This window comes from Cupressus sempervirens, chromosome 6 (assembly GCF_028749045.1).
Source record: "Cupressus sempervirens isolate cs-2001-9-10 chromosome 6, ASM2874904v1, whole genome shotgun sequence".
Lineage (NCBI taxonomy): Eukaryota > Viridiplantae > Streptophyta > Pinopsida > Cupressales > Cupressaceae > Cupressus > Cupressus sempervirens.
Window position 1 is genome coordinate 436,660,784 of NC_143123.1, and position 72,089 is coordinate 436,732,872.

The window sequence follows — 72,089 nt, forward strand, 5'->3', positions numbered from 1 at the left end:
GGATAAGACAAACTTAAGGCAGAAATGTGAAGAATATGACATAATGATGGATTTAGAACAAAGAATTATAGAAGATTTATTAGATCAGGAAAATGGACAAAATGAAAAACAAAGGATACAAAACAAAGAGCAGCTGAATTTAGAAAAATAGATAATAAAAGAGATGGAAAGAGAAAAGGAAGAGGAAGAAGAAGAAAGGAAAACAAAATGTATCAACAATGCAAATGAAAATCTAGAATATTTAGGCATATCCATCAACCAAGAAGGTATTAAAACTCCTAAATGTGATAAGAAAAAGATGAAGAGAGGAAGGAAATACCTAAAAGAGATGAGAGAAGTAGATGGTTAGGAAAAGGAACAAAAAAATATTAGTCAGATTCTTAAAGTAGGGAAGGGGAAGAGCCTTCCTGGGATAGTATGAGAATGAAAACTTAGAATGGTAGGGGTCTCAATGCATTAGGAGCATTAGGAATAATTTGGAATCCAAGAAAGATTAATTTAGACTTAATGAAATCTAATCAATACTGGATGATCTATAAAGTTAAGAGCATCATAAATGATCTACAAATAATACTAATAAATGAATATGGCCCAACTCAAAGTGTAGATAAAAAATAGTTATAGGAAGAAGTTAGCCTATTTATGTTTTACTTTGTGTTTGATTTGGGGTTGACTTAGTATGTTGACCAAAGGCCTAAGAGTTACTGTTTTCTGATGTTATATGAGATGTTGTGGTTTATGCTTTGATCTTTGAGATATGGATCAATGTTTATTATTTGGTCACAATCTTTTATTTTCGACCATTGTGATGCATTTACGTATTTCTATGATAAGTTTTGATCAGATTTTTGTTAGTGCTTTCTAGTTGTTTGTTTAGGCCTAAGGTGAATGATGTGTTTTTTCCGGTGTAACCTTTGAGTTTCGATCAATTATCCTTTGGTGTTTTCTAGTTGGTTGTATATGGCTGAGGTGATTATTGTCAGTTTCTTGTTATAACTTTTGAGTTTTTCATTAGCTATCTTTTGGTGCTTTCTAGTTGCTTGTATAAGGACTGAGATGAATATTTTGATTTTATCAGTTGTACTTTTCATTAGCTTAGGGTAGGTTATCTATGTGTATGTTGAGAAGTGGCTCACAATGGAAGCCTGAGCCATAAAGAGGTTTCTTGGGTAACCCATTGTAAGTTATTTTAATAAGTGAGAACATTTCATTAAATGGGTTTTAAATGAATTACTAAGAGTTAGTGTTTTCCTCGCTCATGCTTTCAATGTTAGTATAGGCTAGGATGGGAGTAGAGAGGATGCTTGGTTGCGACCTTGCCATACTAGTATGCATTGTATGTACGAAAGGATATTGATGCCACATAAAGATACTAGGGGGCTAGAGTGTAGAGGCTGCCAAGGTAACCTTAGAGTTGACTCATGTCATGACACTTGCCCACTTACATAGTAGATTTCTTATGTGTCTTTGTTGCCTTTGGGATTAGATGATACTTGTCTCTTGATACCCTTTGAGATAGTTTTCTATCAAATTTTCCTTGACCTAGATAATGGTTATGACTTTTGTGGTTTTATATCCATATGGGACTTGAGATTATCTCCTCAGCATGGTGGGAGTGGGCCATTTAGGTTCCATAAGGCCAGGTGGTAGTTTTTCTTATACCATTGAGATAGTTGGATGTACTTGTGCAGTTGTTCCTTTCATTTTGATCTTATGTTTTTGTTGGATGGTTATATTATGTTGTACTGTACTTGAATAATCAAATATCTTATGAGATGATGTATTATATTCATGATGTATATTATTTGAGCTTTTCATATGCTGCGACTTGTACATTGGATGATTATACATTATGGTTATGCCAAGTGACATCTTATTTAATTGAATTCATACTTGTGATTATATTATGATGTGGATTTTGGTTATGTATCATATTTTGTATTAATGAAAACTCATGTATGTGATTCAACATTATGTAACCCTTAAGAGATGTAATCTATTTTTGGTTTTTTTGTATGTATGTGAGTTATTTCTTCCACTATATTATCTCTTGTTGTTTTAATCTTTCAAAAAAAATGTTTGTAAAGATTATAAGTGACACATTAGGTTTTTTTTTGGGTTCCCTTGTGGGGTGTTACATCTAAGATACTTAGCCCTTCAACTAATGCACATGAATGTTAGTTTGAATCACCATGGAGGCTTCATAAATCTCACAATGGTTTGACCAAGTCCCATCTTATGCCATTTCATTGAGATTTAATTTCCTCTTGGCTCTCCTCATTTTTTGGTTCATCCAACATGACACTTAATTGAAATTGCTTGCCTCCTTATTTGGTGAGCATTTTAGGCTGAGGAAGAGATGGCCTTGCTGAAACTTTAACATATAATTTAAATAGATAATAAGATGTATAGTTAAAACTTGGCTATAAACCATAAATATTTTATTTCAAAAGAGAATAATGTTGAATGTTAAACTATTCTATAATAGTACCTCAAGCTCTGTATAAATTGTCAAATTCATTCATGTGTAATCCTAGAAAATACAAAGAAGATCAATTGTATCCTAGAGATATTTACGAAAGATGCCTGGTTGAACATCAAGCTACCTATTTCACTATAAAAAATCGAAACCCTCAAGAACACATTCAAGGCAACAAAATATGAGACCAAAATGATTAAAATAGGGGAAAACTAAAAGGATGTTGTTAAAGGAAAAGAACATATCAACATTGGATTTATGTTGGAGCATCAAAGTAATCCTCTACCAAATGTAGTGACTCTTGTGATAACCGTAAATTTGTTCCCAAAAGTTTAACACTAACGAGCTATGAGTTAATGCACAAAACAAATGAGAAGCTTATTCAATTGAGGCTACATCATTACATATACATTTCCTTAATGAAGTTTTTAAATCACACATAAATAGAAAAGGGAACCTATTAGTTATGCCCATTTGGCAAGTTTGTACTCTCTTTCTCCTACTCTCCAGTAAGCTTTCTTGATCATCTCCAACTCACGTGCCTCCTTTTACCTCATACCCCCTCCGTCGATGAAATCATTCTCTTTTATCTGCAGAATAATTTTTGTCTTTTGAGATGCAGTTGCAATGGAGAAAGAGAAAAATGAGCATCCCTAGAAAAGGGCAAGCACCCCCTTTTTAATAAAAAGACAATCCTACCATTGTAATGGACCCAAGTGATTCGATTTGATGCATATGTTCAAACAACTCCGCATTTTTCTTTACTAATTAATAAATTTTCTAACAAAATCTATGTGGCATTACATTTTCCATTTTGTTCGGTTTGTGAACAAATGGGTTGTGACATCCTCCCTGACTTAAAGAATGCATTGTCCTTATGCTAGGTCAATATGTACAAGTACAATCAATGAGAAAACAAATAAATAATTTGAATTTAGTCAAACTTTGTTCAATGTTTTAAATAATACATGTACTCCTATTTAGATTCTATCATAATCAACAAGATTATTTAATATGAATGCATTCTAATACAATCAACACACACAAACACTCATAAGACGCTATTTTTCAACCTAAAATTTTAACACTTATTTGAAGCAATCAATTCTAGAGAAAAATTAATACACATTTTATATAAGCAGAGGTATAATAATCATCAATCTAATTAGATTTCCACAATCCATTAGACGTTTTTATCTTTTGCTTCTGGATTTGATTGTGTTCATTTTTTTATCATCAACATTTCGGATCACACTCTGTGATCCATCATCAGAATGAGAGAATGCAAGAATGAAAAAATGTGAGCAGATCAAACCAGTGCAGGGGTTAATAAAGGAAAAAGGTTGGCAGAAAGTGAGGTGGACAGAGGAGAAGAAAATAAAAAATAAAAAATAAAAAGCTTATAGGGGTAGGACCCATGGGAGAGAAAATGAAGAATAAACAAAAAAATGAGGAGTAAAAATTGACATTACCCCTAGGAAATAAAAAAAAGAGACAAAATTAGAAGAGCCTAAACGAGAGCAAGTGCAAAAGCCTCCCATGCAATGAATTAGAGATACTAAATAGTAAAGAACAAAGCAATCGAGAAGCAAAAGCATGTAAAAATGAATAATAAATGCGTTGAAAATGAAAAGAGATATTATATATAAATTAATAATAATAGTATGTGTGTGTGTGTGTGTATATATATATATATATATATATATATATATATATATATATATATATACTATTATAGCAAATTAATACTATATATTGATACAAATATAGCATAATAATAAACAAAAAATATTATTAGTCCCTACCTTTTAAAAGGCAGAGAAGATACTATTGTTTTCATATCGATTATGACAATTTATTTGTGCTTTCAAACTTTAAAAACAATAATATATTATATGTTTCATACTAGTTCATGTCTCAAATTTTGAATTTTCCTATTGGTTAGCTGGTTTTTTCTAGCGGTTTAATTAATTTTCTAAATTAAATAATAATATTAATAAACAGCTGAAAGAATGTATACGTGTATTGCTTGTTTTAACAGCTGCATCCTTTTATTAATGTTTGATAGGACGCTTGCCGACATTTTCTACGTTGGCCTGCGCACGGACCATAGGAAAGCAGGCTAGGTTGGCACGTTCACCTAGTAATTATTTGCTCTTGCCAACTCTTACATGAGTGCAATTAATTTGACCTTCTCTTGCCCGGCTGTCGCATTTGCCATTCATCTTGAAATATACAAGATTTTCCATTTCACAGATGCAGAAGTATTTTGAACAAGTAAATTTTTGTATGCCCTCTTCATGTAAGCTTTCCTCTTTTCTTCATCTAGAATCTCTGATTGTTCTATTTTTTTTTACAGGCCAGTAGCCATATGAAAATATCTAAAGTTACATCATTCATTTGTTAATAGTCGCTCTTGGCTATGTATTAATGCAGATGTAGCTCATTGGTGATATCCATGTGACCTTGATGATAGTTTTTGGTTTAAAATATGCTTCCTTTCACCAGAAGCCATAACTTTCCTCTTGCATTTCATATAGCTTCTGTCTTTTACGAATGCTATGGAAGACTAGAAACTGAACGCTGGAATCTTCTTGAGAAGATTAGAACAAAGGTTTAGATGATAGATAAAGCCTATTAGAAGACTGACACAAAGCCTGCAAAGCTTCTTCTCTGCAACTTCAAATTGGCAATCTGTAAAAAGTAGCTCTTACAATACAATCTTTTTCTCTTGAACTTTTTATTTTCTTTCAATTTATCAAACTCTAAAAATTTCATTTTTGGGGCTAAAGATTTCAATATCTTCTTTATAAATTTTCTACAATCCATTAATTGATTATGGATAAAGGTTTCAATTTGATTAAGCAGTAAAACCTTTGAAATTTTGGTTCTGTAGTTTCAGTCAATTTGATCAAACCCTAACCATTTTATTTAAATATTTTTTTGATCAACGTGTTTATTCTATTTCGGCAGACAAGGGAGGTAGAGAAATTGGGCAGCTATTCATATACAGTTCAAATAAAGGCGAGCTACTCTCTGTTCGCAGGAATAGATGACAGAATTAGTATTTTTGGGTGCTTCGTAGTCAAGTGTTATGAAGACTAAGCAACGCATGTACCTACAATTCTAATGGTATTTGGTTGCTATGTAAAAGAAAGCTGAAATGAACAGTGGCTACGTGAAGTCTACTACCTAGTTAGTGTGTAGCTCAAGACCAAATTTGAAAATTACCTAAAGGGAGACCACTTCGTCTTTCTTCTCCATGATTTCTTGGGTCAAGGCATTTTCAATGCTGATGGGGAGCTATGAAAGATGTTAAGTCCCTCAGAAGCTTCATGGTGGAGATGATGCAGTGAGAGATTCAAAATTGCCTCTTGCCAGTCTTCACCAATGCAACGAAAATGGGTGAGTGTTTAGTCGATTTTCAAGACATTATGCAGAGATTTGCATCTAATAATATATGTAGCCTAGCATTTGGGGTGGATCCTGCCTATCTTCTCCCATCAATGCCCATTTTTATCCATAATTGCTATATTCCATGATAAATTTCTTGAATAAATTCTATCATCTGCTAAACTATTAATGATGTAATCCTAGGATGCTTCACCCTAATTTCAAAACTTCACTGGGTCTATAAAATTTCACGAAAAAAAACAAACTACAGTTAGATGTCATACAAATTAGACAAAAAATGTTATGAAAAAAGCACCAACTGTACAAAGTAGGACCAAAAATATCTGTATTAGTCCAGCTTTTTCATAGGTATATACTAGCTTTACTGGTCTTGTAGATATCTTAAAAAAAGCCATTCGCATGAAAATCAATAATCTGCATCCTAGCTTTTTTTTCTATCAAGTAAAAATATTGCATTTAAGCCTTGCTTCAATAGATTACAACATTCTTCCTCCATAGAAATCTCCCTGAGAAAACCCTCATAGCGACAAACAGTTGAATGCTTTCAACATGGACACACAAGAATTTAATACCTTTTTATAATGAGTTAGCAAAGAATTTCTGGAAAAAAAAATTATGGGATTCAGGCTTCTCTTCGAAGGTCTTGAGTTTGTGCCAGAGATGGTCAATACTAGACTTAATTCTAGTTTTGAGTTTGTCAATTGAAGGTTAATATTATAGTTTTTTAAAATCTTGCTAGTTTTACTAAATACTTTTGAGATATAAATTAATGTTTGTTTGTTTTTACTGTGCAGGTTATGTTGTGCAGGACAATGCAACGCAGGTGATTGTTCTGTCCTATTTTTTCATTTCTCTATGAAAAAATTGCTGACTAGAGCTGTGTCAAAGTAGGCTTCCTGGTGCGGAAAAGAGTTAATGGGGTTCAGGTCAGGGGTTCCTTTCTTCTAAATATAGATAGAGAACTATATAAATAATAACATTGCGTGAACAACCAATAGACAGTGGTCAAACAAGAAGCCTATAAGATAGTTTTCATAGAAGCATTATAGCAATAATGCATAACTTAAAAATTGGAAAAAGTCTCTATATAAATAATAACATTGCGTGAACAACCAATAGACAGTGGTGAAACAAGAAGCTTAAAGGATAGTTTTCATAGAAGCATTATAGCAATAACGCATAACTTAAAGATTGGAAAAAGTTGAAATTAAACGAGCGCTCAGGGTTCAGAGAGCATCTGACACTTCTCAGTGAACTAGGTTCGAACCCTTTGGAGGAGATTTCCAATGGCCAATGAATATAGACTCAACTACCAGATGTTCCACAGGCATTAGAAGACCACTAGCATTATCATAGTCAGTAAATTTTACCACATTGAGAGTTCTGCATGAATAATTCTATCTGCCCCCAGTATGGACAATGTAGAAGCACTAACAATCTTAAACTCGATATGGTGGGATGCCATGAAATTATTCCTAATAAGATTCAAATCCTTACCGTCATGCAAAGAGTGGACATACTCCATCAAGTTGATACCTCAGCATTGAGAAGCTAGAAAACCCTGTCCTACATATTGCCTTCATTCTACTGTCTGACAAAGATAAAGCTGATTTTATCTGTTGACAGTCCTAGACATTTCTACCTCCTGCCCACCAAGAAGCAGCTCTTCCAGGCTAGACCCAATTTTTACATTCTCACAGCCCTCTTCAGCTTTTACGGAAAATCCTTCAAACTAAACCCATGCAATTGAACACTACCATGGTCACATAGTTCATCTGGTCCCAGATTTGCTTTGATGACCTTGGGGGTGCCAGGTGACAAACAATTGAAGCTATTCTAACTGATGGTTAGAGATTTGCCCATGGTAGAAAAGATCTTTGGCACTTCCTTTGGAACTTATCCAGAGAAAACACACCTACTAAACCTAAAACAAAAGACACCATAAACAGAACATAGACAGCCATCTAGAGAAATAGCACAACATAAGCAAGAACACACACAACCATCTATAGTCATAGCACATTGTTGCTTTCGGATATTAACAAGCATTGCCCTTATGTTGGTACCATTCACTCCATGAATTTGAATAAATAACTGCTTGATTCTTCATACAAATATTGGCATTGTCTTTGAATCTTAAAATAGATAGGTCACCTAAAACTAAATGGTATTTAGCCTTTGTCTTTTGGAGTGTGCAGAGATAATAGAGCTTTTGCCTTGTAGGTGGTTACTCTTAACTTGTTATCGGTTAGAGCATACCCTCAGCCTGCAAAGCAGAATCCTGAAGCTGTGTGACAAGGGATTTTACTTTTTAGAGACATTAAACTTTTCCTCTGCCTATTGACAGTATGGCTGGGACTGCACTGATGGTAACAAAACTCAAAAAGTTTCTTGATGCCTCATTATATCATCTGCTGGGTCAATAAGGGTAGATATTGATAGCCGTTCTCTATGTTGTAGATTGTGGTTACAGGACATGTAAATACACAATCAAGTAGTGTAACCACCATCGCAACCAAGAAATATTAATGCTCATAACTATTTTAAAATGTGCTTACTTAAGGATGTGGTGAGCATCTCTTACAAATTTCTCTGTAATCTAAATTCCAAGTATACTTAGGATTAGATATGATATATGTGAATAATGCCAATCTGAAGTCCAAAACAAGCCTTAAAGGTTCAATCTCTGCAACAGATCCATCTCACCAATTTTATGTACCAAACAGAGCATAAAATCTTTATAGTGTTCTTACATATCCTACTGAGTCGGGAAGCAAATGTTGCAGAAAATTGTTCACCAATAAATTTCACAGCCAATACAATGTTTTTGGGTGCCTGAAACCCAACTTTAAAAAGAAACAGAAAACTATTAATCTAGCTCTAATGCTATGCTAAGCCTAAAAAACAGACCACCATTCTGACGTGAAAACACTATTTTCAGTTCATTGACCGTAACTTACAGCAAAGCCAATAACAAAATTCCAATATGCTGTGACCATTAATTTCATTAATTTCAGATAGCAGAGGATGCATTTACTCATATCCCAGTTTTGTGATTGATCATGAAAGAGACACAACTTGCAAATTAGAATTATTAGACTCAAAACGTGTCACAGTCACATGAGGTGTAACTGCAAGCAACACCTGTCCCCTATATCATGTTAAACTTCCTACACTTGCGAAACACTGAAATATTGACCTTTCAAAATCAAATCTTCTGAAACAAAGATTGGAACTTTTAAATAAATAAAAAATTAACAATAAAAATTAACTACAAATTAAAAATTGAAAATTAAGTAATAAATTGATATATTATTTTTAAAGTTATTTTTCAAAATAAATTAAAAAATTTTAAAGTCAAAATTTCAATAATATTTATGTCTAATAAAATAATCAATTGAAAATTTAAAAATAAAATATATGAATTAATTCTAATATGAAAAAGTTTAAATTTCCAATGCTTATAAAATATAAATATATTTAACAATTATATAATAAACTCAAAGCTATTGAGCACCATATACTCAAACTAAAATAGAGTCTAACCTTATAGTTTCTTTTTTGTGGTTATTTCCTTTAGTATGTTTTTATGATGTAAAATATAATTATTAATTTAATATTAAAATATATATTTGAGTTTTAAATATATTTAAACTAAATGATAAATTATGTAAATATAGCTACACATATATGTAATATTCATAATTTGTTAATTTATATTATGTTTAAAATATGAGGCACTTTTCTTAGTTTATGCACTTGATTGTCTTTTTCAAATTAACATTATGTGTTTGATATTATATACTATTTTGAATTATTTTGAACTCTTGGAATCAAGAACATTACTAACTAGCCATTTAAATCTGATTCCCAAATTTTTAATTCAAAGCATAACTAAAGATCTCAGAGAATATTAATAGTTGATAGCTCCAATTTCCACTTTCAAATTTTATTAGTTTTGTTTCATGCTTCAAATTGAAGATATTAGCTATTTTTTTAGTTCTCCCATTCTCTACAAGGTAGGGACTCTAGCTCTCACAAGAGCTCTTGTTACTACTGCATCTATAGCAATAAAAATAATACTATTGCGGTAATAATAATGATACTATATATTAATACTATAGCTATAATAATATATATATTAATACAATATATTAATACTATTATGGCATAGTATTAATATATATATTAATACCATATATTAATCTTATTATACCTGTAATAATAAATAAATAAATAAATAATAAAAAAACTATTATAGCTATAAAAATAAAAACTATTATCATCTTTTTGTCTCATGCTCATTTGCTTATCAATGTTGGAGTTTTGTCTTGAATAAGCTGCAAATCTTTTTCAAGCTTGGCCAATCCTTTATCCCAAATCATTATTTGCAAACCTTTGGAAATGTATCCCAGCATTGGTTGTTTGGGCTATTTGGTGGGAACGTAACAAATGCATTTTTAGAAAAGAAAGCCATTCCTTAGAAAGAGAGCCATTCCTTAGAAATTGTTTTGGAGGGAATTGAAAGATCTATCTCAGAGGTGACAAATTCAAGTTTTCAAAAAACAAAATTTAATCCTATTGTTACTTCTTGGGATTCTCAAATTATTCAAAGATGGAAACATTTATTCATTCCAAATTGTTGGAAAATTGGTAATTCTTCTACTTCTTCATTATCCCATAAGCAAATAGGATGGAGGCCACCAAATGAGGATATTGGAAATTGAATTTTGATGACGCATCAAGAGGTAATCCTGGCCCTTCTGGTTTTGGATCATGTATTAGAAATTCAGATGGAGATGTTGTGGCAATTACAGTATCCCCTTTGCCTATTAATACAAATAACATGGCAGAGGCACAAGCTCTGTTAGCTAGTCTTATTTTAGCAAAACAAGGTAATTTTCGGTTGCTACATATTGAAGGGGACTCCTCTATCATTATTAATGCATGTATTCATAGGACTATCTTCTCTTGGAAGTTAAAATATATTCTTATTCAAATTTGGAGGCTCCTAGATGAGTGCTTGGATGTTTGTATTTCACACACCTATAGGGAAGGAAACCATGTTGAGGATTTTCTTTCGAATTTGGGTTGTGATGGGTTGTTGATTTCATCACTTCACCCTTTATCCATAATTGAGAAACATGCTGCCCTCAAAAAATTAATTCAGGAGGATAAGTTTGCTGGATCGTGCTCATGTATACCAGTTTGAAGGAAGGTGACATTCAGTTCTAGATATTCTGATGGGTGGTACTTAATTCACCCTTTGTAATTATTTGTTCAAAATATCTAAAACTATGTATACATTAGGGATGATGCTGGATTTTCTTCACTGATTCTTTCCCAGTTGACCTCGTTGAATCAAATTAATAAAATATTACAGTGGCTTGCCACTTCTGCCTTATATATATATATATATATATATATATATATATATATATATATATATATATATATATATATATATATATATAAGCAAAGGGGCACGAAGCAATGAAAATGAAAATGAAAATACCAATCAAAATGAACCACAAAAAGAATAATAACAAAAAACTAACACGGAAGAAAAAATAAAGAAAAAACCAAGAATGATAATATGGCATAGAGTTGATATATATAATATTATAATGAAGTATATATATATATGCAAAGAAGAAAAGAAACAAAGAGCACGACGCAACGATAAAGAAAAAGGACACCAAACATAATGAACAACAAAAAAATAAATTAACAAGGAAGAAAAAGAGAAAAAAGGACAAAGAAAGGAGGAACCAAGAAAAGAAAGGACAAGAAGGGGGAGGTTGAGGTGGAGAACAAAAGGGTGGAGAGCCATGACACAAAGGATAGGATACACAAGAGGGAGAGGAGTGAGCAAGACTAGGGAAGAAGAGAGGAGAAAGGATAGGGAGGGGGGATGCTCAAGGATGGCGACGATTATCTAGCGAACTTAATAATGGTTGCCAAGACTAGCTCAAGGACCATCCATCCTCTCGATTGAGATTAAGGGGATGGTGGTTAATTTTGATGGCTTCCATTAACTTTCTCTTGAAGTAGTTATCTTCCATGACAAGGATTTGGGTACTCTCGAGACAAATATGGTGTTTGGTTGCAAATGAGTGCTCTGGTAGACCAGATTTTTGGACCCTTTCATGTTTGATGTCTGCACCATGCTCCCTAATTCTAGTCTAGAATGAGTGACCCATTTCTCCTATGTAGGCTACACCACAAGAGCAAACAATCTTGTAGAATCCTGAGTCTAGAAGAACATCCTTGGAGTCCTTAAGAGGGGGAACAAAGTTACAGACCTGGATAGGGGCTTGAAGGCGACCCTAAGGCCCTTTTTGGACAAGATTTTGGCAATCTTTTGGGATATACCATCAACAAAAGGAAGGGAAATGTTCAAGGGAGGTGGAGAAAAAAGAGGTTTGGGGTTGGCATTCGCGAGAAAGAAAGATTTGGCTTGGTTAAGCACCTTAGATATTTGCTTATGAGAGTAACCATTAAGCTTGAAGGCTTGGCGGAGATGGGTCAACTCCTAGTTTAAGTTGTCATCATCACAAATTCTAAGGGCTCTAAGAGCAAGGGTCTTGAGGATGCCAATCTTTTGGCTGGGGTGATGGTGAGATGTAGAGTGGAGGTATAAATCAGTGTGCATGGCCTTGCAATACACACAACGGCCGAGGGTTCCATTTGCCTTCTTGATGAGAACATTGAGGAAGGGAAAACGGTTGTTTGACTCAAATTGCATCGTGAAGGAGATGTTAGTGGATAAGTTGTTGATGTGCTGGTGGAACTCCACAAGCTTGTCCTGACCATGTGGCCAACACACATTTGTGTCATCCACATATCACTTCCACCATTTCAAGAACCTTTTTCTATGCGAGTGTGAATTTCATTACCATCTTTAGTTTTACAAGGTTAGACTACCTCTTTCGATAATATTCCCCCTTTCTTATAATGTGTCGTTCCCTTTGTTCATTCATAGGAACAACACCAAATGTCAGTCCATCATATATCATAAATCAAATTGAATTTTTAATGAAATATAAAATCAAATACTTCCTTATCTCAAAAAGTCTCAAAATTAGTAACATATTGCCTTAAAATCACATGATATTACACACATACCTGTGCACTTACCATACCTTGGCATCACCTGTGGATTTTTCCTTGCTAGTAGGTACTTCTTATCCACAACCTACCATACTTTTACACATGCACTCCCAATATCATTAGCTCATATATAATATCAATATCTCAAGGAGATCAATTCAAATATTAGAAGTCAAAAATTTTGTTCAACTTTATGACTTCTTAACTTATCTTTCAATCACATCTTGATCATGAGTAACATAAATAATCAACCATTAATACCATGTGTACCATACATACCATCTAATATGTGGTACGTGCTAAGTGGTTACCCATCCACATCAATAGGTCAGTGTCCACGAAACATAATCAAGTAATGTTATCATAATACATCTAATTCGTCATTGTTTAAATCATCATGTAATACAAAGACATCCACACATAAAATCATCAATGTACTCATCAAAATTTGATCATCATAATGCATACATATGCCTGCAAAAGGTGACATATAATGCAATTATATCATAATGCATCATATAGCTCCAAATTAACAACATACATTTAACCAATATAATAGAAAGATCAAGGATAGAAAGTCACACAATCAAATGTGTCAAGTAACATTAACCCAAGTTCTACATCAATAGATTATTCAACCAAATCCCAACACACATGTCGACCAAAGGGTCTAAGTTTATGTCGAACACCATATCAACTAGGAGTCAAACAAATAACTCAAGATGACCACATCAATGGTGATTATTTATTGACCAAATTGACTAAATAAAAAGATTCAACAACTTTCTATATAGTAGAAGTCACATGCATGGTGGATCATCACATATACATAACACCAATGCAAAAATATTATCAAAGTAGGTAAAAGAGGGATCTATACATACCTGTTTGCACTCTCATAGGACAACCACATATCCATATACTTGCCACCTAGGCCAAAAAGTCAAGTTAGGTTAGTCCAAAATTGTCTACAATTAGTTTAATTTAACAAGTAGATACAATATAGATTCTAATTAATTTTTCAACTGTATTCTACTTTCCAACTTACATGTTGAAATGATAGGTATAAGAATAATTACATTTCATAGACCAATTATCAACCAAATTGTTGAGCACAACATATCATCACATGAATATTTCGTACATGAATATACTGAATAAGTTGACGTACATGTCAAACTATATTTCATCATATGTAAGAGCCATGTCCTACTAAACAATTGTCATATCATTATTTGCAAAGACACATAAATGAGCAAGTAAAACCCTAGTTGTATAGTCAACAATTATTTCACTCACCATAATTAAAGGTTAGAAAATAATTTTTCATTTGAGAGTGACATTATCCAAGGAATCCATCCATCAAAGTGCATGATTTAATAAATATATGAAGTATAATTTAAAGCATCATACCTCAATGGTATCATAGAAAATGTTGACCTACACATTGAACATGGAATAATAAGCACATATACAAGAGTAATGTCATCTACCATAGGATCAATACCATTAAGTAAATCAGCTAGGTATGCTCACCAATCACCTACAAGGATCAGTAAATCCAATTTTTATCAATTTAGTGACCTTAGGCCCTCAAGCCCATCTTGTCACCATAGTGTACTTAACCAAAATATAAACACATGTTGTGATGTATGACCTTCATGCCATTAAATCATCACATAAAATATGGTTTGAGGCACTTTAACCTCGCCAACTATGGAGTGATTTTTCCTTGGGATTCTTCCTAACACGAAGAATACCCCAACCCTAGTAGGAGACACCTAGCTTCCTAGAACAAGATGGATCAAATGGATTTGATGCGGTTGTGAAACACACTACATGCAACCATGTGCCTAGTAGCCTAATCACAAATTGTAGTAAGGAATAAAAATAAACTACACATCTACACATATGTAGTAAAATCAAATAAGCATAACCATATACATATATGCATTATCTGGAAAACAAATGGCTTGGCCAAGCACTTTATAAAGTCACATTTATTGGTAGAGCAAACAAGAACAACATGTAACCATTTTATAGAACTGGCAGATAGAAAAACTAAACATGAATTATCCATCTATCTTTCCCATAACTGCTACATTACACCCAGCCATGAAGAGAAATAACAACATTTTGTAGTGTCAGTATTACGCTGATAGGTAGAGTGGAAAATGAAAGCAGTACTTCTACCCTTCTTTTTTGTCCACATTGGGCACCCACACTAGAAGGTAAGCTTCCAACATAATAAAAATAACATAAAATAAATGTGAAAGAAAGAATGACATGGTCTTCACAATCTACTCCCTCATAGATCCTATCAAGGCTCCACAATAAACATCATAGATGATATCACTTCCAAATCACAAGACTAGCATCATCAAAAATACACACACCCTAGCCACCTCAAGATCAAAGAAATCTTGAAAACAAGATTCATACTTCTCAAGTCAAAGTCCAAAAAGGAGATACAAAACCAAAATAAAAGTGAACAAGAGTCACGGTAAATAGGTCACATAAGAAATTGGTGGCTTGGTGGTCATAAAGAATTTAAAATTTTAAGCTACTCTTTCATCAAATCCAAGTTCATGAAATTGAACATAATAAAATAAAAACCCAATTCACTTAAAGCACACTGACTATCACTAGTCACCAAGAGGGAGTAGATGTTCAAAAATAACCAAATTTCTCATGCATCACATGCAATTTATTTTGATAATCACACATTTCTAAATGCATAATGGAACATGCAATACTTTTGTAATCAAATCCATGTTCTTCCTACTTATTATATTAAGTTAATCAATGAACCTCATGAATTTGGCATAAAATAGAAATATATTCTTGCACCGCATGTGCATCACATGTCATTTACATAATAAAAAGATATTTTTCAATGCTATCACAAGCCAAATCTTCATTTGGTAGGCTCTCATAGCCTAGTGCAAAATTAAACCATCCTTTGACTATCTCAATAGTTCAATTTTAATACTTCAATATGCATATTATACCATCACATGGTTTTAAGTAAATATAATCATAACATATAAGGTACACAATTTACCAGTTATTCCATAAACTTTCCATTTTTGACAATCTTTAAAAGAATGCAATTTTAACTCAAGATCATGACATGCATAAGAAACATCATATCTTTCTATGTCAAAAGTAATCATAGCTAAGAGGCACAACATGCAATCTATGTCATCAACTCATACAACATAAAGTAAACTAGTTGACTTAAAGTTGTGTGTCTAGCATAGTGAACTCAAGGCCCAAATGTGGAACCAAGAGTTCTAATACCATATGTAAGGATTGCCCTTGCAAAACAAATGCCACATCAGTAGTCTCCATAAAATGCAAAAACTTCAACGAGAGTCAAGTCCTTTGAATATTGAGCAGTCAAGATTAGTTGATTTACATAAACTATCATTAGCTTTAACTAAAATGATATATATAGATATATGCTCAAGTTCAAAAGAAATCAAAATTTCATTGCCAGATTACCAATACCATATACTAGATACCAGATAGTTTAACCATGATGACCAAGTTGAAATGAGCTCTAGAACTTGTCTAGGAACACAAGGGCGAGAATATCGTAGGAGTGCTTTACCACCCTATCTCGAAGTTCTTAAGCTTCCGTAGAATCTTTCTTGAAATGAAAAATACCCAGCCCAGCAGTGAGATAGTCTAAACAAGTAAAACTTAAAAAAATAATGGACTCGTGCTACACAAATAATGTCAGAACATTAATCGGTCAACAAGATAACAAAACAACATTTTCTAGTTATCACCTCAGTATCACAGTTCCATCTCCATCTTCTATAAAAAATTAAACATAACATGGTTTATCCAACCTTGAGTTTCATATACCCATCAACATACAAGGTAAAACTATAAAGTCCACTAATCATGAATTAATTTAATTACATCATCTTAGCTCATGTCTAACAAGAAAATTAGTCTAACTTCCAAAAGAGCATACAAGTACTACCATCAATTCTCTATTGACACATGTTATGATTATGCATATATTAAGCCAATTGTATAGCTAACGATGAAACCCTTTTTTTTATCAATTAATATTATGTTATCCTATCATAAATCCTCTCATAAAACATAAATACACAAGATGTATACAGAAAAATGCATTCTCTAATATCTAAATAAATAGGAAGACCTTAATAATAAAAACCTAAATGCATACATGTCCATAAGCAAAACAATAAAATAATCATGAGAGGAAAGTTTGCTACAATTTATATAGATGAAGTTTCAGACAAATAGCAGATGATTCAGGGCATAAACAGATTGACTGTGTATCAAACTGAATTCTCTTACATAATAAATGGTGCTTCAGAATTATGAGTTACGAGCTTGTTAAAAGATTAACACTAATATCAGTCATTCCTTGAATTATAGTTGCTATTTTTTTTCAATAATTAAATTGTAAGTTTTGTCAATGGATTTAAGTACCAAAGAGAAAAGAATGGGATTTAAAGTTTGGTTTAACATGGCAAGTTATAAGAGTGTCAAGTAAAACATGACAAGTTTGAGTATGTGGAATACAAAGTAGGAAGCAACATATAAGTGCTAGAGTACTAATGTTTTAATGATTAGTACAAAGCACATTTAGCCTATCAAATTACTAATAGAACCATTTATTGTGAAAAGCAGAAATGGTGAAATCAATACCAATTTCAATTGAAAAACTAGTAGTGCTTTAGGAGCAATGTTGGGATGAGTAATTTCCCCCTCAAATGAATTGTAAAAGCATCATTGTTAGGTAAAGTTCTGGAAGTCATAAATAATTCTAGAAAAATCTATTTGTGTTTTGTCTGCTAATTTAGATGTTTTCTGAAATGATCTAAGACTTCTATAAATAGAAGCATCATGTAATGTAATTAATATGGACAAAATGATTATTGAAATATATTACTGCCACAACAGATTGAATATTTTTTTCATTTTTGTTTATTTTGTCCAGTCAACTTTCTTGATCATCTCTAGCTCGCGCACCTCCTCCTTTTACCTTATACCCCCTTTGTCGATGAAATCGTTCTCTTTTATCTACTGTCTTCTGAGATGCAGTTGCAATGGAGAAACAGAAAAGGGCAAGCACCCCTTTTTTAATAAAAGACAATCCTACCATTGTAACTGACCCAACTGATTCGATTTGATGCATTTGTCCAAACAACTCTGCATTTCTCTTTACTAATTAATAAATTTTCTAATGAAATTTTCAAACAAAATCTTTCAAACAAACGGGTTGTGATACTACTGAGGCATCAGTGAATTCCGGCCACCCTTAAACATCACACACTAAGGAGGAAATTAAGTTTGAAAAAAAAAAGTCAACTTTGACTATTTAGCACTTTTAGGCTGATTTAGCCAAAGAACGAAGTTTAGTGCGTGATGTTTAAGCCGTCGGATGAATTCCTTGATACCTATAGACCATATTCATGATGCAAAGGATTATTCTAACAAGAATTGCTCCCTTGAAGGTATTTTTAGTTTCTTTTTAAAAAAGTCTTTAACATATTCTGTTATACATGATTAAATCCGTGGGATTTCAATGGTAACGTGGCTAAATATATCTATGGTAAGTGGAAAAGCTATTGTTGGAATTTCAGGCTACAGGCACCCATTTCAAATCTTTTTCAAACAATAGTAATGTACTAAATAGTGTATATATGAAAATGGTTGTCCTTTGAAGGTTTTCTTTTGCTTCTTTCAGTAAAAAAAATTCAGGCCATAAGCTATAGTTATAGGTCACGAATTGTTGAAGCAATGAAGTAAAAAGTAGATATAAAAATGGTTGTTCTTCAGAAGTTTTCTTCTTACTTCTTTCACTCCTTAAATTTTTAGTCATATGCCAGTTGACCGTTAAAACCTGGAAGTATGCACGAAATATGTTATAAGTACCGATATTTTCATAAAAAAATGTGAAGAAATGAAGTTATAAATTGCATATTTAAATTTTTCTGATTTGATCACTATAAAGAATTATTTTGCTATGAAAAATTCAGGTGGCTTCATTAGCATTCCGAGTGAGGATGTAGATAACACGCTGTCCTTGAGGAAGCATATATTGGAAGAGCACTCAAGTATAATGAGAAACCAGCCAAAAGGGTGTTGTACATAACGAGCATAAGTAGACTATGCCGCTGTGAAAACAAGAATTAACATGGCTAAAGTTCTGAACATACCAAAATTAGAGAAAAGACACTAAATACAGATTAATAATGAAAGATGAATCATTGCAAAGCTGAAATTATAGTTCATATAGTTTTGTCTTGTCTAAACCAATATAGAAGATTAAGCAATCTAACACATAGAGAGCAGCTCAAGAGTTTTCTATAAAGCTGAAATCAAGACAAGTAACTATTTGAATTTTGACTACAATACACGAATCCAATCTTATTCAGTGCTTGATCACAATATTTCTCCAAAGTAGAAAAATTAAAATAGGTAGCCTAGGTAATATAAAAGCGAAAAAATTAGAAGGTACAGGCTGGGTGCACATATGGCAAAAATCAAAGTGAGGCCCAGTCTTTTATTCAACAGCCCAATCACTAAATCAGTCAGTTCCAACTTCCACATATCAATGAATATTCACCATCAAAAGCATCACAGTTTAGGAGAGGGGTAAGGTTTCAAGTATTTGTCAAGCAGTCTTATCTGTCCACATTGAGCCGAGCATGTCATATTTACAGTCAATTCTTACACAAGAGATGAGCAAATCCACAAAGTCTCTTGAAATATGAGTTTAATTATAATTAACTATTATACAAATGGGTTAAGATGTCTAAAAACCATACTTGTTGGATGATTATGAGTCTTTTCATGCCAAAAGAAAAAGGATAGATAATGAAACTACATACACGTTATAGCTATACATACACGTTATAGCTATACATCTCTTCTGCTAACAGCTATGCATCCTTTCCACAAACAAGTCTCTAATGTCCATGACTTGCATTCAACATTTTTACATACCCATAGCAGTGTAACAAACAGCAGTGCTAACAAATTAATTTGTTAAAAAATAAAATTATTATTCTCCAAGTGCAGCAATGAAGAGGTCCAATTCTTGCAACATCAAAAAAATTAAGCTTGTAATTCTTGCAAACATATAGGTTTGTTGAAGAGGTGGGACTGACTCCTAAAGAAATATGAAACATAGAGTTAACTGCTTAAGTGTTAACATAGATTGTCATTGTATGGTATCAAAGGCCTATGAGTTCAAAAACCAATTCATTCAAAACCTGTCTTACAACATTACTTGATATCCATACAATATCATCCAACTGGCATTAAGAAAATTTCAAATCAATCATCACCTAAAAAAAATTTAGTTTTCCTGCAATAATACATTCTTTTTGGAAGATTCAATAAGCATGCAAAAGGAATAGCTTAATCTAGCCTTTATTATTTGAAGTATTCATGTAAGCTTTAAGCACTTTAAATAAAAACAGTCAGGACTCAACAATATAAAGGAATAGCTTAATCTAGCCTTTATTATTTGAAGTATTCATGTAAGCTTTAAGGACTTTAAATAAAAACAGTCAGGACTCAACAATATGAAGGCATATGAGTTAAAGCAATAGATATATTGAAAAGGAACACAATATCAGAGAAAATTTTATTAAGACTATGTGTAGAATTATTTCCCACAGATTAAATAGTAACTAAGGTAAAAAACAGACTAAAAAAACTTACCTCAGTAAACGTTGCTGTTGTTTGTACCACACGGGTAACAAGTTGCCTTTGACTACTTGAATATTCATCTGATAACTTAATATATTGCTCCCCAAGTCGCTTAAGTTTTGCATTTGTGAATATGACTCCATCCTTCCATGTTTCTAAGACTATATGTGATGTATTCAACTGCTTCTGTACTTTTGGTTCCTCTTGTCCGAATTGTGTGCCTTTGACAAGTTTTAAAGCCTTGTCAATAGGAAGATCTAGATCATCTACTGCTCTATGATGTACTTTTTGAATTTGTTCTTCCACTTCATCTTGTTCACTCTTAAGTGTCATCAGACTAGGATCGTAACCAATTGAGATCATGTACTGTCCATTGTCAAGTTGATCGAGATTAACAACAACCTCCACAAGTGCTGCAAACTTTGTCAAATGCTCTTCATCTGTCCAAAGTTCAAAGGTATCCAAATATCTTTCCCTGATCAATAAAGAAAAGTCCCCTTGATATCGTTCAATTGAACTTTTGATTATAGGAAGTCATATGCTTGTGAATCACATGTAAAATAACTATAGTCAACAAAAACAATCCAAAAATAGTTTAAGTGCTTGAAAACCATAGTTCTCATCTTGTAAAAGATGTGATATCTGTAAACTGCAAGCTTAGCATGATAGCTAAGAACAATCATAGATGATGAAATACACCATTCAATCAGTAAGTGCAATTGCACAGCACAAAAATAAATTTAGATACAAAGCAATGATCAACATTCATTCAAAAGAACGATGTTATTGTTGTGAAAGAAACACTTAAATTCAGTGCAAAAGTATCCATGTGATCATAAAAGAGAAAAAACACAAAGCACGTTTATTGCAAATGCATAGAATAAAAAATCAAATAGATTAAAACTTAAAGGTCCTTGCCTAATAGAGCTTTAGAATATCTTGTAGATTGGCCCCACCCTTCTCCAATTTTTGCACAAGTCAGTCAATATCTACAATTCTTTCTAGATGAAGTCTTAAATCTTGGCGTAATACTGCATCCTCAACAAATGCCTGCACCATATCTAGTCTACACTTGATCTCTTCTACATCTAAGAGAGGTTGCTGGAGCCACCTATTCGGCAGTCTCTTCCCCATGCCAGCAGTACATGTCCTGTTCATCAATCCAAATAAACTAAAGTTCTTTCTTCGCATCTATTTTACTTTTAGGAACATTCAATGCTCGTAAAGCTGCAGCATCCAGCTGCATAAAACTGCCTATGTGATAATACTGAATGGTAAACTTTCTATAATTGCTGTCATCTGCAAGCAAATCTGTGTAAGAGGGGAGGGCCCCCCGAGCTCCAGCAGCAGACTCTGAACTTGCAACTATATCCTTCAATGACTCAAGTGGTGCAAGGCGACGGAGATCTTGATCAACATCCCTAGACTTGAAATCAGATTTCTTCTTTTCAGTTAAGAGAACATTACAACTTGCCAATACATCATGCAGGCATTTATTTAATGGACTTTCTACTGCCTAGAGGTAACAAGCATTCCCCACAACCAAGAGCTATCATAGAAAATCCCAGGTTTGAGTATAGGCTGTCATCAAGAAACTCGGTGATGCCTGAAGTTCTCTTTGTTGGGTCAAAAAAGGCCATACCCACAAGGTAATCATTTTCATGAATAACATATTGAAAAGCGATTATCATTTGTGTATCTTGCATGTCATTGCTAGCAAAGAGAATGTCCTCAAAACTGCCAAGCTTGCCAGGGGTTTCAGTTTTTGCCAACCTCCAATTTGATCCACTTCCCTCAAAAGGCTCCATAGTATGATCAGTTCTCTCTAACAACAAGTTTTTGATAATTATTTCAAACATATTCCTGCTAATGCTCACACTTGAGAGAGCATCATGTCCGTTACCCAATTGACAAAGAGTAGTTGTGGTGTGGTAGTAAGTTTTTGCAATGAAGAGTGCATCATCCCCATGAGTAGTATAGTAACCCTGATATCATAAAATCTTTAGTCAGTTCTATGATCATCATATCATCTGTCAACTTGAATAACTCAGTTCAAAATATAGCTGCAGAAATTATGCTGAAGTTATACCTCTTAAATATTATAGTCTCACAAACATCAATATAAGCTAAAAATCAGTAAAAATTACAAAGCGGCAAACTATGGCATCGAATTATACTTTTTCCTGTATGGAAGAAATTAAAATGCTAAACATTGTTTGTGTAGTGTTTAAACTTTGAAGACATGATTCAAAAACCAAATTAATTATTTTCTCCAAACAAGCGCAGATTATTCAAACCATAGTAAGAAGATATATTGGCATGAATATAGCATTTACTTTGGAGTTCTGAGGTTAAAGATGGAACATACCAGTACTTATTACTGGATATACTTTCAAGGTGACACCTTCAAAATTTCAGTTCTATCTTACACATTATTCAATCCTAAACTAAAGCAACACACCAGTGTTTATACATTTCAACACACTTCACTGATTATAAAATGCAAAAGTCGGTAAAGATGCATGAATTAAAATAAGGATAAAAATGTTTTAAAAAAATTGAAATAGATTTTTTCTTTAAATAGAGAAAATAAAGCAACACCATTGTTACAGATACTTAACATTCACATTATTTATGAATCTTCTGTACCTTAAAACATATCCATCCTTCTAATATTTGGATAAATTAATACTGCATTAAGCTTTAAGACAACTGCAGGAAAAAGGACAATTAATTTAATTGATTCAAAGACATTTCCATAATCTTGAAAGGGATAGAAAGATCACTGAAAGCACTATTTGTAGAACCCTATATGGGTCACAAGGAGAATGGTGTAACTATTATTTGAGGAAAAGTCAAATATACCACTTGAAGGCAAACTATAAACTTTTTGAAATAGAGTATGCTTAAGGTCAAATCCAATCCAAAAGTGTTTGAGGTTCATTAGAGTTGACAACAGTAGGTTGGAAGATTGGTGAACCTATCATAGGTCATTGAGGTTAACATTTTCATTCTTTAGGGATTCCAACATCTTGATTGGAATTCATGATTATCATGTATACAAGATTTGTTGAAAATCTGATTTGAAGTTAGGCTTGGAACTTTCTCAGTTGGAAGGCAATGAGTTCTCAGATTATCTACATGTAACTATACCATACTAGGAAAGAACACTATAATATGTCACACTCCAACAGGCCTGTGTTACACCCAGTTGTAAATTGTGAAGTTTTCTAAGGGCCAGCAATATGGAATCCCCTATAAGTCCCATGTGTTTGAAAGGGAAAATCAAAAGTTGTTCTTCCAATGGAAAAACATTAAATGTTCTTGAAATAGGAAAGCTCCAAGAAATGCTTAACTCAAAAATATAGAAATTGGAACCATTATTCAATCAATTAGCCTATGATTTCTACCTATTATTCAACTCCCATGATGTGTTGGAAAAGTGAGAGATAGTCGAAAACATTTCATAAATACTATGTAGATGTGCAAATATTATATGACAACACAACAACATTAAATGATAAAAATAAGAGAATTGATGTTGAAAATATATTGATGATGAGGAAATAAGGTGGATTGGCAAAGTTGGGTTTACTCTCAAACTTAATCACGAGGTTACAATCTAGGAGAGGAAGAGTATACAATATGAAAAATTATGAGATAAATGAAAAAATATAAATTCATTTGGACTCCCATGGAAGAACACTTGTAAGCCAAATAGCATTTTTCTTGGAGGTGACTTACAAATCCACCTTTAGCTTCAGCTAGAAATTTAAAAATATTAATAAACAAAAATAGCTTTCATCTTCCCTATAGCTATTGAAAAGATCAAATAATACTAAGAGATAATGACACTTAGGTTAAACTTATAACTCAGCCAAGCTACATATTTTATTTGCAATAAGGGAAGAGATGGAAAAGATACAAGTGAGACCTTTGAGGACTTGACAAATGGGTGAGTAACTTGTTTATTGTTCCACTCCAAGTACTTTGAAGGTTTTTCTCATCATTACTTTTATTAATTTAGGGAGATAATATTTGCTAGGGATGGGGATAGCAAGAAAAGATCTAGTGAAGGAGACAAAAAGCCATCCACTTCTTCCTTCATTCCTACTCCTTTGTCATCTTTATTCCATTCACTTTGTGCTTTTGTGTATGATTATTTTCTACCTAATGTATTGGTCCATTGTGTTGTTTTCTATGTTATTTTCACAAAGCTTGATTGAGTAGTGTCATAAATTGTCCCTTTACAATTTCACACTTAGTTTAGGCTCACTTTAGTGGTTGTGCCTAATTTTATACAACTTTGGGACCATTTGCATAATCTTGGTGCATTCTATAATTTCTAATTTCTAAAATAGTTTTTAATAATAAATAAATAAAAATTTAAATATAAGAGTTAATAAATAATAAAATATAAAATAAAATAATTACAAGTTAATTAAGTTAAATGAAAGGTCAAGAGATGTGAAATGAAGAAATGTGACTCCCTTGACATTAGATATAGATGAGAGGAGAGTTCATTTGAAAGGGTGAGAGAGAGGAAGGAAGAAAGAGGAAGGAATGAAGAAGAAAGGAACATAGATAAATAAAATAGGGAAGTGACTCTTTCAAAGGGTGGAAATTGTGACAAGTTGTAACCATTGCAAAGGGATAGACATGATGAAGAGGTGTGAATTTCCCTCAAATTGGAAGATATAAAGGGTAGAAGATTTTATTGAAGAAGAACATCCAACCAAGATCACTTTGGGGAATAATATATTATTCTCAAAGGCAACAATGGAAAGTGGTGACTCAATCCTTATGAAAGGTGGTAAGCCTTCCAACAATAAAGTAAAAAGGAGGATTGGTACAATACTCATTGAAAGGTGGATCAGAGTGGAAGGCATAATCAAATCGTCCAACAATTAATAAATTCAGAAGTTCCTTGCTAAACATCATGGGAACAATTGAAGAATATGTCCTAAGGAATCATTGAGGAAGAATCAAACACAATAATAAGTCAGAAGTAGTTACAGGAATTAAACAATAAGATAAAATGGAGATTAGGCATATGAAAGCAATAGACCCCTAGGATTTTCACAACTGTTATTACTAGCATCTTGTAATCTAGCAATTTCTCTTGTGGTATTTATCATTGCCTATGTGTTTTTTTTCAATCAATTATCTTTATAATGATCTGATATAGAATGTATATTCAATAATCTATTTGTGAACTTTCATCATTATAGAAGGATGTGTAAGAGAAAGAGGAATCATGAGGAATGCCATCTAGGTAGGGACCCCGGGTGAATGATCAACCATGTTGCTAGCCACCTAGGCCAAAGCTCCATTCTTAAGCATAGATAGAATAATCAAGGTATTGAAGATCATTAGCTACAGAAGCTATCTACTATACCTGTCAGGCAACATATTGAAGATTTATTATCATTGGTGTATCTTACATGTCATTGCTAGCAAAGAGAATGTCCTCAAAACTACCAAGCTTGCCAGGGGTTCTATTTTTTTCCAACCTCCAATTTGATCCACTTTCCTCAAAAATCTCCACAGTATGATCAATCCTCTCTAACGAAAGGTTTCTGATAATTGCTTCAAACATATTCCTGCTAATGCTCACACTTGAGAGAGCATCATGTTCATTAGCCAATTGACGAAGAGCGGTTATGGTGTGGTAGTAAGCTTTTTCAATGAAGAGTGCATCATCCCCATGAGCAGTATAGTAATCCTGATATCATTAAATTGTTTAGTTAGTTCTATGATCATCTTATCATCTATCAACTTGAATAACTTAGATTTTGTGTTATTGGTAGAAGTTTGTGATTTCTCCTCTTTCATATCCTTTATATCTCTATGCGCCCCATTCATTTGATAATCTATGATAGAGTGTTGAATCTTATTTGATGCCTGGGTGAATAGATGACTTCATATCTTAAAGTGTTATATCACAACCTCCATCAGCCAATGACTATCTGATATGTGACTCTTGATTTGAGTCAAAGTGTAATATTTTGATACTTTTCCAGTAATCAATAATTTTCTATTGGACCCTCACCAATATTTAGTTGATATATAGTCGAACTACTGCCATTGAAGACTTACTGGTTTCCTTTTTGCTCACTGCCTTGCTCAAATGGGATGTTAGCATACTCTACTACTGCAATGTCCCCTATTGAGACTTTTACTAACTTACTCTACTATTCACAACTAGGGTTTAGATCCCACTCAAATATAATGATATAAAACTTTCCTTACTAGAAGAGTGCCAATTCCTAATGATCAAATTTCATCATTATGCGTTTAAATTACATTAAGGAATAGTTGATGATTCATAATACATTTTCAACCATTCAATTCCTTGTTGAACTCTTCATCACTAACCTTGAGAAAGATGGGGAATTACTTATCCGTGGGCCTTGGAAATCATTTCTGAGTAGGCTCATTAAAAGGATTTGTGGTACATATATCTAATACCTATTATGAGGCTACCTCCTCAAGGATTAATTTCTGGGCTATCTAAGGGATTGCAGGGAAGACAATTTCTAATGAGGAACAAGTAGGTGATAATTGGAGAAACCTTGTGGTATGCTATTGGGTTTAGTTTGAAGTGGAAATGGTAAACTTCACCCAATTGGGTCTAGCATTGGATGAACCTAATCCCCTTCCAAAGTATCTATTAGTGCCAAGACCAAGGAAAGGAATGGGACCCATAGTGTAGTGCACAATGCACTAACAACCCCTCCTTTAGGATGCACATGGGCAGGGAATGATTAGCCATTATATGTGAACTAGTCACTATTGTCTTGTGATTCACATTTGAGTAGGTCAATATAGTCTTTGTGATGTATGTTGGAGCTACTAACTATGTATGTGATGTATGGAAAGCTAGTTAACTTGTGTACCTATGATGTGTATGAGCAATTTTTTGTATATGAGACAGGTGCTCATTATAATCACGATGTGTGTGATTTGGGATATGGGGTTGCAGTTGTTCAGAGCAACTATCAAATCACTATTGAAAACTAGAACACTGAGGAGAGCTATAATTACCTATATACAAAATAGCTAAGACCAAAGATAAACATCTATTCAAAATAAGGATTGTTTGTATGGTGGCTTGTGGACTACAACACCATCTATTATCATATGGGATTTATGGTAGGAGAGAAATCGATGCATTAAAGAAAAAAAGGATAGGATAGGAACAACTTACCAACAAGATGGAGGTTTCAATTATCAAGATTGTGAATAATAAAATATTGAATATGCAAAAAGTGGTGGAAAAGATGAATTATTGGGATGAGAAGATGAGAGATAGATGGATTTGGGTTTTGTGATTCTTTGGTATGTTAGTTTGAGCTTCACTTGGTTTCAAGAATACTATAATATTCTCTACTTAACAAGGTCAACCACGTGAAGGTGGAAACTCATTTGGCCTCACCCCCTCCCCTAACATCAATCTAAATTATCCATTATTATCTAATTACATACTTCATTCATTCATTCATGCATCTATGAACTATAACATTCAATCAATAAAATCATATAACATTCATTAATATGATATAAAATTTATTAATACACAATACTAATCAAGACTTCATTATCACATAACAATATTCATTAACATAAAATAAAAATCAATATTAATATGCAAAATTCATAGATAATTACTTAAAACAAAGTTTTTTCATCATCCAACAAGGTTTATCAAACACCATTTTAAAAACATCAATTCTTCTTTTTGTTTTTCTTAGCTCTGTTAAGAAAAAGGCTGAGAGGAGCATCAATATCTTCCTTATTTTCCTCCTCTTGTGGCACATGTAATGTTAAATTACAATTGCTCCTCCTCTTTGAAGGAGTAGGAGGTTGCTGCACTAAAGGGGGCTCTATTGCAAGAACAAGTAAATGGGTTAAATTCACATACTCTTTTTCTTTTTTTAACTATTACAAGTCTATAATTAAGTACTAGTACAACATAGCATGCATTTTTCTTACTTGAAAATGTGACATCATGTACATTAACATTTTCATCCACTGCCACGTCAACATGCTAAACACTTGGAACATGCTCCATTCCTTCACCATGATGTTCAACATACTCTAAAATATTCAAAAAAAGGATACACATCAAATTGCAATTGAAGATGTTAAATTATATTCATAATTGAATAATTAATTTCCAATAGAAAATTAATACCTCCACCACTATAATGTAAATCATGGTCTTCATTATGAGTAGGTTCTATGGTAGGATACCAAGGCTACAGTAAAATTTTATGCGCATTGTTATGTAGTCAATTTATGTTCGAAACTAGCACAAAAAAAGAATTTTCTCAACTATTCAATTTGATTTACTTCTAATCTGACCAATTTACCTATGTCTCATTTGGTGCACCAAATTCTTTGGTAAGGCTTTTAGATTCTTGGCATAGGTGTGTAGCCATGACTTTATAGCCTTCCTTCAAGGCAATTTTTCTATCTTCATCTGTGACCTCCACATTGAATTCTGTGCCCTGTATTTTTTGCTTAACACCATCAATTTCCCATGTATGGTTTCATTAAATAAAATTGTTTGCAACATTATATATGTGTGTGTGTGTGTGTGTGTGTGAAATTTCATTGTTGTTACTTACAAGTCGAGACTGAAGATTCTTATAGCCACCAGAGCCAAGTTTGTGCTGGCCAAATTTTTTTAGTCTCACTTTTAAAACCACAGATGTATCCTGTAGTCTATTAACAGTTTCAAACATGTCAGATTATATATTTACAAAGATCACTAATTAGTGCATGATTACAATGTACTTATTACTATCATTAGATACCTTCTTTTTCCCTCTGCGAGTTCATTTACTCTATTTTTACATAGCCTTTTCTCCTTTGCATCTTCTATTATTTCATTCCACTCCATTGGTGGAATCATAGGAGGATGCTCGTACTTTGGGTTCTCCATAAGACCCCTTCTATATTGATCCCTCATAGCCTTTATATGCCTTGATACTCTTTTCAGAAGTAGGCCAGTGTCAAAAATGTTTTTTTCCAAATAAGTCCTCAAAAGATGTAATCAGCTAATTTTTTAATTCAGAAGCCTATAAATTCCACCTTTTTAAAAATAAAAAAAATTGTTAGATCAATAACTTTAATATAATACAATAAATGAAAGAAAAGAAAAATTAAGTAGCAATGATATGAAACTAAGTAGCTTTTACGTATGGTGGGTTCAAATAGTCACTATATCATATTAGAAAGATGGTCAAAGAAAACATTATTACCTAAAAAAACATAAAGAGATTATCAATCCAAAATGAGTTATGTATAAGTAAACTACATCATACTTTAAATAATAACAATTTTAAAGCACCTCAAAGCTTTCGTAATTTAAATGGAAACATAGTTTTCTTGTTCAGCAATAATGTCCCTTCAAATGAACTAGTACTAGTCACTCCGATTGCTCCAGGAAATGGATCAGCTTCAGTAGTACTATTCTCTATTTCTCTATCAACTAAAGGTCTATCTATTAGTGAAAAAAATAGGTACATGAGTATAAAATCCACCCAACAAAAAAAAATGCATGGTTAGCACATTACGCAATATAGAAATAAAAAGTTTTACTAGTTGTACTAGGCATACACAAGGATGTTTGTGTGCTCCTTGTTGCCGACAATGAATACAACAATATTAGACCATCAACTGAAGGAGGTGTTCACACTTCATCGTGAGTTGAAGATTACAATATTGTTAGCAAAGAAATTTGCAATGGATAAAGATGAAATGGGATACTAGCTAGAAGCATCCAAAAAAAAAAGTTGTGTTATAATGTTGATGAAAATGAATAAAGAAACTGTAACTTACACGAAGGTTGTGCACTACAACCCTCACCATGTTCACCATGTGATGTCATAGTTGTCACATATTTCTGTACAAGAATACAAATATTTTAGATCATGATCCATAAGATACTATAGAATATTAACATCTATTAAACTGCTATTATTACTTTAGATTAATTACTACTTACCTTCAAAGATTGGACCATACGGTCCAATTCTTTTTTAAGTTCCTGTTTCTCCTCACTTGTGTCACAATTGATGATAATGTTAACAATTTCATCAATGTATCTTTTTTTGAGTTGTTGGTCCATGAACATAGGGTTAGCACTAAAGGTGATGTCATGTACAAATGATGCCCATATTTTAGATCGCATTTGATCTGCTGTCATTGTAGCTTTTTCCTATCATTTGTGACATTAATATCAATAAAATTTCATCAAAATAAATCCAACCATAAAGAAAAGAATATATACAACTTTTTTTTCTATATAACAATAAAAATTACAATAATTAATGTTTACCTCCGTTGAAGGTGATTAAGTTGGTGTAGCCTTGCTTGTGCGTGGTGGTCTACCCATGTTGCCTTGTGAAAAAGATTACTAATTCTTAGAAATCAGCAGCAAAATGAAAGTATTTGACATGTAGTACTTAATGTTTGTATCTGCACATATGGTTTTGAAAGAAAAATTTGGTGTAACTAATCTATATATCCGCAAAATTCAAAATTAGTAAAATTTCATCAAAATAACTCCAAAGCCATAACAAAAAGAACATAATAATACAACATTTGTTTGTAAATAACAATAAAAATTACAATAATTAATGTTTACCTCCACTGAAGGTGTGTGAAATGATGCATCTCCACCTGTACGTGGTGGTCACGCCGTGTTACCCTTTGAAAAAGACTAGTAATTCTTAGAAATCAGCAGCAAAATGAAAGTATTTGACATGTTGTACTCAATGTTTGCATCTGCACATATGGTTTTGAAAGAACATAATAATAAGACATTTTTTTCTATATAATTTGAACAATTACAATAATTAAGGTTTACCTCTGTTAAAGAAGGTGTGTGAGATGATGCATCCCTACCTGTACAACATGGTGGTCTATCCATGTCACCTCGTAAAAAAGAATTAGTAGCAAAATAAAAGTAATAGACTTACCAAAAAAAAATATTAATAATAAAGTAGATTGTATATGTAAATCATTTATCTTAAGTTAGCCAAAAATTTGGTGTAACTAATATGTATATGTAAAAAAAAAAATTGACATGTTCTACTTAATGTTAATATCTGCACATCTGGTTTTGAAAGAAAATTTTGGTTGTAAATGACCCTATCATAGTTGAAATTGATTGTACCTAGATAGACATTTCATTGATCATCATCTTCATCCATGTCATCATCATTATCATCATCATCATACTTGTCACTTTGATCATTGTCATCACCACCACCATCTTTATCACCATCATCATCATCTTCATCACCATCATCATCAAGACCATCATTGCCATGATCATCACCATCTTCATCAACATGATCATGATTGTCATCATCATCATCATCATCATCATCACCATTATTGTCAACATGACCAAAATCATCACCATTTTCTTCTTCATCATTGGGTAACAATCTTTCGTGATTATCATTTTTTGTCTTTTGCTTCTTCAGTATCTTCTTCTATCACATTATACTTTACTACCCTTCCTCTTGAATTGTTTCTAAAAAAAATTGAATAACCTGGTTTGTGTGGAACACCAAAGTAAAACACTTGCTCGTATTGGCTTGGGAGAACATAAGGCTCATCTCCGACTAGCTCAAATGACCTTGTATTAATCATTGTAAATCTACTATCATGTTCAACGATAGTTCTATAAGGATCATTTTGATTAAGTCATAGCTTGAACCATTTGATGAAAAATAGAACTATTTGAATGAATTAAAGTCGCACTCAAGTATATCATCCAAAATACCATGGTATCAATTTTTAGATTGCTGAGGATGTATGTCAATTCTAGAGGAAATATTGGTGACCAAAAAGACTACATTTATCCCAGAATCACACATTTTCTTTGTTTCATCTGACTTTTTTATGCAAAATTTACAGCCATGGTAGTACGTAGCTTTGTGATGTTTGACCTATAATTTTTCAAACATGTCAATATTATTTACATCAATTTGTGAGTTGATATTAAACTTATGGCTTATTATTAGTAATCTTCTACATACTTTTGTATCTCTTAATTCATATACCAGATCAAGTACCATTGGCATAACATTGGGATCTCCATTACGATGAGCTTCTTTAACCAACGATGCAACACTATCCCATGTTAATGAGTGACCATTTTCTTGAGACTGTTCAATCCATACCATCATCCAATCAAGATTATTTGCAATATACAAATGTAGTGCATCCTACTCACAACCAACTATAAAGAAAACAATTAGACTAGTTAGAAACAACTTATATTGATGATGGATAAATTAATAAACTACAAAGAAAAAATTTATAATTACTTGTCAATCTCCTCAATCTACCTTTCCCTATCTCTCATTTGAATTTTTCATTAGAGTCGGGATCCCAAATGTGATCTACATGGATATTTTCTCAAACTTTGGAAGATATTCACTAATGTAGACTATGTTCTAGTAAACCATATATCCCTCTACCATAGAACCCTCAGTATGTGCTCTTTGTTGAACCAAGCCCTTCATAAATTTCAAGTGCCCCTCAACCATTCACATTGACCTAGTTTGTATAGGTCACACAATTCAATCTCCTCAACTTGATGTATGAGAGTGTTCCTGAGCATTGAAAAAGGTTGAAGGTAGACACTTTTTCTTTTCACACATAAGCTATGAAATTTTTCTCTTCCAATATTTTATATCTTTTTTATCAATTTCTTTAGATGATAGCCACCTGAAAGAGATTCAACACACAAGAACATATAAATGAGATTTTAGATAAAATTATACAAATCTAAGAAAAAAACACTTCTAACCTCATATATTTTTCAAGGTTGTATATAACTTGTTTAATATTGTTCTCAAACTGATGTGGGAGGGATAGAGGCAGGACGTACTACAATCATTAAAAAATGATCATTTTAATATATTATTAAATAATACAATGGGTAGTACATTAAATTTTAAAAATATACTGTAAATAGAGAATATGACTTACCTTGATGAAGGGCCAATCATGTGTTTTCAACCTTGGCCCAAAATCACCTATCTTTGATAGAAGAGTGCTTATATTTGTAGCAAATTCTATTGAATTTTTTTTTTTTAGTGACTTCTTTTAATACATCACTTTTTTGCTTTGTTAATAACCAAGGAAGGGCACTTGTATTTATGTAGTCTCCATTGCTATTTGATTCGATGAAATATTTTAGAGCATTGGATTCATGAATTTCAATACAATTTTTTTGCAATTTTTTCTCTATCATGCCTTCCAATATTTTCCATAGTGTCTCTGTTACATTCTTTCTAATATGCATAGCATCAAACAAATGCATGATTGAGAGATCCTTGTAGTACAATAACCTACTAATTATGTAGGATAACTTTTCATTTTTCTAAGAAGTTGGTCATTGATTCTTTGACGACCTTTATGAGCATCAATTACATCATTAGTAAATAAGACAATATCAAAATATAAATTTTAAACTCCGGACAACAAACTAGACGTTACCTCGATGATTTAGTTGATGATATTCCAATTTCCATAAATGAAGTTTCATTCTTTGTGGCCTTGATGATGTCTCCTCTTTCCCATTAAAAAGATATTTTTGAGTAATTTGATACTTATTATTATTGTGAAGAAAGTTCCTAAACTCATCAAACACCTACTTTCCTAAACTTCTTGAATGATGTGATTTCGTCTTCGGACCACAAATTGGACATGTTAATTTTTTTTTGTCTGCAAACCTAAAAGATCATGTACAATTTTCATGTGCATCTTAAGCATACAATAAGTATTGTGTAAACACTATAATAGACCAAAAATATGTGATTTTAACAATATAACATACCACAAAAATGAGTTAGCCCAGAGGCATCATGTATTGTCCATACAAGCATTGCATTGAATTGAAATTGTCAATGTCCTATTGGTCTAGAGATCTAATACATAGTGATTTCATTCCATAACTTTAACAACTCGTCAATTAGGGGCTCAATATACACGTTCATATCTTTAACTTGGTACTTACTTAGTAATTGAATGAACATAAACATTACATAATTATTATGACCATTTTCATGCATATTTTAAAAATTAATTTAGAAAACTATTAAATGTAAAAATTTCTCGCACAATCATTGACAACATTCTGTGCTCCCTCTTTATGAACGTCCAAGGAGGAATGTTATTGTTAATAAAAAAAATAGGCCACACTGAGTAAACATTTCTCATATCTTCAAATGGATTGACATTGTCTGCTGCTAATGAAAGCTTCAAATTACAAGGTTCTTCTTTAAAGTGTGACCATGTTTCTTCTATCTCTTTAAATGTAGAATCATCTATAGGCATTCACATAATAACATCTTGACTTCTATTGCATGCATGGTAATTCATAAATTGTGCCATGCTAGTGCACTTGAATAATCGTTGAAGATGTGGAATAATGAGAATGTACCAAAGAACCTTGTGAGGCACCTTTTTTGTTATTTGATCTAACTGATATCTACTAATATGATAATCAGGGCATTGTATTGAAAATTCATGTTGTTTATGATATGGAATGTGATCATTGGAAAATGTATGTATTGTCTGATACTTCATTCCAATCTGATTTATAATGGTAGATAATTCTTAGTACCAATGAGGTAAAATGTTTGATGGTGGTAACAAAAACTCACCTATCAACCTACAACAACAAATATGCATTATTAATATAAAAAATATTAATTGAATACTAATATTGAAGATGAAAAAGTCGCATACCTTAGCATTCATGATATTGCTATATTGGATAAACCATTCATAACCTTTAAGTTCACCAAAAACACTATAATCAAGAGAAGAGTTGTGTGGGAGCCTTCGTATAGGTCTCGTGTGCCTTCTCCAGTAAAGGTATATAAGGATTATCTTCATCATCATTATCAAATGCACTAGTACCATCATCGTGAGCCTCTTCATCACCTGCTCCAATACCATCTTCTTCGAAAATGTCCTCTAGCACATTATCATCTTATTCCATGGGAGTGTTAACCTCAACTTGGATATTCACACCTCCATGTTCCTTTAGTAGGAAATCCACACTTACCAATGGACAAAAATTGTGGCCACCTTCAATGCGACCATGTTTCCTACAATGTCTCTATGCTGTTGTGATTAGAATTCATCAATTCTTTAAGCCTTTACACTTTTTGCAAGGACTATTACATTAATAAGCTTTTCTTTGGAACTGAGATCACAATGTAGCCATTGTCTCATTATTTTGTTCTGGGTTCATGTTGTTAGGCCTAGTCTTTCTTCACAAGAAAATATATCTGCAAATAAATTGGACATGTTGTACTTAATGTTGATATCTGTACATATGGTTTTGAAAGAAAAATTTGAGCTAACCAATGTGTATATTATATGCAAAAAAATTGAACATGTACTAAATGTTTATATTTGCACATATGTTTTTGAAAGAAAAATTTGGTGTAACTAATGTGTTCTCTAATTGTAACAACAATTCTACATTATAATACAATGAAGTTTTTGCAATTTTGAGTGCAATTCCCTAGGTCTCCAATAATCTAGAACATTAAAAGATAGTAAACAGATGGATTAAAATGTTTTGAGCACAAACCAATGAGCTTTTTTACAAAGATTGTGTGAAGAAGTGCTCAAAGGTTTTTAAAAGAGTACTTAACTATGAATGTTGTTACATGTGTTTCATCAAGTCTTTAATTTTTTAATGCATTGAGACCACTTTAAAGGTACCAAAGAATAGTGTTTGGGGTGAAATTTTATTTCACAGAGGCATATTTGGTGCAAATAGATCTTGAAGACCTTAGAAGGTAAAATAAAATTTTCCAAACCTATGTATTCTACTTTGCATTTGATAATAACAATAGTTATAAGAAAGATCTCTTTTTCATTGTTATGTGAAATTCTACATAACTATCCTTAGTATTTTGTCATTCTTCACTTTCCAATTTGGATCAGATAGATTGTTAAAGATGTGACTCCATGTAACATGAGTGTTGTTTGCAACCTCCATAATTTGAGTACACATTAAATTACCAAGCACTCTTTGCATAGAGACGAGACAAGATACTCAACATGGATTCTTTCCTTATTAATGATATTTTGTTAAATTTCTATGTGACCATAGGTGTGTACATAATTAATATAAGATGTTATAGATGCCAATGTGAACTCTAAGGCATACAAAATCAAAAGTAATAATCATATATGCTCAGGCAATTCATGATAACTAATAATTTATTAAACAAAATATGCTGAGAAAAATTACCAATGCTACATTTTTAACAACTAAAAGACTATAAGCTAAACAAAATAAAATGAATACACAAAGCAAGTGCATCATAGGAAATAGAAACTATGCAAAAAAAAAACTTTAACATTGTTATCAATGCCCAATCATAATAGGTATTTGTAGTGTTCCTACAATATACTCTATGATTGATAATGCATATGAATGTGAAAATTATTTCTAGATGATAGTCAATTTTTTTAAAAATATCTTACAATCTAGAGTGAATTTTCTCAGATGGAACAAGATGAACTTTCAAAATGTGGTCAAACAAAAGATAATTGTGTATGCAATCTGCTACAATTTCAACAACCTCCATAGAAGCACAACATCATCACATGGAAAGAAGCCAAATATAGATGAGAATATAATATTAATAACATTATCTTATGTCTCTCTTAAGTAACATAAATTTACTTGCCTTAGGAGACTCGAAACTAATGAAACTATAGCATCTTCTACTTATAACTTCTTAAAATATTGTTATATTATAACTTAACCACTCGAAATGTTCCCAACACCATAGGAGAGTAGGCTACACTAATATGTACTTTGTTAAAATGTCTCAATATAAACAGCAATAAGACTCTATTTATTGTTAGTAATTTTTTGTAGTCCATTGATTATAATTAGAACTTGTAGAATTTAGTGTTTCCTTGAGCTCGATTTGTTTGAAGGAGTTATTGTTATAATACTTGAAGATAGGTTAGGGGTATACACGTAATTTGAATTCAATTAATTCATGGACTTGAAATTCATAGTTATATATCAATTCAAGTATTCTTTCAAAGACTATGTTTTAGTAGACTAGTGGTCAGATAACCCTAACAACTATTTTTTCTTTTATACATTGATTAGCTTCTTTTATTTAAACAAGTATTTCTTTTCTTGTTTTTTACTGAAAAATGAATAAAATGAAGAGAGAAGTAGTTGAAGCATTATTCAGGAGCTTCACAAATTTCACATGAAGGTAATGCCTATAGACTGTAGTGAGTACCTCATCTACCTTGAGGAGTTCCATGTAGGAAATGAGGTATGCAGTTTAATACTGTTATAAATAATTGTGTTACACTTTTTTAAGGGAAACTTGGTTCATATATTTAACACTTGGTTGTGTTTTAACGATAACTAACCTCTCTAATTATAGGTTTGTGGGCTACCTTGCACACATAACTTCCATGTTGAATGCACTGATTGATGGATGCACCTTAGCATAAAATGTCCTCCTTGTCATTTCTTTATTTTTCCCAACCTGGACCTTAGTGCCTTATTATAGAGCATGCTTTGATAAATACACATGCAAAATTGCTCTAATTTTTTGTGGAAGTTGAAAGAATTTGAACTTAGGCTTCTAAGGATTTGAGTAGGCTTCTAATTTCAAAAATACAAAAAATAAAAACTAATATCTTTAAAATGTTATTTTAAAATGTAATTTTTGTACATCACTTTAATATGAGATAAATTTATATTTATACTTAACAATGAAACAAATACACCTTTATAATATACAAAAGTTATCATATAATTTATGATTATTGTAAAAAATTAGAACCTCTTAGATAGAGATTAAGTCTTTGGGAAGATTAAGTACATTCCATGTGGTATTGCTTATTAAGAATTTTTTTAAGTAACTTAATTGCACACTTTTATTGGCATACGATCAAAATATTATTACAAATTTTATAGTTATCTTATTTGTAGGCTTGTAGTGGGAAAGTTATGGTGCTTTTCACCAAATCTTCAGAGGCTAGCCTTCTTTTTGTATCAACCTTGTATAACTTTTGTGGGTGAGTGCAATGGAGTCTATTTGAGAGCACCCATTTAAAGAATAGGAATAGATTAACCCAACAACACCTTTGTCTTCAGAAAATAGAGCTTAGAAGGCAAGGATTTTTATAATATGATTGATTTGAAGGACATCAATCCATATAATATATTCATGTTTTTGATTAAGTAAAACAGGTTTTACAGGGACCCTGAAACCCATAATTTTTTACAACATATTTGAAATAGAAATATTAAATAAATTCCAATTGCAATCCATCTGCTTATCAAAAGCCAAACCCAAACAACAAGCCCACAACTAGGTACAAAAAGCCAGCTACATTAGAAAAATATGAGACAAAAAGAAAGCACTAACTATTAGCTTTCCCTATCAAGAACCTGTAGGGTCTCTGTAGCTTCATTGGTCTTCTGGTTGTCCATGTCCTCTTGGTCCTAGTTCTAAGCATTCGCTAGATCCCTGGTTTCTTTTAAATCATCCTCAGCCTGCCTAATGTCCAAGCTGGCCTTCTCCAACTTTTCACCACCATAACCAACACTCATCAGTGATTCACCTAGACTATTAATATTCTCATTTAGGGTGTTCAATGTAGTAATCACCTGATTAGCTAGGTTCTGATGGGAGAACTCCATCCTTTGGACTCTTTGTTCAACCGTGGTGATTCTAGCCTCCTAGTCAACATTTTATCCCTAGACGTTGTAGTGTCATTGGCTTCCATCTTAGCTTCTCTTCTCTTCATTGTGCCCCTAGTTGCTGTTGATTCCCTAGCTTCCTTCTTGGATTCTTTTCCCCTTAAGGTCTTATAATATATTTATGTTGGATTGTTGAGGATGTGGATGTTGTGTTGAGTGACTAAGAACCCATTGGATTGTAGAAAGAAGCAACATAATTAATAAAAGATGGTGTTTCATTCAATCTTGAGGAGTATTCAGATTTACTTTCTGTTACTACTATGGGGAGGGAAAATAAGTTAAAGATTATTGTACAGTATTGGAATTTTGAGTCTTTAAGGGATATGTAACCATTTTAATTCCTAGAGAACTTATAATCATAATAGACTGATGCATCCTCTAAATTTGTTATGTATGCTTCTTTGATAATCATAATAGATTGATGCATCCTCTAAATTAATTCATGTATGCTTCTTGTGAATTGGTTTGTTTTATGTATCATATAATTTATTTTATTTTTGTAGTTTTTTTGTAATTTTTTTGCTTAGTAGGAGTCTACTTCAAGTTTTTTGGGTTGCTGTGTTGCAGCCATGTCAATTTTTTGAATTACAAAATGAATATAAATATTTAAAATAGAAACAATTATTGTAAAAGATCAGAAGCTCTTAGAAAGAGATTAAGTGTACAGGGTATGCGCAGGATCATGGTCAACCAAACTATGCTCTTAAGTGGCAATAAAAAATTAGAAAATCAGGGTTATGTCAACTTGACATGTTATTTTGTACTTGTTATTAACTTTATATAAAAAAGTTAAGAGAAAATAATTTGTAGCGAATTGAATCTAGTTTCTAAACTACTAGGACTTATCTCAAAAAAATAAAAATTGATTGGTCAAAATTTTGAATTTTAATGCAATATTAGAAAATTTTCAAAACAAAAATAAGTAGATGTATGTCTGACCACCTTAATCAAAATCAATGATAATATTTTTAAATAATATTCTAGATATAAATAGTAGACTTATGCTTGGATGTGACACATATTTTTGGGTATTTTTATTCTAAATAAATAATAATTATTTAATTTTTGACTTTAGTATTTTTGGAATAAAAAAAATCTCGTGTCTGACCACCTTAACTAATCCAAAACTTTGCAAAAATCATTTTTTCATTTTTTTCCCTTATAGTAGAAGAACCATAGAATGTGATGCATCTTTTGAATTTAAAAAATGTTGTACCATTTTAAAGTTATAGTTGTTTCTCAAGTAGTATCTCAATTAGCACTTTATACGTAACTCCATTAGAAAATAACTAATAATTACTTACTAAACTCGTAATTTGACAAACCTTACATTTATGAAAAGATAAGAACATTCTTAAGAAATCCTTTAAATTTTGGTGGAAAAAAAGTCGCCAGCTACATGTTTGAAGTAAAAATCACATAAAAATGGGCCAAAAGCTCATTTTTAGGATGTTTTTAAAGTTGACCATATAGGTTTGGTATCAAAAGGTATAGTAGACCTTATAAAGATATTAATTGTTTTCATTTAGTATCAAAGTGGGTGGGAAAAAAGTTGTAATAGATTTTGAAATGGTTTGAGATATTTTAGAACTACAGATTTTTAGATCTCCACTTTTTGACACACCATGATCCTGTACATACCCTACAATTAGACGACTGGTATTAGTTGATAGATTAGAAGTTTTGAGTTTTTTCTACAATAGTCTAGGTTATTTTCATAATATGACCATTCCATGAAAATCCAAGGGCCCTAGCTTCATGGGATGTGTTATTCTAACCTGTATAATAGCCTACTAACTCTTAAAATATAGAAATAATCCAACATTGATTGATTGTTATGGAACAGTGAGGGTTTCATGAAGAAATTTCAATGAAAATGGTGGTTAAGTACAACAGGGGGAGTTTTGGCCACATGAAGGGGGTATTTTGTGATTTGGATCATCTTATATGATTAGTGTGAAGATCTCAGAAATTGTGGAATAAATGTTTCAGAGCACTGAATTTGGTCTGATGGATGTGCAGGTTAGTATACACGAAATAGTTACACATTTATTTAACTTTATTTTAACTTGTATTTATTTGGACATGTCTATTTCTATTTGATATATGTACTTGGATAATTGTAGATACTTATCATGTCTCACGTTCACATGACAATTCAAATCTGCAAAAGCATTTAATTGGTTAGCAATGCAACATGCTAGAACCAATGTTAAGTTTTTATGGAATTTCTTTGAAAGTGGACACGGAAAAGGGGAGCATGATGGAGCAGGAGCATGTATAAAATGTGCGCTTCAACAACATGAACTTGCGGGTAAATATATGCATTTTTTAAATGTACATGTTTAATACTCTAATAGCATATATTTTAAATTTTATATATACATGCATATTTTATGTACATACAGGGAATAGGATAGAGAGCGCAAATCAAATTGTTGAATGGTGCAAAGTTCATTTTGCTACTCGAGATACTGAATACAATAAGCATTACTTTTGGGACGTGAAAGGTGAACTAAGTTATATTTATTTTTAATGTCTTTTTCAAATCAAGTTGAGTTTTTAATTAAATATTTATTTTGAAATATGACTATTAGTTTTTGTATTTGTAACAGATATAGATCGATCTAATCCTTACAATTGTCAAACGATTCCTGGAATTAGAAGTTTACATCAAGTGATGACTACAAAAAACCATAATCCTCCAGTACTTAAAGTAAGAGAGAAAACATGTTTTTGTGATGACCGCATTAAGGACAATGTAGTGAGTGCATGTGAAAATATTGGGAATGGATATGTTTCACATTGGGATTTGAATGAGATAGTATTGACATTCATGATCCTATATATTCAGCTGATTATGAGCGCATTTCTGATTTAGTTGTGGCAGGTTTGTGTGCATATATACATATATATAAATTAATAAACATGTATATTTTTTTAAAAATTAATTTATATTTATCTTTTTATATAGATGCAGGAGATATTTTTGCAGTTCAAGCCTTACTAGATAATGCAGAAAATGTGGACTATTATCTTTTAAGATGCACAAAAGCAAAACACAAGTTGCTAGAAGGAATTATAGATGCTGATGAATAGTCATATCCAATTGGATCAGTTGTTATTGAAGGAACATATTATCAACAAACAAGGGTAATTGGTAGTGGTATTGAATTTATTGAATAAAAGCCTGGAGAAAAGGTTTTACACTACAGTAACCATGTTATAGCAACCCAATAACAATTTGAAGCAGTACAAAGAAAAGGACGTCGTGGAAATCAAAAGTGGAAATTGCCTATTGAAGAACATGAAAAACTTCTAGAGATAATAAAAAGTAGAGATGATCCTAACAATACATTGTTTGTGGAGCTCTAGTTTACCTATGTACTTATTGTGGAGCTCTAGTTGAGTTATGCCTATATAGCTCTTATACTTTCATATTTAATATTGATAGGATATTTGTTTTATAAATTTTTGTACATTGGATCATTTATCTTGCATATGCAAAATTAGACATGTATTGTTATTTTTATTTAAATTCGACATGGATATCTCATTTAAGACCAGGTCTCTTAGGACCTCCCCTTAAGACAACCTTTTTAGTATTTGTATGTATTTGTATGTACATATAATCTTTATATGTTCTTATATGATACATTCTTTATGTTTGTATATAATCGTTATATTCTTACATGTATATGTTATATGAACTATGTTACATATTACATGTACATTATATTTTATTAATTAAATCCTGTTAATTATAGTTAATTAAGAATGTATGTCATTAAATACAGTTAATTAAGTCATTAAATAGAGTTAATTATTAAGACATTAAATATAATTAGATTAAATATAGTTAATTTAAAGGTTAAATATAGTTAATTATAGTTAATTAAGGCATGTCATTAAATAGAGTTAATTAAGTCATTAAATATAGTTAATTAGTAAGACATTAAATATAATTAGATTAAATATAGTTAATAGGATTAAATATAGTTAGTTATAGTTAATTAGGTTAAATATAGTTAATTATAGTTAATTAAGGCATGTCACTAAATAGAGTTAATTAAGTCATCAAATAGAGTTAATTATTAAGACATTAAATATAATTAGATTTAATATAGTTAATTATAGTTAATTAAGGCATGTCATTAAATATAGTTAATACATGATCTACATTAAATATAATTAGACTAAATATAGTTAATTATACAGTTAATTAAGACATGTCATTAAATATATGTTATATTGTTATGTACATCGACCATTAAAATTATATAGTTAATTACACTTAGATTAAGGCATTAAGATGAATAACTATACATATACATGTAAACTTGAATATTGAAAATATGAATAACATATAGAAACATGTGCATAACACATACATAAGTTACATAAAAGATGAAGACATCAAAAGATCAACAAAATAGACGTCTACATTAAAAGATCAATAACATACATGTGCATATATTTGGAGAATATAATGTACCCATATCAAATGTATAAAAATAGATCATGTAGATCAAATGTCTGGAAATAACATATATAAAACATCAAAATCTCCATATAAACATGTATCTAGAAATAACATATAAAACATCATTTAGTTTCCATGATATAAACACGTATCTAGAAATAACATATAAAACATCAAAGTGTCCATATAAACCATGTATATGAAAATAACATATAAGACATCAAAGTGTCTGGATATAAAATGTATGCATATGGAAATAACATATAAAACATCAAACTGTCCATATAAATATGTATCTAGACATAACATGTGTGTAATAAAATAAAATGCCACATATGATCTAATTAGCTACATCCCCCCTCCTGATCCTGGGCCTTGTCCCCAAAAGGGTCTATCAGCTGCATCTGAACCCTGTGTCAAATGATAACAAGTGAACCATTTAATTATGTGTACAGACAAATTATATCAAGATCTACATGTATATAAATCAAATATATATATATATATATAAATTGTAACATACCTGGGACTCACGACATGTAGGATTTGTCGGTGTCTGCAGATCAGCAAACCGTAACATACTATCACTCAAACCCTATAACACATACACAAACACACACATATACATTAATTTAAACATATAGACATATTATTTACTATAATAAAAATAAATCTAAACATATAGAAATATTTACCGTAGCATTATGTAATGCTCTACTGATCTGACTGATATCTGAATCATGTAATGAAAAAGTAGTATCAACATCCAAGTCAATAGTGCAGCCCTGATCTGAAAGCATGGAAGTAAATAGACCAGGCTGTATGGTGCCACTGAGATCCTGAGTAGGGGGGGGGGGGGGGTGTTGTAGGGTCCTGAGTAGCTGGGGCTAGTGCTGTAGCCTTGGCCTGTGTAGTAGTAGTAGTAGAAGGTGCAGGAATGTCCTCCTGCCTCTGTGAATCCTCTGGGACTGTTGTACGTGACAAAATATGTCTAATCTGAGAGCTCATGTCATGAAGTGGAATCCCTGAGAGTGTAGATAATGCTTGATATGCATCTAAAATATCAGATGCTAAATATGATGCCAAAGGATGCAATGCATCCACCTCTAAGACTGTAGAAATGTCTACAGGAGAAGGTATGTCTGCAACTCCATAATCATCATCAACAGGTGTGCTAGATGATGCAGCTATGGGATCGATACCTTGAAACCATAGCATATATCGACTACATTGATCAGAAGAAATCTCGTGTAATTGTGTGGCGATGGTGGCGATGCTCAAAAAAATTTGTGTCCTAATTGTGTCATCAGGAACACTCTCACCTGCAGTAGCCATCTGTGGACCTCTCGGCATAAACAAAAGTTTTGGACCCACCATTGCCCATTTGTTAATGGGCGCAGGAGTGTCCACGGGTCTAAATCTATCAGAAAGTCTCCCCTGACCCTGCCCAACATGCCCTGGATAATCTGTATAGTCAACATCATAGTGTAAATGAAATTCTGCAAACAAAATATAGGGGGAACTCATCCTTCTATGGCCATCTATGATGAGTAGCCAACCAACAAGGATACATCAATGGTGCGATGAGTGGATCAGTACACTTCATCGCAGAGTAGCCTGTGACTCTACGACGATTTGCATAAGATGGAAACATGGTTTTCACCATGCTGGTGGAAACCTCAGTGTCAATTTGTGTGTACTTCACAGTGCCAGTGACACTATGAGATAAAGAAGAATAAAATGTCTCAATGCTCATATCATCAAAAGGGTTGTATGATTCAATTGTCTAAACCATACGAAATAAATCCTCTCGCATCGCTATGACCTTCTCCCTATTAGGGAGGGTGGTAGAAGAGGAAAGCGAGGTATCAAAAACCTACATACCACGAGATAATCTCACCACTGTATCTTTAAATAACTACTGTCTATCATGGGTGGAGGAGGTCGATCTACGTGTTGTACCAGACTCAGCACTCTGACCCCCACCACAAACACTGGCATCCCTTGAGGATGTAGGAGCATGATCCCCAGAACTGGATGCCATAATGTATATATGAAAATAAATATGAGAATATGAATGTGAAGCTACAATCTAAGTGATAAATATCTAGAGATCTGCACATGCATATATATACAAATATAAACATACAAATCTATTTAAATTAAAATAATTAAAAGTTAAATTTAATTTGAAACACATATACATATAAATACACAACATTAAATGTATGGTGCTAAATGAACAATCATGTAACATACATATGTATTTTAAAACAAATTATCTTACAGACCATATCTAATGTACATTGTAACGTGCTCATGCAAATGTGAAAAATAAATATTCGTACATGTACATGTATATGCAATAAAAATAAAATAAAATTTCTTGATTAAATGATAACTAAGTGTACACATGTACATACATGCAATAAAAAAAAAAAATTCTTGACTAAAATCTAAATTTTGATGTAAATGCTTTGATGATTATGGGGAGTGTAGATGAGAGTTAGGACATAGGGATAGAAAAATTTGTTACTAGATAAGTAAATGAGTTTAGTTAGCAAATGTTAGTTTACAATTTAGAACTCATGACTTAATTTAGTAGTTTGAATTAGAGTTAAGAATGTTAATAAAGTAAATGGGATATAGTTTTATTAAGGTTGATAGTAAGGTCAATCTATTATGTGCTAGTAAACATATGAATACCTATTACAACCTATAATAGACGTAATGACCTAGTAGGAGTCCCTAGGTCCCCTTAACATATATATGGATAAAAATACTTAGAAATGTATCATGAGGTCATTATGTGTCATTTGATAATGTAAGAATCATCATTACCTAATAAGACCTATTATATCCTAATAATACATATTAAGACTTATTAGAACCTAAAAAAAATAGTATGACCTATTACGACTCCTATGTCCCCTTAAGACACACATGTATGGATAACGTATTGAAAAACACAATTGACATAAGTGATCTTAATGTGTTGTTTGGTAATGTAAGACTCATTATTACCTGACAATACCTATTATGTGCTAGTAAACATATGAATACCTATTACAACCTATAACAGACGTAATGACCTAGTAGGAGTCCCTAGGTCCCCTTAACATATATATGGATAAAAATACCTAGAAATGTATCATGAGGTCATTATGTGTCATTTGGTAATGTAAGAATCATCATTACCTAATAATACCTATTATATCCCAATAATACATATTAAGACTTATTAGAACCTATAAAAAATAGTATGACCTATTACAACTCCTATGTCCCCTTAAGACACACATGTATGGATAACGTATTGAAAAATGCAGTTGACATAAGTGATCAAGTAATGTGTTATTTGGTAATGTAAGACTCATTATTACCTGACAATACCTATTATGTGCTAGTAAACATATGAATACCTATTACAACCTATAACATATGTAATGACCTAGTAGGAGTCCCTAAGTCCCCTTAACATATATATGGATAAAAATACCTAGAAATGTATCATGAGGTCGTTATGTATCATTTGGTAATGTAAGAATCAGTATTACCTAACAATAACTAGTTGTTAAAATGAACATCATCAATATCTAAGTGTGGTTCATTCGGTTAGTAGAGGGCCTATGTTATGGTTAGAATGTGGTATGGGTTATGATTGTAGTTAAAATAAGGTTATGTTAGAAGGTGTATTTAATGTCAAAATTAATTTCACCATAAGATATTATTGTATCACCTCTAGATCCATCAGGTTATGTTAGAAACTGAATAATGTCCCCTAAAGGTTTGCTACATTTTTTACAAATATTTTTCTACATGTTTACCTCATAACCTAATATTTTTCTATATTTTAATCTAATATTTTTCCTAATTTTTTTCTAAATTTTAACCTAATGTTTTTCTATATTTTAACCTAATTCTTTTCCTAATGTTTTTCTATATTTTAACCTAATGTTTTTCCTAATATTTTTCTATATTTTAACTTAATGTTTTTCTACACTTTTAATTAATAATTTTCTATGTTGTGATCTCATTTTTAACTACATTTTTGCTAACAAATTTTAAATACCATTCTAAAATAATCTAAAATAATTTAAACATATTAAAAAATAAATAATTTTAAGCATTTGACTCACAAAATACGTCAAAAACAACTGTTTTAAGTACGATTAACATCTATAAATCAAAAAATAGATTTAAAAACTATTAAAAAAGGGGGAGAAATAAACCACTAACCAGTTACGGCCGAAACCCTTAACCCGCTCTCCAAACATCCAAGAATCGCAACAGTAACCATGATAGCCGCTAGAGGTTTGCGGCAATTTTTATACCGGCTCAGGGTTTCGGCCAGAATCCTTTCGGCCGAATGAGTTTTAGTCGAAATGGTACGCGCCACGTAGGCACGCAAAACCGCCATGTGTGTACGGTCGGAGGCATTATGGCCGAAATGGTACAAGATATCACAAATGGTGACAGAGCTTTGTGCTTTTACCCTTGTGCTCCCTCTTTATGAACAGCCAAGGAGGAATATTATTGTTAATAACAAAAATAGGCCACATTGAGTAAATAGATCTCATATCTTAAAATGGATTGACATTGTCTGCTGCTAATTAAAGTTTGAAATTACGAGGTTCTTCTTTAAAGTGTGCCCATGTTTCTTCTATTTCTTGAAATGTAGAACCATTTGTAGGAATTCACATAATGGCATCTTGACTTCTATTGCATGCATGGTAATTCATAAATTGTGCTGTGCTAGTGCACATGAATAATCATTGAAGATGTGGAATAATGAGAATGTACCAAAGAACCTTGTGAGACACATTTTTTGTTATTTGATCTACCTGATATCTACTAATATGATAATTAGGGCATTCTATTGCAAATTCATATTATTTATGATATAGAATGTGATCATTGGGACATGTATGTATTGCCTGATACTTCATTCCAATCTGATTTATAATGGTAGATAATTCTGAATACCAATGAAGTAAAATGTTTGATAGTGGTAACAAAAACTCACCTATTAACCTACAACAACAAATATACATTATTAATATAATAAATATTAATTGTATGCTAATATTGAAGATGAAAAAATCGCAAACCTTAGCATACATGAGATTGCTATATTGGATAAACCATTCATAACCTTTAAGTTCACCAACAACAATATAATCGAGAGAAGAGTTGTTTGGGAGCCTTCGTATAGATCTCGTGTGCCTTCTCAAGTAAAGGTATATCAAGATTGTCATCATCATCATTATCAGATGCACTAGTACCATCATCGTGAGCCTCTTCATCACCTATTCCAATACCATCTTCTTCAAAAATATCCTCTGGCACATTATGATCTTCTTCCATGGGAGTGTTAACCTCAGCTTGGATATTCACACCTTCATGTTCCTCCAGTAGGAAATCCACACTTACCAATGGACAAAAATCATGGCCACCTTCAATGTGACCATGTTTCCTACAATGTCTCTACACTGTTGTGATTAGAATTTTTCAATTCTTTAAGCCTTTACACTTTTTGCGAGGACAATTACATTTATCAGCTTTTATTTGGAATTGAGATCACAATGTAGCCATTATTCTTTAAGCCTTTACACTTTTTGCAAGGACAATTACATTTATCATCTTTTCTTTGGAACTAAGATCACAATGTAGCCATTATCTCATTATATTGTTCTGGGTTCATGTTGTTAGGCGTGGTCTTTCTTCACAAGAAAATATATCTGCAAATAAATTGGACATGTTGTACATAATGTTTATATCTGTACATATGGTTTTGAAAGAAAAATTTGATCTAACTAATGTGTATATTATCTGCAAAAAAATTGAACATGTACTTAATGTTTATATTTGCACATATGCTTTTGAAAGAAAAATTTGGTGTAACTAATGTGTTCTCTAATTGTAACAACACTTCTACATTATAATACAATGAAGTTTTTGCAATTTTGAGTGCAATTCCCTAGGTCTCCAACAATCTAGAACATAAAAAGATAGTAAACAGATGGACTAAAATGTTTTGAGCACAAACAAATGAGCTTTTTTACAAAGATTGTGTGAAGAAGTGCTCAAAGGTTTTTAAAAGAATGCTTAACTATTAATGTTGTTACATGTGTTTCATCAAGTGTTTAATTTCTTAATGCACTAAGACCACTTTAAAGGTACCAAAGAATAGTGTTTGGGGTGAAATTTTATTTCACAGAGGCATATTTGGTGCAAATAGATCTTGAAGACCTTAGAAGGTAAAATAAAATGTTTCCAAAACTATGCATTCTACTTGGCATTTGCTAATAACAATAGGTATAATAAAGATCTCTTTTTCATTGTTATATGAAATTCTACATAAATATCCTTGGTATTTTTTCATTATTTACTTTCCAATTTGGATCAGATAGATTGTTAAAGATGTAACTCCATATAACATGAGTATTGTTTGCAACCTCCATAATTTGAGTACAAATTAAACTACCAAGCACTCTTTGCATGGAGATGAGACAAGATACTCAACATGGATTCTTTCCTTATTAATGTTATTTTGTTAAATTTCTATGTGATTATAGGTGTGTACATAATTAATATAAGATGTTACAGATGCCAATGTGAACTCTAAGGCATACAAAATCAAAAGTAACAATCATATATGCTTAGGCAATTCATGATAACTAATAATTTAATAAACACAATGTGGTGAGAAAAATTACCAATGCTACAAAACAAAGACCTCTTTTTAATAACTAAAAGACTATAATCCAAACAAAATAAAATGAATACACAAAGGAAGTGCATCATAGGCAATGGAAACTAATGCAAAAAAAAAAACTTTAACATTGTTATCAATGCCCAATCATAATAGGTATTCGTAGTGTTCCTACAATATACTTTATGATTGATAATGCTTATGAATGTGAAAATTATTTCTAGATGACAGTCAATTTTTTTAAAAAATATCTTACAATCTAGGGTGAATTTTCTTAGATGGAAGAAGCTGAACTTTTAAAGTGTACTCAAACAAAAGATAATTGTGTATGCAATCTACTACAATTTCAACAACTTGCACAGAAGCACAACATCATCACATGGAAAGAAGCCAAATATACATGAGAATATACTATTAATAACATAATCTTATGTCTCTCTTAAGTAACATAAATTTACCTACCTTAGGAGACTCGAAACCAATGAAACTATAGTGTCTTCTACTTATAACTTCTTAAAATATTGTTATATTATAACTTAACCACTCAAAATGTTCCCCACACCATAGGAGACCAGGCTACACTAATATGTACTTTGTTAAAATGTCTCAATATAAACAGCAATAAGACTCTATTTATTGTTAGTAGTTTTTTGTAGTCTGTTGATTATAATTAGAACTTACAGCATTTAGTGTTTCCTTGAGTTCAATTTTTTTGAAGGAGTTATTGTTATAATACTTGAAGATAAGTTAGGGGTATACATGTAATTTTAATTCAATTAATTCTTGGACTTGAAATTCATAGTTATATATCAATTCAAGTATTCTTTCAAAGACTATGATGTAGTAGACTAGTGGTAAGATAACCCTAACAAATATTTTTTCTTTTATACATTGATTAGCTTCTCTTATTTAAACAAGTATTTCTTTTCTTTTCTTTTACTAAAAATGAGTAAAATGAAGAGAGAAGTAGTTGAAGCATTATTCAGGAGCTTCCAAAATTTTGCATGAAGGTAGTGCCTACAGACTATAGTGAGTGCCTCATCGGCCTTGAGGAGTTCAATGTAGGAAATGAGGTATGCAGTTTAATATTGTTATAAATAGTTGTGTTACACTTTTTTAAGGGAAACTTGGTTCATATATTTAACACTTGGTTGTGTTTTAACGATAAGTAACCTCTCTAATTACAGGTTTGTGGGCTACCTTGCACACATAACTTCCATGTTGAATGTACTGATTGATGGATGTGCCTTAGCATAAAATGTCCTCATTGTCATCTCTTTATTTTTCCCAACCTGGACCTTAGTGCCTTGGAAAATGCCCAATGTTCTCAAACTGGAGACTCTAGTAGATCTTCTCAGGCATTTGCAAATGCCCAATCTTCTCAAACTAGAGACTCCAGTAGATCCTCATTTCTTTGCAAATGTTGTAATATTTAGGTGGTTAATCTAATTTTTGTCATCTTCATAAGAGTGCATATGTCATCTTAATTATTCGTAGGTAAGAGTACATAAAATTACATATAAGTATTATAAAAGTCAGTCAATTAAAGATAAAAGACCAATGCAATAATAAAATAACAGTTAACAGTTCAAGGCAGACCAACTTCTGTCATTGTATAAAAATATTTGTTCTTGGGTACCAAATTTATTGTTTCTAATAGCACTCTCTCTCCATCTTTGTAAAATAATTATTCATTTTCATCTAGTTAACTAGCCACCATAGAATCTAGATGGTAGTGATACAAGACACATACATGTTAGTAATATTGAGGGAATGCATTCCCATTGAAAGTGGTACCAAAAATTTATGGGGAAGACTATCAAAGAATATGTCAAAATACATTTCTTTGATGCAACATAATTGATGGTCATGTTCTACAGAGGATATTAGTTAGACTTGTAGCTGCAAATTCAGCAAAGCCACAATTTTGAAATGCAGTGATTTATAGTAAAGAATTGTAGCCCATAGGAGATATGGAATTAAATAAATTTAAGACAATATCATAAACTCCAAAGAATTCATTTTAGACCTTAAAATCCTCTTGGGTCTTTAGGAAGATTAAGTACATGGTTTGGGTGAATAATGTCCTTTAGCACATTTCAAGGCACTAGGAAACAAGCCTTGTTTTAAGCACTTGACAAGAAATTTTTGAAGCCCCAATATCCCTCTGCATAATTCTGCCTTATTATATAGCATGCTTTGATAAATGCACATGCAAAATTGCTCTAATTTTGTGTGAAAGTTGAAAGACTTTGAACTTAGGCTTCTAAGGATTTGAGTAGGCTTCTAATTTCAAAAAGACAAAAAATAAAAACGAATGTCTTTAAAAGGTTATTTTAAAATGTAATTTTTGTACATCACTTTAATATGAGATAAATTTAAATTTATACTTAACAATGAAACAAATACACCTTTATAATATATAAAAGTTATCTTATAATTTACGATTATTGTAAAAAATTAGAACCTCTTAGATAGAGATTAGGTCTTTGGGAAGATTAAGTACATTCCATGTGATATTTCTTATTAAGAAATTTTTTAAGTCACTTAATTGCACACTTTTATTGGCATACGATCAAAACATTATTACAAATTTTATAGTTATCTTATTTGTAGGCTTGTAGTGGGAAAGTTATGGTGCTTTTCACCAAATCTTCAAAGGATAGCCTTCTTTTTGTATCAACCTTGTATCACTTTTGGGGGTGAGTGCAATGGAGTCTATTTGAGAGCATCCATTTAAAGAATAGGAATAGATTAACCCAACAACACTTTTGTCTTTAGCAAATAGAGCTTAGAAGGCAAGGATTTTTATAATATGATTGATTTTAAGGACACCAATTCATATAAAATATTCATGTTTTTGATTAAGTAAAACAGGTTTTACAGGGACCCTGAAACCCAAAATTTTTTACAACATATTTGAAATAGAAATATTAAATAAAGTCCAGCTACAATGCATCTGCTTATCAAAAGCCAAACCCAAACAATAGGCCCACAACCAGGTACAAAAAGCTAGCTACATTAGAAAAAGATGAGACAAAAAGAAAGCACTAACTATTAGTTCTCCCTATTAATAACCTGTAGGGTCTCTGTAGCTTCATTGGTCTTTTGGTTGTCCATTTCCTCCTAGTCCTAGTTCTAAGCATCCGCTAGATCCCTGGTTTCTTTCAAATCATCCTCAGCCTGCGTAATGTCCAAGTTGGCCTTCTCCAAATTTTCACCGCCATTACCAACAATCATCAGTGATTCACCTAGACTATTAATATTCTCATTTAGGGTGTTCAATGTAGTAATCACCTGATTAGCTAGGTTTTGATGGGAGAACTTCATCCTTTTGACTCTTTGTCCAACCTTGGTGATTCTATCCTCCTAGTCAGCATTTTATCCCTAGTTGCCCTTGGTTGCTATTGATTCCTTGGCTTCCTTCCTTGCTTCTTTTCCCCTTAAGGTCTTATAATATATTCATGTTGGATTTTTGAGGATGTGGATGTTGTGTTGAGTGACTAATAACCCATTGGATTGCAGCAAGAAGCAAAATAATTACAAAAATATGGCGTTTCATTCAATCTTGAGGAGTATAGGGATTTACTTTCCGTGACAACTATGGGGAGGGAAAATAAGTTAAATATTGTTGTACAATATTGGAATTTTGAGTCTTTAAGGGATATGTAACCATTTTAATTCCTAGAGAACTTATAATCATAACAGACTAATGCATCTTCTAAATTTGTTCTGTATGCTTCTTTGATAATCATAATAGATTGATGCATCCTCTAAATTCATTCATGTATGCTTCTTGTGAATTAGTTTATTTTATGTATCATATAATTTATTTTATTTGTGTAGTTTTTTGTAAGTTTTTTGCTTAGTAGGAGTTTCCTCCAAGTTTTTTGGGTTCCTGTGTTGCAGCAATGTCAATTTTTTGAATTACAAAATGAATATAAATATTTAAAATAGAAACAATTATTGTAAAAGATGAAAAGCTCTTAGGTAGAGATTAAATGTACAGGGTATGTGCAGGATCATGGTCAACCAAACTATGCTCTTAAGTGGCAATAAAAAATTAGAAAATTAGGGTTATGTTAACTTGATGTGTAATTTTCTACTTGTTATTAACTTTATATCAAAAAGTTGAGAGAAAATAATTTGTAGCAAATTGAATCTAGTTTCTAAACTAGTAGGACTTATCTCAAAAATATAAAAGTTGATTCGTCAAAATTTGGAATTTTAATGCAATATTACAAAAATTTCAGAACAAAAATAAGTAGATGTATGTCTAACCACCTTAATCAAAATCAATCACAATATTTTTTAACAATATTCTAGATATAAATAGTAGACTCATGCCTGGATGTGACACATATTTTTGGGTATTTTTATTCTAAATAAATAATAATTAATTAATTTTTGACTTTAGTATTTTTGGAATAAAAAAATGCTCATGTCTGACCACCTTGACTAATTCAAAACTTTGCAAAAATCATTTTTTCATTTTTTTTCCTTATAGTAGAAGAACCATAGAATGTGAAGCAACTTTTGGATTTAAAAAATGTTGTACCATTTGAAAGTTTTAGTTGTTTCTCAAGTAGTATGTCAGTCAGCACTTTATATGTAACTCCATTAGAAAATAAGTAATAATTACTTACTAAACTCATAATTTGACAAACCTTACATTTATGGAAAGATAAGAACATTCTTAAGAAACCTTTTTCATTTCATCAAATTTTGGTGAAAAAAAAGTCATCAGCTACATAATTGAAGTAAAACTCACAAAAAAAAAGGCCAAAAGCACATTTTTAGGATGTTTTTAAAGTTGACCATATTGGTTTGGTATCAAAAGGTATAGTAGACCTTATAGAGATATTAATTGTTTTCATTTAGTATCAAAGTGGGTGGGAAAAAAGTTGGAATAGATTTTGAAATGGTTTGATATATTTCAGAACTATAGATTTTTAGATCTCCACTTTTTGGCACACCATGATCCTGTACATAACCTACAATTAGACGACTAGTATTAGTTGATAGATTATAAGTTTTGAGTTTTTCCTACAACAGTCTAGGTTGTGTTCATAATATGACCATTCCATGAAAATCCAAGGGCCCTAGCTTCATGGGATGTGTTATTCTGACCTGTATAATAGCCTACTAACTCTTAAAATGTAGAAATACTGCAACATTGATTTATTGTTATGGAACAGTGAGGATTTCGTGAAGAAATTTCAATGGAAATGGTGGTTAGGTACAAAAGGGGGAATTTTGGCCACATGAAGGGGGTATTTTGTGATTTGGATCATCTTATATGATTACTTTGAAGGTGTATGATCAACAAAATTGATCTGGAAGTTTAGGGAATGGTGATATTGGTGATACCCTAGATTTGAGGGTTTGAACGAAGGTAATTTGCGATTTTGGGGTTCTAGGAAGTCTAGAATAAATTTCTTGGGGATTTGGTGGTTTTATGCCATGAATGATTATTATTGAAAGTTACAAGGTCTGGAAGTCAATATTACTTGGAGTTGCTTTGTTAAATTAGCCTTTTTCATGCTAAAAAATAGGGCATCAATTAGAAACAAGGGTGTTGGTCCAAAATGACCATATGAAAGATTTTGGTATATTTTAGTACTTTGAATAGGGTGTCCATAAATGTAATTATCTTGTCAAGTGCTACTAGTTTGTCAATTAGGTCTCCTAAGGTGCATTGGAAGAATTGGGCTTTGGGAGTTGGGTCTTGCCAATTAGATGGTTAAATATAGTTTAATACACATTATATAAATCATAAAATTCTTATTTAACCCTTGGTTGAGTCCATTGGATATTTGGAGTCATTTGGAGTCATATGGGGTTTGTAGGTGTTTTGGGCAACTTGGAAAACTTACATGCTTGAAGAATTTTGCAAGTGGAGTTTGTCTCGTGAATTCAAAGGTGTGGAGATCAGTGTGTTAACCTAGAAGATTGAATGGGTAGGCTCATTACTTCAATTGCACTTGAGGAAGATATAAGGGTATTGTTTCCAAACAAAGGGATAGTTATTTCATGCATCAAATCAATGGTTGACCATTGATTCTGCATCATGCATGGAGAAAACTAATTAACATTAAATAATTAGCCTTTGTCAATAAAGGAACTTGGGAATTGATCGGATCCTCCAAACACATTGGTACAAATGAGTCTTTCAAAACAAAAAGAAAGGATAGAAGATTACGAGATTTTTTATTAAAAATCTTAATGGACCACCATTCAAGTTTTGATAATTTTGGCAACACAAACCGAATGGAGACTAAAATTAATTTTCTCAAAAATGATCACAAAGAAAGAATTAACATGTCTTTTAGTCAATGCCTTCAAATAAGAAAGATAAGCAAGCTAATGGTACCATGTTTCTTGGAAAGAAAATATGTCATTATTGTATCGATGAAAAGTTTTGCATGGTTTGATTATCAAGTATAATACTATAAAGTTAAGAGACAACATTCTTATCAAACTAAATGTGGTATAGGTTTTAAAGTCATAAATCATGGAATGAGTGTCTAAAATATGTTAATGCATAGTGAGTAGAAAAATATCTTGAAGACCTTAGAAGGTAAAATACAAAACAATTAAAGGCTGCGAGACCATCACAATGAGGATAGGCACATATTATTGTTTATTGTTAGCTTTGTTTATGGAAGTAATCTCTCTTCATTTTACTGATTTTGTGTTATTCCTTTGAACCATTTCAACCCTTCTTTTTGTATCAGTGGTTTGACCAATACCTTCATTTTCTGCAAGAAAGGATTTCTCTAAAATTTCTTAGCTCTCCTACTGGAATAGTATTTCCTTAAAATCCATTAAAGTTGAAGTAAATTATTTCCTTATAAGAGTGAATATACTTTAAATATCTTCCCTTGATTGAGAAATTAAGAGGATTTAGAAAATTTTCTTTTGGAGAAATAACAAATTTTCTTGTAGTTGAAGGGGAGCCAAAAAAGTGTTGTTGATCTTTGTAGAGATCTCTGGTGGGAAAGAAATCTATAATTTCTATCCTTCTCATTCCTGCTCTAATTAGGGCCTTTAATGTCAACATGTTTGTGATGTTTGATCAAGCTTGACATACTTATCCTCCTTCTCCAGATCCCATATTCTACTTCTTAAGAAGGTTTTCGCCTAAAGGATCCCATTTTACTGGTGCACTCTTAAATCTGGCTATAAAACCATCATCATTGCAACCTAGTACCAACTGACTCCTCCAATGGATTCTTCTTCTCAATTGTTGCATTTGAACTAGAAAGAGTCGAATACCCTTTCATATAAAAGGATTTCTATCTCAATTCTTTACAAGAATGCACATCAACAATGTAAAACAAAAAGAAAATCATGAACTAAATGATATCCTAGTTAGTCAATTAAGTCTCCTAAGGTGCATTGGAAGAATTGGGCAAAGTAACAAAAAATGAGCAAGAAGTCTAACAAATTATCAAACCTTGTACTCAAGGTTTATGATGTACTAGTAGTAAGGATTGTTGAGAGAGTTCGACTAGGATTAATTTCCTACCAAAATTAGTGATGAGATGACTATGAAAATTAACTCTGGCAAAAATGTAGTGAGTTTGAGAAAACTAAAGTTCAGTGTGGCACCCAAACTATATTTGGCATGCTCCCTCACCAAAGTTTAGTAAAAATGCATGCTAAACTATGTTATTGTCCAAACAATATCCTGCATGCTCCCTCACCAAAGTTTAGTAAAAATGTGCGTTGATCCTATGTGAAATTTCTCATCTTGGGAATCCATGCACGAATTTATGTATAGTCCATAATAGAGACACGCCTAATTAATTTAGTATAGTCCAAATTATATTATGACTCAAGTTGGTCAAAATTTTGACCAACTTGGGAATAGTTTGGATATCTTTAAATTGGGTGAATGATGTTGGTCAAAATTTTGACCAAATCAGGGAAAACAAAATTGCGACCAACACGGGCATGAAAACTAAAAATATGGAAGATTCATAGCTTTGGTCAAAAATTTTGGTAGAAAAATGGGTGCAAATGTACTAGTGAAAACAAAATGTATCAGTAATACAAATGAAAATTTGGAATATTTAGGCATATGCATCAACCAAGAAGGTATTGAAACTCCTATAGGTGATAAGAAAAAGATGAAGAGAGGAAAGAAATCCCTAAAAGAGCTAAGGGAAGCAGATGGTTAGGAAAAATAACAAAATAAGATTAGTCAGATTCTTAAAGTAGGGAAGGAAAGAGCCTTCCCATGAAAATATGAGAATAAAAACTTAGAATGTTAAGGGTCTCAATGCTCCTATAAAAAAATTATTGATAAAATTAAACTTAACACAACTTGAATAAAAAATTATATCAATATACGAAACAAAACAAAACAAAGAAGAATGTATACAAATAGGTAAGAAAAATAGGTAGTTGGAACATAATATTACAAGAATCAAGAGAGCATCAGGAGGATTAGGAATAATTTTGAATCCAAGAAAGATTAATTTAGACTTAATGAAATCTAATCAAAACTAGATGAGTTGTAAAGTTAAGAGTGTCAGAAATGATCTTTAAATAATACTAATAAATATATATGGCCCAACTCAAAGTGTAGATAAAAATTAGTTATGGGAAGAAGTTAGCCTATTTATGAGAGACCATAATAACAACAATATATTAATATGGGGAGATTTTAATGTAATTTTAAGTTTGGATGAAAAATATGGAGGGATGCAGTATGCCTCGCAAGCCTCCAAAGATTTCAAAATTTGGATAGAAATAGATAAATTATGAGATATCCTTTATAATAATGGAACATACACTTAGACCAATAGAAGGGAAAACTTCACTTATATAGTAGAAAAATTGGACAGATTCTTCCTTAAAGGATAATTAAGAAACATAGATAGGGATTTAGAATCAACTGTTTTGCCTATAGCAAGATCAAACCATTACCTAGTAAGAATCAAATTATCTAAACCTAAGAAACCTCATTGAAATCCCTTTAAGTGCAAAAAAATGTTGTTCCTTGATGACAAATTTATGGATTAGATCAAAGTATGGTGGAAGCAAGGTATCTTTAAAGGATCTTAAATGTTTTGTTTAGTGGAAAAAATGAAAAATTTAAAACAGAATATTCTTAAATGGAATAAAAATCATTTTAAGAATATCTTTAAAGAAAAATTAGACAATGAAGAAAATCTAAAAAGTCTTAATGAATAAATAATAATAAAGGTAATGGATAATGAAAAGTTATATAAAGGAAAAAGAGATGCTAGAAAAACAAGAGGAGATATTAGCAAAAGAAGAAATGTATTGGAGACAAAAATCAAGAGAAACCTGGTTAACAAAAGGGGATTGCAATAAAAAATTATTTCATAAAGAACTATATTTAATATATCTAGAAATAAGATTATAAAAGTCAAAGACCCAGTAGCGATTGGGGTTGAAAATCTCACAGAGATAGCAAAAATATTTACAAATTATTTTAAAATATTCTGAATAATAATGGAAGCTCGAATAGAACTACACAAATTAAAAATACTGGAATGAATTCCAAAAATAGTAACTTTAGAAGACAACAAGTGGCTGAACAAATCCATAATCATAGAAATTAAATCAACCTTTTTTAGCATGAAGCTAGACAAATCCCTAGGGCCAGATGGATTTCAAGCTTTCTTTTATAAAAAATGATGGGATATTATTGGGATAGAGTTATGGGGTGCTATAGAAGCATCTAGGAATGGGGGATCCTTATTATTAGAGATCAATTATACTTTCTTAACTCTCATACCAAAAAAAATCTAAATCTGAATATCCTTGAGACTTTATAGCTATTACCCTATGCAATACCATTTACAAAATTTTATTGAAAGCCTTATAAAGATGGCTTGAATTGATTCTTCCTAAACTTATCTTAGAAGAAAAAACATGATTTGTCCCAGGTAAGTCCATTCTAGATGGTATAATAATTGTACAAGAAACAATGCATTCAACAAACAAGAACAAAGAGGTGAGTATGTTTATGAAGTTGGATATACAAAAAGCATATGACATGGTGGACTAGAAAATCATTGCATAAGTTTCTTGTCCCTTAGTTGTAGTTTTAGATTAAGGTAAAAGAAGGTTTTGAAGGGGCCCTGAAACTCATTACATCAAAGAGAAAGATAAACCATTAAGCACAACCAAGTTTTAAAAGGACCTGAAACTAGCCAAACAACTAAACCAGGTTTTGCAGGGACCTGAAACCAGCAGATATGACCAGTAAAAATAACCAAAAACTCTAGAATCTAAGAGGACAAACAAACTAGAGCAAAGCAGCCAGAAAGGCTATCCAAACTAGATACCAGAAAACCAGAGACAAGACCATAAAACCAACCCAAAAGAACCAGTCAGCATAAGGGAACAAAAGATTATCCTTTTAAAATGAGGTTACCCTTATGCGACTGAAAGGTCATATCTAAAGGGGGAGTAGAAGGCTTAGCCTTCTTCCCTTTAACTGCAATCCAACCATCCTCAAACTTCGCTGCCTCGATCACCCAATCCTCAGAGGACAAAGACCCGTGGAACCTAGGGGATGCAAAGGCCTCAACAAACACCCTATGAGAGACAGACGACAACTGACCCCTAGGAGGGTCAATCGAAGCAGGGGGAGAGACCAGATCCTTAACCACCAGCTTGGAAAGAATGCTGCCCACATCCACTGAATCCACAGGATGAGACACCAAAGCAACCTCCACAACCACTGGCTTGAAAGGAACACTAGCCTCAACCTCTGAAATTGTAGGAGCAACTAAACATTGTTTCACCGTATAATACTCAGAGGAGGCCCCAGTCCACCAAGAGGGGGAACGCCTGGGTTTGGATTTCTCAGCTACACAATGAGCAGCAACGTGACCTGTCAAGTGGCATTTTGTGCAATGAAAAGGGATTCCATCAAAATCTGACATTTGAGTCCAAGAACCCCTCGGGGAATCCAAACAGACCACCTCAGGAAGACCTTTAGAAACATCCAAGTCAACAAGGAAGCGAGCATAGGTTGAGTGGAAAATATTCGAAGTGTCAGCATCCACATATAAGAAATCCCCAATAGTGTTCCCAATAGATTCAAAAACTGAATCCTACCAAAGATGAATCGGAAGATTAGGGAGCTGAATCCAGATAGGGTACTTATTAAAGGATTTCGAGAGAGGATCAAAATCCATATGCCACGATTTGGCCATAAGTGGAAATCTGCCCTGCCAAGAGAAATTATTGTGACATAAAATAAACTTCCTATCATTAGAATCTTGAAAGTTAGCTATAAAAAAACCTTTAGCACATGAAAATATGTGAACATTATAATCAATCAGTGGTAACCAGTTCTTGGAGATCTAGTCATGTAGATCAGAAAGGGAGGGCCAATAGCCATGGAAGCAAAAAATTGCAGCAAAAGAAGAAATGTCATCTACCGTTTGGAAAATCTCTTCAACTGAATCTGGATCCAAAGGGACCCTAATAGGCTTTAAAGAACTTACAGGCGAAACTAAAGAGGGGCCAGATGAGTTAACATGAGGGAAAGCACCATGAAGCCCAACCTCAAAGGCGGCAACGTCAGCGAAAGTTCTTCCTCCAAAACCAAAAGAGCCTGAACCAGGAGTAGGAGAACTAGAAACTAATAGAGGGGCTGACGGGACCCTACCCCCATCCGCAGAAGAGGCCAGGCGAGATGCAGAAAGAGCCTTAGCCCCACCCACAGAAGAAGCCCCACCCGTAGGAGGAGCAGGAGCGACTCCAACAGCCACACTAGAATAGGACGGAGACAAGGGAGTCATAGAAAATCTTCCAGTTTGAAAAAGTGCCTGGGCGGGAGAGCGAGGAGAGCGGCCCATAGTTTGCCCGTCAGTTGTAGTTATGTCTTAAGAACAGTTGAATTGTTAAATGCATGCACAAATTTATCATGTATATTGAAATTTTTCGTAATGTAAAAATATGGAGAAATTAATATATAAATAATGCATTTATATTCCTCTGATTTGATAATTAAAAATAATATTTTTTCTATGAGCTATTTAGATGGCTCAACAAACATTCCAAATGAAGACGTTCTTCTAATTTGATAATTAAAAATAGCTATTTTGCCTTGAACTATTCAAATGGCTCAACAAGCATTCCAAATGAAGATGTAAAAAGTAATCTCCCAATGAAGAAGGCAAAATGTTGCCTTCTAGGTACACAACATTTATTAAGTGTACTCTTAGGTTTGAATATTTCTTCAAAATCTAAAGGACAATTTTAAATTTGAGTCATTGTTCTCATTATGATTGAGCTATATGTTATAATTATTTTAATTAATGATTATTAATGTTATTGGATGAGGGCTATCTATTTTTTTAAAATAATGAATTAAAAATTTATTGAGTGGCTAGCCAATATTTGTCTTTTCCAAAAAATAAATAAATTATGAACTAGTACTTGTACTTTTGACGGGTGCAAGGGTTACGCCAATCAAATGATGTCACTAAGTGCTAACATGGAAATTTTGCAACATTTTGTGTGCAAAGTAAACCATTGGTAAGATAAATTATATTTTTATTATTTTCTCTTCCTTGGTACTAGTGAAATACACATTGGTAGACTTTTCCTTCATTGAGGCTCATCCTGTCTTTTCAAGAATTTATTTTCTTTGCAAGTTTTACCAATATCTTTGCAACCTTTTCATCCATAATGAATTTTATAGGCTCTTGGTTCAATGGCTTGTGCTTTTATTATCCTCCTTTAAAATAATGGGTGAAACATGAACATCAACATTTTTATTAATGAAGAACAAACTACTGTAGTAGTTTCCATCATTATATCATGTACATGGAGTGTGGGAGCATTTGAGTTACCAAATTTGTAGATCTAATTTAATGCCTACCCCTAGTTTACTTTCCATGTTTTATTGTCATATTCTTTTAGGCCAGCTTTATGCTTATGTTTTATGACTAGTTGTAATTGATTACCAGATTTGATTGGATGTTATTTCATACTTGGTTTATATATTTGATGAGCTACTTGATACTCAATTATTTTATGTGTTCATGATTAGTCTTTCGATGATGACATATGTATGTTCATATAATGATTTTAGTTATTTTATGATGATAGTTAGATGGATGATTTAAATGTAATTTCTATGGTTACCACCCCATACTTGCATGTGTATGGTGTACATGCATGTCTTACTTTATGGTTGACATTTCTAATGTGGTTGAGGGAGGTAGTCGTAGTCACATACTAGTCATGATCTACATGATGCACCACTCCTTGTCATTGTCTATTTAGTGTAGATTTATATGTATATGTATATGCTTGGCTTTTATGCAGATTGCAAGTGCCAAGCATTAACCTCCCTAAATTGTCTGGATGAGCATGCCCTATCGCAATATCTCAATGGTAAAAGATGAGAGATAGTTCTTAAGTCCAAATCCTATCCCTAAGCCAATTGTCCTATAAAGTAGGACAAGTATCTGAGTTATTTACCCTTCCAAATTCATCAAGTGACGGAAATCTAAGATTTTGACCCTTTGAGTTTGATTTAGCACTTTATCTTTAAAATGAGTTTTCTTATTTAGTTTTGTGGGTTTATTGTGGTTTTCAGTTATAATTAAATCAAATAAAAAGATTATTAAATGATTTAATTTAACAAAAAAATTATATTAAAATTTTTAATTTTTAATTATATTTAATTAATTAAATAAATAGAAGAAATAAATTTAAAAGATTTAATTAAAGTTTTAATTTTGGCATAATTATATTTATTTAATTTAATAATAATTTATTGAGGAGTTTTATTTTAATAATAAACTCTAAATATTATTATTATATAAATTAATAAATATATTATTAAAGGTGTCTTATGATTTAATAAAAGAGAGAATAAATTTAATAAAGTTTATTTTTAATTAAAATATAAAAAAAGTTTATATATGAGATTAAAATAAATTAAAATAATTAAGAAAAGGGTTTATGGGATTGTAAAAATGAAACCCTACTGGGAGAAAGCTCTTTATTAAGAAATTAGAGCTCATTTTTACACACATAGGTTGTTTGGAAATTATGAATTAGGATGGGGTTTAGAAAATAAAACTAAATTTAATTATTAAATTTGATTGTTTGTATTTTGTTGCCATATCAGGATTAAAATTGATATCTATAATTAAAAAGGGGGGTTGCTGGAAATTATCCATATACCAGGCCTTTACTGAGTTTTATAAAAATACTATTGTTAAATGAAGTGGGGACATTTTCTTTTATTCAAGTGAATTTATTAATAAAAAATAAATTTAAAAAAAGGAGAGAGGTGGGGCCGTGACCTCCCTCCCCTGACTATAATGGTAGACATGCTGCCAAGGCAGGGAGCTACCAAAGCAATGAGGCTGCTTGTGTCCTTCGCCCATGGGGTTGTGATATGAAATCACATAATTTTTTATTATTATTATTTTTATAATCAAAATATTATCATCATCATCATCATCATCATTATAAATAAATGTTAAACTATTTTAATATTAATGATTATTATTATTAATAAATTAATATATATTATTTTATTAATAATTTAATAATTGTTATTATTAATAACTTAATAATTATTACTAAAATTTTAATAATAATACTTAATTATCAAATGTTCTTAAATAATATATGCTTTTAAAATTTGAATAAATGTTTTCTTTTAAAATTGTTATTTAAAAATATTGAGAATGTTATTTTGGAAAGGGTAAAGTTAATATGTAAATGATTTTATACTAAATTTGAAAACCATAGTAAATATAACACTTGATGAATAAAAAATGGCAAACTTCTCGATAGTACCGAATTAGGGACAATTAGGGACAATGTCAAGTTTTTCCAAGCCTGACAAAAAATGGAGGCAAATATCTCTTTTCTCCTAAGTTGGAGAGGAATGGTGCTTGAGCCAAATATGGAATGACTCCAAAGATATCTGAACCTATATAATCCAAGTGTAGAGCCCGAGGTTGATCTAGAAATCTTGGAGAATGTGGAAATCATTCTACCCAATTTGTACAAATTAAACAAAGAAGGGACATCTTTCATCTTTCTTCTAGGATGCCCAGTGAAAAACTACAAGGAAGCTATGGAGATTATCATGGCTTGCATTAAGAAGGATGCTGTATAGATGGCCAATCTTATTGAGCTTACACGTTTAGTTCCTGTGGTTTTGACTTTAGGGTTTTTTTTTTTTTTTTTTGCAATGTTCTGTTAGTATGGGCTAAGACCTTTTTGTTTGTTTCCCCTATAAATATATGGCATTAAAAAATGTATATAGGGTTATGTTAGGTTTTTATCTTAATCTTTTAGTTTTCTAGATAGATGCATTTAAAAATGTACATGGGGTTATGTTAGGTTTTTATCTTAATCTTTTAGTTTTCTAGACAGATATAGTTGTGTCTTGCTCCTTGTATGAACAAATTTGTAAATTTATATAAATACATAATATTATTTTCACTATTCTATTCTTTATGTGTGGAAAATTACCCTCAAATATCTTTTGGCATTTCTATTTTCACTGCTAAAGGATTTTTGTAGTATATTTTTGGTAAATTTAAAAGTTTCTACACTGACAACATACTAAAATAGAGAAGGGCTAGAAAGCATTATAAAGTATGAAACTCAAATAGGTACAATCAAGGAAACATAATTTAGTATCATTAGTAAGGATATTACTCATCAGTTAACAATCACTCCCAAACTAACATTAACAAGGGTACAAAAAATTGGATCGTTATTTCATTAACCTAGATCATTAAAAGATTGAAAGAGGGTTTTAAAAATAAATTCTAAGAATACATGCCTCAAAATAGAGAAGAATAATGCATGGACATTAGTACTAGGAACTGTAGATAAAAATGTGATAGGAACAAAACAGATATTCAGGAACAAGTTGAATGAAAATGAAGATGTAGTAAGAAAAAAAACAAGACTAGTTTGCAAAGGTTATGCCCAAGACGAAGGAATTGACTATGTTGAGACTTTTGCACCTACGGCAAGATTGGAAGCAGAAAGAGTATTGTGAGCCTATACTACTTACAAGAAGCTTAAATCTTATCAAATGGATGTAAAATATGCATTTTTGAATGGATATAAAATATGGATTTGTTAACCTAGTATGCAAGTTGAACAAGGCACTATATGTACTGAAGCAAGCACGAGAGCATGGTATGAAAGGTTACATTGTTATTTGATTAAAATTGAATTTTCTACAAGAAGTCAGAACAATAATTTATATTTTAAAAATAAATTTGAGAATATGGTGGTAATTGCTGAAATTTTTTTTTGATGACATTATATTTGGTGGGAATGACTTACTATGTAAAATATTTTTTGCTCAAATACTAAAGAATTTAATATGTCAATGTTTGGTGAGAATAATTTTTTTATTGGATTAAAGTTCATCAAAAAAAGAATGGTATACATGTCACTTAATCTAAGTATGTAGGGGAAATCTTGATTTTTTTTGGAATGGATGAGCCAAGACCAGTCGGTACACCTTTTGCAATTGGAGTAAAATTGTTAAAAGATGATACTACTGCTGATATAAATGAAACTCAATACATATCAATGATTGGCAATTTGTAATATGTTTTTCATAGTAGGCAAGATATCGCACATATTGTTGGAATTGTTGCAATATTTTCATCTTATTCAAATGAAACACACATGACAGATATCAAGAGAATATTCAAATTTATCAAAGGGACTCAAGATTTTGGACTATGGTACAAAAAGATGGTGACTTTACTCTTAAAGTCTATACAAATGATGATTAGGATGGTAATGTTGATGATAAAAAAAGCACAAGTGGTGAAGCTTTCTTTTTAGGAGAAAGATTGATAACATGGTTAAGCAAGAAATAAAGCTTCATTTCACAATCTATTGTTGAAATTGAGTAAATTTTTGCTACAATCAATTATTCTAATATTATTTGGATTAAGCACCAATTGGAGGGAATGCAAGAAGACATAAGTGAACCTATTACTATTTATTGTGATAACACTAGCACAATAAATATATAAAAGATTCTAGTGATGCATCTAAAGACAAAGCATATATCAATGAAGTATCACTATTTGAGGGAGAAAGTAGAACACAAACAAGTAAGGCTTGAATATATGAAGTCTAAGGAGCAAATTGTAGATATATTTAGCAAGTCACTGCCTAAAGATGCTTTTGAGTATCTAAGAGATAAACTAGGGTCTTTCTCATATCAAAAATTCACTAAGTGAAGATGCATGTTGCATCAATTCATGGATGAAAAAAAATATCTTTGTAGAGTTGATGTAAGAGTTCACACTTTAGGAGCAATTATGAAGTTATGAAAATAATTGGTAAATCGACAAAAAATGGAAGAATTTGGAAGCAGAAAGTTTACTATTTAAGGAGATATTGGAAAAAAATTTTGGTTGTTAATTAAGTTGTTGGTTTAATGCAAAATGGGTGTGAATTATTGATAGAGAAGGAAAGAACCAAGGAGAAACAAGAAGTGTAGAAGGAAGATCAATTAGAGTTAAAGAAAAGTGAAAGTGTGAAGGAGTGAATTAGCCAAGCGAAGATCAGAGAAGAGAGAAGACATAACAGAACTGAGATCTAAACAAGTGACGTAGTACTTAGAAATCTTACAATTTTTTTGACTATTACTTTCTTAACATTATAGAAGAAAAAAATATTAAATGAGTCGACCTAAAAAGTTTGGGAAATCGTATGGTAATATTGATTGGTGATGTTTGTAAGTCCTCTAGAGTGGGCCACTATTTAGACAAGACCAAGGAGTGATAAGGCCTAGATGATCTTTCTGTTAAAACCCCATAACTAGGTCACACTAAAATTGTGCATGTAACCTTAAATAAGGTTCTTTCCTAGTAAAGCTCACTTCCAAAGAGTGAAATTATTTGGGTTGCTAGTCCTAGGTGATTTTTCCCTTTATAAGATTTTTTAGTTCAATCATTGTGTCAAACGTGTGAATGTTTTTATGTTGTAAATTAATTTTATGGTATTTACTTATTACTACAACTTGGTAACAACTAGATAATAGTAAAGTAAAAGATAAGCTATATTTTTTATACTCTGTAATAATAGAAACAATGAGATAACATTTTGGAGTGAATTGTTTACAAGTGTGAATTGTGAAGTTGAATGAGATCACTAAGTTATTTCTTTTGATTTTAATAAAGTTTTATTGGTACTAAAATATTTGGAAGGACTATAGGACAGTTGGTTATAATTGATTCACCCCTCCCCCCCCCCCCCCCCCCCTCAATTGTCTAACAATAAATATTTATTATTGTGGAATTATATCAGATCAAACATGAGCTTGGCCGAGAAATAGTAAATGAGGATTGAATTAAGTGGGCATCAATCAAGAAGTTGTAACAACTAGAAGGTCATCTATCAAAGTGAAAAGACAATAAAGTCAGTTTAGAGGACACCAATATCATAGATGTAAAACAAGGGAAAGCTTCATTATCTTCAAATTCTGCTAAAAGGGAAAACCCCAATCATTTTTTTACTATAGGAAAAGTGATCTAGGCCACATATATTAGTAGATGAGAGTGGAAATTAGGACCTCCAATACGAATGTCACCTGAATTAACCGCTAGACTGTGGGTGAGCTCTCAAAATCCCCAATCTTATTCCATGTATGTAAAATGAAGGAAATCCTCAAACTCATAGCTATGTAAAAAGGGGAATGCCCCTATATAATTTTGTGTATCTATAGTGAACAAATGTCCATGGACTTGACAAGAGGTTATCTTGACTCCTTTCTTTCCTGCTAGTTCCTATTTGAATGGAGGAACCATGCAATTTTTTTTTATAATTAATCAAAAGTTTGGCCTAGACCTTTTAGTGATAAAAATTAGTGGCAAAGAATGGTAATGTGCAACCAAATTCAATACATCTTTGCCATATATTATCTCATTGGGAAATGAAATCCATGGTCAAGGCTTTAACTCAAAACATGTCACTGTTGAAGGGCAAAAAGAGAGAAAAAATAGTAGATAATGAAATAATATAAATAATGTGTCAATGTTAAAAATGTAGACATGATTTTTTTTATAAAAAAAATTCAATTAATTATCTAGTGCTCATTTTTGTCAAATTAGAATTAGAATGGGAATTTCAGCAATTCTATCTATTTAGATAGAAGATTGAATTATGATTTTGGGGGTTAAATGGGGATACCAAATTCTAATTTATCTTAATTCCAATTATAATTTTTTACACCGAAACACTAGATCTAGAACTTTTTAGAATTACAAAAGCTAATTCTTGTCCAATTTTAGCAACCAAAAATGCCAAAGGCACAATGTTCAAGGCAAGTTTGAAGGTAATTAACACCACAAAGTTCTCCAAAAGGCCAAACAAACCCTCAATGCCGATGACATCTTTGATAGAAGGCACAACTTTTGGCACACACCTAACCAAATACAAGTCTCGACTCGGAGAAGATTTCTTCAAATGGGTCCAAAACAATCCTTCCCAAAACTGAGCACACAACCAAAGAGAAGAGACCCATTATGAAGGGAATATAGATGAAAAAATCCATCAAGATAGAAGACTTAGTGTCTAAGTAAGGAATCAAGAACTCCAAGTAGACAAAAGATCAATGAACCAACTTAGGAATCCATAGGGGCCAAGAGGACCTCATATCCACAAACCCCAATGTAAACCATCAAATGCAGAAAAGAAGGGGTAGAACAAAGCACAATTGCACAAACACCTTCCCAAAATCATTCGAATGATCCTCCTCATGAACATCATCCTCCCTAGAAAATTCACAATTTCAAAACCCACCATCCTTCCTCTTCCCACTCAGAGCCATAAATCGAAATGCGTAATTTTATATATTGGTGATAAGATCAATACTCATTTTTAAAATATAAATAAATTATTAAAAATGAACTTGTTAAAAAAATTTACAAATTCATTAGTTTGATATACAAGTTCATCAAACAAATAATGGTATATATGTGCCTTTATCTAAGTATGTAGGGCAAATCTTGAAAACTTTTGGAATGGATGAGACAAGACTAGTCATTACACCTATGGTGATTGGATCTAAATTCTTAAATGATGATAATACTGCTGATATAAATGAAACTCAATACATATCAATGATTGGTAATTTTTAATATGTCATGCATAGTACACAAGATATTGCACATGTTGTTGGAATTTTTGCAATATTTTCATCCAATCCAAAGGAAACACACATGATAGATGTCAAGAGAATATACAAATTTATCAAAGGGAATCAAGATTTTGGACTATGGTACAAAAAAGATGGTGACTTTACTCTTAAAGTCTATACAGATGATTATTTGGATGGTAATGTTGATGATAGAAAAAGGACAAGTGGTGAAGCTTTCTTTTTAGGATAAATTTTGATAACATGGTTAAGCAAGAAAAAAAGTTACATTTCACAATCTATTGCTGAAATTGAGTGTGTTGTTGCTGCAATCAATTATTGTAATATTATTTTGATTAAACACCTATTGGAGAGAATGCAAGAATACATAAGTGAGCCTATTACTATTTATTGTGATAACACTAGTGCAATAAATATATCAAAGAATCTAGTGATCCATGCAAAGACAAAACATATATCAATGAAGTATCACTATTTGAGGTAGAAAGTACAAGTAAAACAAGTAAGGCTTGAATATGTGAAGTCTAAGGAGAAATTTGTAGACATATTTACCAAGTCATTTCCTAAAGATACTTTTGAGTATCTAATAGGTAAACTAGCCTCTTTCTCCTATCCAAAATTCACTTAAGTGAAGATGCATGTTGTATCAATTCATGGAAGAACAAAAATATATTTGTGGAGTTGATGCAAGAGTTCACACTTTAAGAATAGTTATGAAGTTGTAAAAATAAATAGAATAAAACTGATAGAAATAGTATGTGCAAGGTACAAGGTATAACTACAAGGCTTTATAAGTTTCACATTGGAACTTATAGTTGCATTTGGCATTGTCGTCAAAGGGGGACACAATTTGTGAGAAACAAAATGAGTTGAAGAGATTCAATAAGGAAGAATAAGAAAATGGGGAGTGATATAATATGGGAGAGAATTTGTAAAAAGAATGAGTAGTAGATGTAAAAAAAAGGGGAGAGAAACAAGAAACTAATACAAAAGATCAAAGATACTGCTGAATAGAAAGAGATTGTATCCTATGTGGGAGAAATGTTGAATATTATTACTGCTGAAGAATTAGACCGAGTACACTTGATGATGAAATTTGTTGTAGAGAATTTAAATGAGAACCAAGAGCTAAAAAGTTGTATTATTGTTAATGCATAAATGTGATTATCTTATGTATTGTTTTGTAATATAAAA

The 72,089-nt window shown here is 31.8% G+C and overlaps 1 pseudogene; it reads right to left on the minus strand.

The window, feature by feature from the left end:
* Positions 1-7,505: 7,505 nt before the first annotated feature.
* On the minus strand, positions 7,506-48,427 carry LOC149552921 (DNA mismatch repair protein MSH2-like; annotated as a pseudogene).
* Between the last annotated feature and the right edge of the window lie 23,662 nt (positions 48,428-72,089).